This window comes from Bos grunniens, chromosome X, assembly GCF_055505025.1.
Source record: "Bos grunniens cultivar Pamir isolate PY7600 chromosome X, Bosgru_T2T1.0, whole genome shotgun sequence".
Classification (NCBI taxonomy): domain Eukaryota; kingdom Metazoa; phylum Chordata; class Mammalia; order Artiodactyla; family Bovidae; genus Bos; species Bos grunniens.
The window spans coordinates 126,698,766-126,770,854 of NC_141194.1; the positions used below are offsets into that span (position 1 = coordinate 126,698,766).

A 72,089-nucleotide genomic window follows, 5' to 3' on the forward strand; every position below is an offset into this window, starting at 1 on the left:
CTCATCAAGAAAAAAAGAGAGAAGAATCAAAGCAACAAAGTTAGAAGTGAAAAAGGAGAGGTTACAACAGACAATGCAGAAATACAAAGGATTATAAGACACTATTATGAACAACTATACGGCAATAAAATAGATAACCTGGGAGAAATGGACAGATTCTTAGAAAAGTTCAATCTGCCAAGACAGAACCAGTAAGAAATAGAAATTATGAACAACCCAATTACAAGCACTAAAATTGAAGCTGTGATAAAAAAAAAAAAACTCCCAAAAAACAAAATCCCAGGACCAGATGGTTTCACAGGAGAATTCTATCAAACATTTAGAGAAGAGCTAATGCCTATCCTTCTAAAAGTCTTTCAAACAATTGCAGAGGAAGGAACACTTCTAAATTCATTCCACGCGGCCACCATCACCCTGATACAGAAACCAGACAAAGACAACACACAAAAAGGAAAATTACAGGCCAATATCACTGATGAACATAGATGCAAAAATCCTCAACAAACTTTTAGCAAAAAGAATTCAGCAACACATCAAAAAGCTCATACACCATGATCAAGTTGCATTTATTCCATGGATGCAAGGATTCTTCATTATATGGAAATCAATCAATTGATATACCGTATTAACAAGTTGAAAGATTAAAACCATATGATTATCTCAATAGATGCAGAAAAAGCTTTTGAAAAATTCAGCACCTATTTATGATTAAAACTCTTCAAGAAAGGATGACATAGAAGGAACAAGAAGGACATAGAAGGAACCAAGCTCAACATAGGAAAGGCCATATATGACAAGCCTATAGCAAACATTCTTCTCAATGGTGATAAATGGAAAGCATTCCTCCTAAGATCAGGAATTAGACCTGGGTGTCCACTTTCACCACTATTATTCAACATAGTTCTGGAAGTCCTAGCTACAGCAATCAGAGAAGAAAAAGAAATAAAAGGAATCCAGATCCGAAAAGAAGTAAAGCTCTCACTGTTTGCAGATGATATGATACTGTACATAGAAAACCCTAAAGATAGTATGAGAAAATTACTAGAGCTAATCAGTGAATTTAGCAATGTTGCAGGATACAAAATCAATACACAGAAATCACCTACATTTCTATATACTAACAATGAAAAATCAAAAAGTGCAATTAAGGAATAAATCCCATTCACCATTGCAACAAAAAAATAAATATCTAGGAATAAACTTACCTTAGGAGATGAAAGAACTATAGATAAAAACTCTAAGACACTAGTGAAAAAAATCGAAGATGAGATGGACAGATGGAGAGATATTCCGTGTTCCTGGGTAGGAAGACTCAATATTGCAAAAATACTACCAAATGCAATCTGCAGATTTAATGCAATCCCTATCAAATTACCAGTGGCATTTTTCACAGAACTAGAACAAAAAATTTCACAATTCATATGGAAACACAAACGTCCCCAAATAGCCAAAAGAGTCTTGAGAAAGAAGAATGGAGCTGGAGGAATCACGCTTCCTGACTTCAGGTTATACTACAAAGCTACAGTCATCAAGACAGTATGGCACTGGCACAAAAACAGAAACATAGACCAATGGAACAAGATAGAAAGCCCAGCAATAAGCCCATGCACCTATAGGTAACTTATTTTTGAGATAGGAGGCAAGAATATACAATGGGGCAAAGACAGTCTCTTCAATAAATGGTGCTCAGAAAACTGGACAGCTAAATGTAAAAGAATGAAATCAGCACAGTTCCTAATACAATACACAAAGGTAAACTCAACATGGATTTAAGACCTAAATGTAAGGCCAAAAGCAATAAAACTCCTAGAGGAAAACATAGGCAGAACACTTGATGACATAAATCAAAGCAAGATCCTCTATGACCCACCTCCTAGAGTCATGGAGATAAAAACAAAAGTAAACAAGTGGGACCTGATTAAACTTAAAAGCTTTTAAACAGCAAAGGAAAGTATAAACAAGGTGAAAAGACAACCCACAGAATGGCTAGTTACAGAAGTGCAGTGAATATCCGGTATAATTTTCATTCAAATGTTATTCAGTCTGCCCCCAGATATTATGTGACACATTCAAATCGAAGAAATTAACATGTGCCTTTCCCTATAAAATGTACAATGATGATTGAAAAATCTAACATTAAAAATGCAGGGAAACAGGTACTTTCATTCCATTCATGAGTGGATCTAATATGGGAGACATCTTTTTAGGAGGTTTGCACATATTATGTAAAGTTGAGAATGTGAATGAATTTTGTAAGTGTGTGTGCGTCAGGGCTTCCACACGTGCAGGCACACACACACACACACACAGAACTAGAACAAAAAATTTCACAATTCATATGGAAACACAAACGTCCCCAAATAGCCAAAGATATGGATTATGTACATGAATGGTAAGTAGAAAAATAATCAGAGAAAGTAGACTCTTGGTGCAGCTAGCATGATACAGTCTCTAGAAAGGAGGGTGTATTTGACCAGAGACATGCATGGTGATAAAGTAACAGTCCTAGGTAACTTTCTTAACCATTTCTTAACCATTGAGAGTGTTTCTGTTATTTTCCACGTGAAAGGAGAAAGTAAGTCTCTGAGGGCATTCGGGCGCTATTTCGAAAGCTGACAGACCTTGGCTGCCTTGGTGTTCTGTGTTTCATTTAACAACATGGCTTTAAGTTTAATATCATTTCTTTGTTAACTTTCAGATTAGTCTCCTTCGTGGTTTTGCCTTAAAATGGAACACAAATCCTGAGAATGTTAACGAGAAAATTGAGTTCACAGACGGCTTGATTGGCTTGGGGCTTGTTCACAGACCCTGGACTTGGTCTTCAGTCACCTTTGAAGGCAGTTTTGCATTTTGTGTGTGTTTAAGATCGTTCTATTCAAGCACAAATGGCCCTTAAAATACTTGGTGATGTTTGAAGGTTACAAATAAGAAAAGAGCCTTCTCTTGGGCTGTTGCTTTCTTTCAAACTGAGAAGGATATCATGCACCCAGCGTTCTCCTTTTGTTTTCATTATACATTATAATGGAGTGGGCCTTTTTAGGGCATTGAAATCATTTGACTTTGCTTAACTGCGATCTTCGTCGTGTTTCACAAATACTCTTCAAATAAACGTATTTTCAGTGGGCATATTCTGAATTGAATGGACCGGCTGGGTGCTCGAATGTGCACAGTCACTGTGGATGTGCATGAGCCCCTCTTGTCAGCCAAGACTGGATGCTCTTAACATTTTCATTTTACATGTTCATCCCACTGCATTCAGTAAATTGTGTCCCTGGGGCACCCTAGTATTTCTTTAAATAGTTTTGTGCAAATTTCAATTGAGAGGAAATGAACTTCACTTCTGATTATGCTTTAGTTTGTATTATAATTTCTTGTTTGATAGAGTAATTTTGTTTATATTCTGGTATTGTTCCTTCTTCATAAACATCCTTGAGAATAAACATTGGGGCATAGTGTTGATTTTTAAATGCAGAATTAATCATATGACTTTGTCTTTGATGTGTTATGACACTGAATGCATTTCATCTGACTACCTCTGCGATTAATGGAGTTTGGGATCTTCTGCCAAAAATGTAAGTGTTTGGTGTCATTTAACCCAGTTACATGTAGGTCCAGGGCTGTTTCATAAGTTTTCTGTAAAAGTTTTCCATTATCTTTTTTGCATAAATAAGGAAAAAATTTTCTGATTGGTTTTTTAACCCTTGTTTAACAGCAGCGACTGATGTCAAACTGTCCACTGGCCCAAGCTCTGAGAAAAGAAAAAGTAAAAGGTGTTCTCTGAGACTGTCCTTCTTCAAGTGTCATGGCCTTTCACTGTAATGTTCCATAATTACTCTGTGATATTTGGTTAAAGCAGGATGAACCAGTGGTTCATTTTCAAGAGGCAGCCATATCTCTGAAGATCAGTCTCTGTCTTATGTTACCTTTCATAACATTTGGCCTACTTGATCATGGGAAGATGTAGCATGATTGGGTTCCAGAGCTCAATGTTTTTGGAAGCTTCTCTACATAAGGGAAACGGTGTGTTTGCCCCAGACGCCCACCTATATGAATTTCCAAGTTACTTGATTTTCCTGCAGTTGTGCTAGTCTGTCTACCCACAGGCAGTCTTCTTGCAGGTCTCCTCTAGGACGTGTGATGGAAAAGTCCAGTGCTGGTCAGCCTAGGGGACTGTCAAGTGAAGAGTGGATTTGGAACCAACTGGCCTGATCCACTAGACACATAAGATCAAACTTATGTTATGTGGGCCAAATATGCTGGGCAGAGGGTAAGATTTGTTTCCTGTCACCTGTAGCATAACTGAAGATGGTGCTGAAATGCTTTTCCTGGGTCCCTAAGAAAACAGTGTCAAGGTCTCTCCCTGGACATGGTTTGCTAATTCTGTGGTGGAAGCTGTTAATTGAATCAGTTCCTTAAATAAGACAGTGGTATCTTTTTCCAGTCCTTAATCATGATCCTCTGTTCATTGTTGCCTGTGTTGCAGACACATTGACTTTTAGAATGTCAGTTTTCAAAATCACATGATTTTGATGGTTTACCATCAAAGGGTTGATCTCTCTTTTTATTCTGCTTGGAAATACATGTACTAGCTGGCAGCAGAGAGATAGACTGGCTTGGCCTGTTGAAAATAAACCACATGAATGAGGAATTTGTGCTGCCTGGGTGCCATTTTCCCAAATATGACAATATGGATCTGAAGGTAATTGAAAATATTTCTGTCTATGAAAAAGTCTAAAATGGAACCTGTGGACCAAGCGGGTGGTGGTCAGTGGTGGATTCCCAGACCCCTTTTACATGTGATAAGGTTCCTGGGAATATAATAGAAGTGATTGTCAAGTCAGGAATCAATACTTCTTCAAATTTTCACCCTTCAAGTAATTCTTGGCTGTGTGTTTCCTTGCAGACATTGCTGGGATTATACTAAGTGTTTCGTACACAAAAAGCCTCCAGTATCTGAATCTGAAAGTCTCTCAGCTCTCTCTTAGTATCACATTTGAGCTTGACTCCTCCCTCTTTTGCACAATGGGATCTCTAGCATGCTGTCTTGGATGTTGTGAGAATCCAGTGTGATAACCTTTATTAAGTACTTCGGGTACAGTTGGTGCTCAAGGAATATTGTCCCCCACTTTGTGAATCCACCTGCTGGAGCAGAAAGGGATGGTATTAGGTTCAACTCCTTTTCTTGCCACCGTTTCCTTTTCCTGCCCCAGCTCTTTACACTTTGGCATCATTTCATTTACACGCTTGTTTCCTTTCTCTGGTCCCTCAAGTTACCTCAGGAGTTACTGAAGCATCTTATTGGAAACCACAAGTCTTTAGTCCTGCTGTAAAGCAAGAGGCAGCCCTGGACTCGGCTTTTCCTTACTGAGAGTGACATTCTGCACTGGTCAACTTAGACACCTCATGTGGCGGCTGACATGGCTTCACACCTGCACCTGTGAAGAGTTTCCAGGGTGTGAACCCTCTGCTGGCCAGAGGGTGACTGTTACCTGGCAGTGACAGAAAGGTTTCTACTCTTCCTCTTTGTATATTAAGTTATTTCTTTTCTCTGTGTTGATTAATTTATCAACATTCAGGCGAGGTCATTTGCTCAACTGAAGTGGGAGGAGAAAATGTTCAGTAGAAATGTACTCAAAGAGCCTTCTAACCTTCGGTCTCAACAGACAGCTCTGGTTCCTCTGGTTTATTAGTGGTACAAGTTTGAGTCAGAAGCTGGCATCACAAGTCCTGAATTTCACCCACCGATGTTCAAATTACACATTTCCTTTTTGGTGGGAAACTAGAGTGTGTGGCCTTTTCCCAGCACATTGACATTCATCCTCTTTTCTTTTACACTTTTAATGGGTTAAATTACTTTAAATCCTTGGATGATGGGTGTCATTGTGGATTCCTCATGCGGTGACAGACTGAAATGTATAATACTGAGAGAAAGGTTTCTCCTAACCTGTGTTCAGTCACCATGAGACATGATGGTGACCAAGCCCGGCTCATCTGCTAGACAAAAGAGTTGTGAAACTTAACACTAACCGTGGCCCCTTCTCTCCTTTCCACACAGGCTTGTACTGGCTGCCCATTGCATCCCAGTCATCCTGAATCTCTTCTTTGGAGGGGGAAGGGCCTCAGTGAATTTTTTCATGCGTACTTCTGCTGACTATTGTCTTCTTAGGAAGCAGTCACAAGGCAGAGCACTCGCAAAGAGTGTTTTGCCCATTGGCGGCAGTCTCAAGAACTGACAGTCTTGAGCAAGACAAGTGGACGCTACTCAGTACAGGTCAGATGTGACCTGGCTCCTCTGTGCTATTCCTGGTGCTGTTCCCTAGCCCTGCATAGTCACTTAGCCTCCTGAGGCATATATTTGATGAATGTTTTCTCTCAGGTGGGAATGGTAATGTCTTCAGTCTAAGGTCTTCAATCTAAATGATATTTATCAAGCTCAATCGATGAATGTATCAAGTTATCTGTGTCAAGTTATCCGTATCAATGAATGAATTTATCAAGTTACCTGTATCAAGTTCAAATAATGAATGTTTTCTCTCGGGTGGGAATGGTAATGTCTTCAATCTAAGGTCTTCAATCTAAGTTATCTGTGTCAAGCTCATGCTTGCCCCTGATTTCTGTGGGTGACAGAGAAATGGGAAATATTTGGCATTTGAAGGCGATTATTTTGCAATGGGGTATCTTTCTTTTTTATACTACTTTCCTGTTATGTGCAGAAACTAGACTCATCAGGATACCAGCAGTCATTTGGAGTGGCATGTTAGCCTACTGGAAATGACGATGATGATGGTGGCCATGATAGTGCTTTTGCTGGTGCTGATGCTATTAAGAAATCCACCACAACCACCACTGATACGAAGGCTAATAGAAGCAAGAACTATCCTCAGTTCTTTTCATTGGTTTATTTCTTAATCTTCTCAAATCCTGTGATTTGAGTACTCTTTGTAAGAAATAGATAAAGCTCTATTTTGCAGGGGACATTCGTTGTATAGAATGGATCATTACATTGCCATGGTAACAGAGCTCCTCCCCCCACATATGGTGTAGATGGGTGTTACAGCTGGGTTTAGCTGGCCCCATATCTGGTGATGTTAATTATGAAGCTGTGAGAAGCCTTCTTAAGTAATATTTTCTTGCTTCAAAAGTCAGTGGTTCCCACACCTCCATCTCCACTTCATTTCCAGTCAACATCGTTATCTGGGGGTGACACAGTGTGTTTTTACTGTAGTAGAAATAACGGGTAAGGTAAATGTTCCCCAAATTGGGGAGAATACATGTTGAAATAAATGGATTTCATGGCTGATTGGCCAGCCAGTTTGATTGTCTCTTCTTTCAGAGAGGCTTATAGAGGTTACTGGGTCACACGAGGGCAGGAGTCTCTGATCAGGAAAGATGGAATGGCATATAGACCGTGGTCTCTCCTTCTGAGGCCTGCGGGTTGCAGGTGGGCAGAGGGTAGGGCAGAGCAGCACTGGATGCAGCTGCTCATAATGATTAAGGACAAAGCACTGTGGTGTGAAAAATACGAGAAGCTTCCTGTATCCAAAAAGTGTTTTCTTCCCCTTCCACATACTTGTCCCTGCCTGGGATCGGCAAAGCATGAAGACCAATGATAGAAATGCACATCCTTGAGTGAGACATGAGACTACATTGCCTTCAGGCACAGGTGAGACTTTTATAACGGGGGCTTTACCCTTCTTTACATCATTCCTCAGACTATTAGATGTCACTGCTAGACAAGTTCTTGTGTTCCTGCTTCAGTCTGGGCACTGCCTTAGGCTGTTAAAAACAGCTCAGGAAACGTGGCCACTGCCCCTCCTATACTGTGGCCTAGAAGAGTATTCTGAGGGTCTCCTGGGAGGTGCCCATTGAGGTTGACTGTACTTGGTTGAGCTCAGCTCTCCTGTTGAGATGTCCCTGTTTGCCATAAAGAGACAGCTGAAAGTCAGCAGCTATTCTTGGTATGTTCTACTGAGATACCTGCCAGACTCTACTTCCTTCAAAGCTCACACAACCCAAGTGCCTTGTGAAAGTCCTAAAGAAGGCCCAGAGTGGCATTGGTAGCTTGTGGACATGGTGATTGTTGTCAGAATTCTGTGTACTATGGTGCTTGGGGAAAGTTGGGTGTGGGTGGTAAGATGGCACTGGCCTGAGTTAGACTCTGTGTCACAAGAAGGTCATGGTAAATATTGGGTCTGGGGGAAAAGTTTGCTCTAGCCTGAGTCAGACGTTTGTGTTACACAGGGCCATAGAAATGTTGGATCCTGAACGTCAAATGGCTCTAATTTGAGTCAGACTTCCCTTTTCCCACCGGCATGGGGAATGCTGGGTCCGGGTGGTGAGTTTGCTCTGGCATGTGTCAGACTTGTGTATCATGAATGGCATAGAAAATGTGGGGTTCCAGGCCTAAGGTGGCTCTGGCCTGAGTCAGACTTCTCTAAAGCAAGGGTCATGGGAAATGTTGGGTCTGGGTAGTAAAGATTCTCTGGCCTGATTCAAACATCTGTGCCACATAGCGGATTGCAAATGTTAGGTTGGGGTAGTAAGTCAGCTCTGGCCTGAGTCATACTTCACTAAAGCAAGGATCATGGGAAATGTTAGGTCCAGGTGTTAAATAGGCTCTTTCCTGAGTCAGACTTCTCTGCAAGGAGCATGCGAAATGTTGGGTCAGGAGCATGAGTTACTTCTGTCCTGAGTCAAACTTCTGTGCCACAAGGACCATGGAAAATGTTGGGTCTGGGTGTTAAATTAGCTCTGGCCTGAGTCATACTTTCTGTCGTAAATGACATAGGAAATGTGGGTTTCAGGAAATAAATTGATTCTGGCCCAAGTCAGAGTTTTCTAGAGCATGGGTCATGGGAAATATTGGGTTCAGGTTGTAAGGTAGCACTTTCCTGTGTCAGACCTGTGTACCGCAAGGAGAAATGTTGTTGAGCATGGAAAGAATTGGGGATTCTTGGCCTCCAGAGGAGAGGAATTCAATTCTGCGCCAGTGATGAAGCCTAATCACTCAGAGTGCTTGTGTAATACAGTTTTATAAAAGTATGAAGTAGATAGTGTAAGCTTGTGATGTAGACATCAGAAGGGGGCAGAAAGAGTGTCCCCATGCTAGTCTTTAGCCAGAAGTTATATCGCTAACTCCAGTACTTTGACCACCTCATGGGAAGAGTTGACTCATTGGAAAAGACTTTGATGCTGGGAGGGATTGGGGGCAGGAGGAGAAGGGGATGGCAGAGGATGAGATGGCTGGATGGCATCACTGACTCAATGGACGTGAGTCTGAGTGAACTCTGGGAGGTGGTGATAGACAGGGAGGCCTGGCGTGCTGCGATTCATGGGGTCACAAAGAGTCGGACACGACTGAGCGACTGAACTGAACTGAACTGATATCACTACCAGCATGCTGCTAATTAGAGAAAGGAAACGTCTCACAACTCAGAGACTGGCACCAGGCTCCTCACCCACATCATGCATTTTGTGATAGCATTGGCACAAGGTGAGTTGTCCTGTGCCATAAAACCATTGACATGAATCTTGAAGAAAGGCAGGTTTCCAAACAAAGTGATAGCCTCCTTGAAGCATAGCTTAAAAGAACACTTGCAGGACTAAAACATCCTGGCTTGTCAAGTCCCTTCTGAGTCTTAGGCAGAACCAATGTGAAGAAAGACAGAGTCTAGGGTAAATACATAGTTCACTAACATAGCTTAAGAAAAACATTTCCATAAGAAAAATGTATGGTTACCTCAGGGTTTGAGGCAAGTTAAGTTCAGGTGGAACCAGGTAAAGTCATGGCAACACAAAATTTTAAAAGAAATTAGAGAAGGGAAAAATCCGACACTTGTAGTTTGTTTCCTCCTGCTGCTTAAGGGAGAGAGAAAAAGTGTCTGACACTTGCTGCCTATCTCCTCCATTTGGAGATGCCTTTCCTTCCTGCCTGATACCCTCTCTAAAGGACATAGGAAATGTGGGGTTCAGGGTGTAAGTTGGCTCTGGCCTGAGTCAGAATTCTCTAAAGCAAGGGTCATGGGAAATGTTTGGCCCAGCTCTTAAGTTCCCTTTGGCCTGGGTCAGATTTCTGAGCCACAGAGGTCATAGGAAATGTGGGGATCAGGGCATCAGTTGTCTCTCACCTGAGTCAGACTTCTCTAAAGTCAAGGTCATGGGAAATGTTGCATCCAGATGGTAAGATAGCTCTGGTGAGTCAGACTTCAATGCCGCAAGGGACATTCAAAATGAGGGGTTCTGGGTGTAGTGAGCTCTGGCTTGTGTCAGACTACTCTAAGCAAGGGTTATGGGAAATGTTGGGTCTGGACGGTAAGCTACCTCTGGCCTGAATCAGACATCTGTGCCGCAAAAGCCTTGGGTAATGTAAGCTCTGGGCAGAAGTTGAAAGTCGCTTGTTGTCAGAATTCTGTGCCATTGTGCAGAGCAGGGATATTGTGAATTGTGAGGTGTCTCATCTCTGTGTGTGGGTATGTTTTTAGAACTTTCCACGTTTGCTTTTGGCACTCTTCCGCTGAGCACACTCTGCACATTGGTTGGAAAAAGGAAGTCAGGTAGGTCTTGTCAATGAGCCGTCCTTGATACAGGCCTTTTTCCCTTCCGGGCATGCACCAATGAGCCTGGATGTCCAGGAAACTCCTGAGTCAGGTGTGACGACTGGAGGATGAAAACCTTGGTTTCCTCTTGCTGGAGAGGGCTATGCCCCCAGGCTGTATCTGTTTCTCCCCTTGTGGATCTGCTAGATAGCCTTTTCTGCTAGGTGGTGGCTTCACTTCCATATGCGTCTTCAGGTTGGTGGGAATGATACTGCCTCAAGGGGACCTTATCTGCACTCTCAAGGAAGAAGGTGTTGTTAGTACCACAGTGAAGGGGAAGTTACACATTGTTTGTGGTGTTGTGCTACAGGAGTGGGTGAGCAGAAAAGGGAGCTCATTTTGGGGAGGGAAAGGGCCCAGTAGTTCCCCCATTTAAGGTCTTGCTTCCTCTTGATTAGGGAAATTTGGGTCAGCAGGGGTATGAGGAAGAGGCTCGGAGAGTGGACTGACAGTGGAGAGGACAAGGATCTTTGGTGTGAAACATATGGGAGACACTGTGAGTTCAGGGCTCTTTCTCCTGTCATCTAATCGTGTTCACTCACACTACCATTGGGTGGCCATAACTGTGATATAGAAGATAGTAAAGCACGTGGATAGGTGTGAAGTTTGTGAATTTGGACCTCTATTGAATGTTAGGCATTAATATTGGGTTCAAGTCTTCACTTTTCATTTTCCTAGTGAATTGTGGTCCTCTCTGCCAGGAGATGATTTCCCTACCTCTGCACTTTCTGCACACTGTTTAATTTTGTTTATAATGTTTCCTCCTCTTGCATAATAACATAACCTGAGGGAGTTCTGAGAAGGAACACCTCTTGCTTCTGCGGATGCTGTAATCCTCCTGAGATGCTACCTTCCCTCACCTTTTCATGATTTTCTCCTGCAGCTTTACTGACTCTTGTGCACTGCTTTGATGGTCTTTTCTTTCTCTGAGTGTCCAGGAGCTCTAGCACTTTCTGGTTTCAACTGCTTAAGTTGTTCTCTGACCTAGCACCACGCTTTGCAAGGATTTTCCTGCCAGGTCCTTAAAGGAGCATTCCTGAGTTGTCAAATTGGCAAGAGGCTTATTGAGCTTTTTAAATGATTTCCACACATATAAAGAGGCAGATGAAGAACTGACACATTTTCCAAAGTTAACCTTCTAAAGCAAATGGAGGAGTGAAGGTGTGCTGTCAGTTTAATAGGGAAAATTAAAGCTTTGTTTCTTATGTAGCTTTGTATTTGCCTCCAATACCCTAACATGAGAAATCAGGTCTCTGCAGGTTTCTGTCCCCCACAAATTGTGATTGCCGCACCCTGGGCAAAATTCAGGCCACAGGGAACTTCTTTCAGTGGAACTTGTGCCAACAGTACCACAAGCAAGAGGAATAAGTAGGAGCCATTGTTCACCCTCCAGTTCATTTATATGTTGACCTTATCCAACATGGGGTGGGTGGCTACCCATACTGCTCCTCGGGCGAAGCCATGGTCCTTGTCTTCTATGTGCACATGCACAGTCACACCCTGTTCCACATGGCCGCCACACATGTAGGGCACATGCTTGCACAAGGCTCATGTAACTTTGGATTGAGGGGGCAAACTTGGGTGCCTGGACAGCCTAAGGCAAGGAGGGCTAAGGAGGTCATTAAAACCTTGTGCTCATTGAAATCATCCTCCTGAGGAAAATAAAGCAAGACTGTGATAGTCTGTCCTGATTGAAGATGTGCCCACCGGGTGGTGGGCTCAGGTTTCTCCCCAATTATTCAAAAGGACCTTCAAGACTGCAGGTGTCAGCAACACACATCTTGCCATCACGGTCAAGGGATCCCCAAAGCTGCAATGTGTGACCTCCCGCCCAAGGGGTTCCTCTGTATGTGGAGGTTGAAGGTCTTCTATACAGTCATTACAGCTGAAATTTCTTTCTTTGTCTCAGTATAATGACCTACTGGTGTTAAAGAATAACTTATCCATTAAGATGTGAGCTACCAGACTTAGCTATGCAAGTCCAAGTCAGCAGGCAGGAGAGAAACATGCTGAGATTTGGATGATGGAGCAGGTGGGACTACTTCTCACCAGTACTCCAAATACAGGATCTGTGGTTATCAATTACAAAATTAATCAATGGGCATGTTTTCTGTGTTATAAGAGACCAAGGCATTTTGAACCTGGGGAAGACTTGAGAGAGTGAGCATAATTTTTTCCATTTATTGAGGGCTTTTTATGGGCCAGGCTGTATGTGTCTCCCTCATAACTATTGATGTGAGGATAAATGTGATGATGCAAGGGCATCTATGTGAAACACAGGATATCCTGACACTCAGAAGGAGGGTCTCAGTGCACAGGCACATTCATAAAGCAGCACACATAACTCCTGAACCTGGTGTGCACCTTTAGAACTCTGTTCTTCTGGTGGAGGTCAAGGACCTTGTAAATCGCTAAGGCTCACCTGCCCCTTCCACACCCCACCTCCCCCCACCCCCCCCCAACACACACACATTCAGAGAGCAGGGGATCGCTGCCTAATTCTACTCATGTTTTTCCTTGAATGTGGTCTCACCTAGGAGATAAATGAATGGGTGACAGGTAGGTTATAGGAGAACAGGATCAGTAGGGACCTGCCCATTCTGGGTTCCTTTTCTGCTTTTTGTTCTGATTCTTTTCCCCACCGAAGGAATGCCAAGACATGAAAGGCCTAGACCACCTTTCTGCCAAGACTTTGGGATTGACTGGTGGTCATCTCATGATATTTGGGATGGATCTCCAGGCACGGAGGTATTCTGGTGATGCTTGGAGGAAGGGTGGACTCAGACTGGAAAGGCTGTGAGTATCTTGGAAGCCCCTAGGGCACAAGTCTCCTCTAGACAGAGGCAAATGCAGGCTAGTCTGTGCCTTGCTTCCAGTACTGGTGTCCTTTCAGCCTTCCTTCTGCCTCCCCATTCGTTTTTCTGTCACTATATCCCTCCAGTGATTTCTTTTTCCATCTGTCTGTATCCCAGGGACACAGGCTAGGACACAGGCTACAATTTCGTCCTAGTCTCCAGCCACAGTGGCACCGACATGAAGGTCCAGTTCCTGCTATGTGTGGTCTGAGTTTCTCTGCTGATTGTGACAAGTGATGTGGGTCTACTGGGGCAGCCATTACTCTTCCAGATGTAGATCTACTCTTAGTGACTGAACCAAGTCCCAGAAGATGACACACGACAATTTTCATACCCTGGTCCAGCCCTATGTTGTGGCAGCATGGAGCCCATCTCCTGAGGGAAGGACGAGGGTGGCAACTCTGACACTAAGGATTCCCGGTTCCACTGAACTTCACTGGTTAATGTCACTGTCCTAAGCCAGAATGCCATCACTACAAAAACCAGACACAAGTCTGGATTTACCAGGGACACCCTCACACTGACCAATGATCGATGGGCCAAGTTCTTGATCAGGCAATCCACAGAGAATAGTTCCAGAAGTCCAGTGAATATCTGGTATAATTTTCATTCAAATGCTTTTTGTCTGCCCCCGAGTATTATTCAAACACATGCAAAAAACAAACAAACAAACAAACAAACACATGCAAACCAAAGAACTTAAGACTCGCCTTTTCCCTATAACATGTACAATGTTGGTTGGAAAATCTAACATTAAGAAAGCAGGGAAACCGGTGCTTTCACTTCATCCATGAGTGGATCAAATTTGAGAGACATCTTTTGTAGGAGCTTTGCACATATAATATAAAGTTGATAATGTGAATGACCTTTTGTCAGTGTGTGTGTGTGTTTACCTACACGTATGGAAGCCCTGGTGAACACTACTTCAGTGCAGACACTCAATGCTTTGACAGAAGGAGGAGCATCAAAGATGTGGACAGGCAGGCAAGTAGTGTCAGTAACAGGCCCACACCTGACCCCAGGAAGGGATGCCAGGAGGTGTGGCCATGCCAGGCCTCCCAAGGGAGGTACCAGAAGCATGGCTTAGGCAGGCAGATCCTCTAGGATATCTGGAGGCCAGCCCTCAGCCAGGTGGTGAGGGCTAAGTCTAGAGTCTGCCTCAGGGAGGCAGGATAGAGATCTGGCTCACGGGCTCTTGGAGGGATCCACTAAGGGCTGCCAATCCTTGGGGTCTCCATGCATGGCTGCTGAAACTCAAAATGCATCTGACACTTGCATTCAAGCACTACTGCAGGTGGCCACGGAGGTGGTCATTCCTCTTCTCAAGATGGTCCCAACAGGACTGACCTGGTTTAACATGTGGTTAATGGCTGCCTTTATGGCTTCTCTGGTGACACCATGGTCCTTGCCTTCGATGTCTGCACCCACAGCCACGCCCTGTTCCACGGGGCAGCAGACATGTTGTGCTTGTGCATGTGAAAGGCTCACGTGGTGTTGGAGTACGGTGACCATGGGTGCTCTGTCTCCCTCTTCTTCTGACCCTGCACTGACACCCAAATGGTAGATTTGAAAAGAAATTGGATCTCAGTGGAGCTTACCACATCCAACTCATGTTTCTTTGCCTTGGGCCACTTATCTTTTTTCCCTTCATCATTTGCAAGTTATATCATTAACTCTCTTCATCTCCCATGAGGCCAGAATATGTGTTCTTCCCTGAGAAGGCCATGTTCTTTCACATTCATGCTCCTCTGCACTCAGTTCAATTCAGTCACTGACTCGTGTCTGACTCTTTGCGACCCCATGAATCGCAGCACACCAGGCCTCCCTGTCCATCACCAACTCCCGGAGTTTACCCAAACTCACGTCCATCGAGTCCGTGATGCCATCCAGCCATCTCATCCTCGGTCATCCCCCACTCCTCCTGCCCCCAATCCATCCCAGCATCAGAGTCTTTTCCAATGAGTCAACTCTTTGCATGAGGTGGCCAAAGTATTGGAGTTTCAGCTTCAGCATCAGTCCTTCCAGTGAACACCCAGGAGTAATCTCCTTTAGGATGGACTGGTTGGATCTCCTTGCAGTCCAAGGGACTCTCAAGAGTCTTCTCCAACACCATAGTTCAAAAGCATCAATTCTGATGAGGAAACCAGAATTAAAAGAGACACGTGTACCCCAGTGTTCATCGCAGCACTGTTTATAATAGCCAGGACATGGAAGCAACCTAGATGTCCATCAGCAGATGAATGGATAAGAAAGCTGTGGTCGGGGGAGGAGCTAAGATGGCGGAGGAGTGGGACCGGGAGAACACTCTCTCCCCCACAAATTCATCAGAAGAACATTTAAACGCCGAGTAAATTCCACAAAACAACTTCTGAATGCCGGCAGAGGACATCAGGCACCCAGAAAAGCACCCCAAGTCTTCAAAAGGAGGTAGGAAAAAATATAAAAGACAAAAAAACGGACAAAAGAGGGAGGGACGGAGTTCCGTCCTGGGAAGGGAGTCTTAAAAAGAGAGAAGTTTCCAAACACCAGGAAACCTTCTCACTGCCGAATCTGTGCCGAGCCTTGGAAGCACAGAGGGCAACATAACAGGGAGGAAAAATAAATAAACAATTAAAACCCGCACATTGCAAGCCCTACGCTAACTCCCCCAGCAGAGAAGCAGTGCAGACACCTGCATCCGCCATTAGCAAGTGGGGCTGGGCAGGGAGGCGCGGCGCGGGCTGCATCGCAAGAATCTGGCCTGAATACCCCGAGTGCTATCTGAGCGAAATAATTTGGGCTAGCAAACCAGACTGTGGAATATCTACCACGCGAAAAGCCAGCCCTAACCTATGACACCGCCACGCCCGCGCACGGAACAAAGGACTGAACAGAGATACCGGCGGCAGACCATCCCCCTCTGGTGATAGGCAGCCAGAGCCGGAAGGGGACAATCGCTGCCCCAGAGAGACATTATCTACAAAACTGTAAGCAGGCTTCTTTGCTAACTAAAACTTATTGGGGGTCTGGACGGTCAACATCTGCCTGAGAAGGTGTGCTGGTGCACACCTAGATAACCGAGCGGCAGGGAGGCGACAAGTCACAGCAATTGCGCGTGCCAAACACCTCATCACCTGAGCTGCTCGGATCTGGGAAGGGCACAAAACGCAGGCCCAACCGAGAGTCTATGCCTCTGAGGACTACCCGAGTGCCTGAACCTGAGCGGCTTGGACCTGGGAAGTACAGGCAGCCCAGGGCCGGCCATGGATGGTTCCCGGCGGAGCAACCTAGAGCCTGAGCAGTGTGGGCAGAGAGGCTACACGCGCCGTGAACAGGGGGCAGACCCAATGTGGCTGAGGCACTGCGAGCACACACCAGTGTTATTTGTTTGCAGCATCCCTCCCTACCTCCCCACCTCCCCTCAGTGGGACTGAACAAGTGAGCCTAAAAAAAAAAAAAAAAAGTGTCCTCCACCGTCCCCTTTGTGTCAGGGCAGAAACCAGACACTGAAGAGACCAGCAAACAGAAGAAGTTATAACAGAGGGAACCGCCTTGGAAGCTACAGGCAATAGATTAAAACCCTGTGGTTACTACCAACTACATAGGAAGGGGCCTATAGATCTTGAGAAATATAAGTCAGACCAAGGAACTAGCCAAAAATGAACTGAACCCACAATACTCACAACAAAACCGGAGAAAGTCCTAGATATATTTTTACTATTTGTACGATCATTCTTTCTTTCTTTTTTTTTTAAATTTTTTTTAATTAAAAAAAAATTTAAGTCCTATATTATTCCTTTAATTTCCACTTTTATAACCGATTACTTTGCAAAAAAAAGACCCTTTTTTTTAAAGCAAACTTCATATACATATAGATATATATTTTTTTTTTTTATAATTTTTTGACCTTTTTTTTTCCTTCTTTTCTCTAACATTGTATTTTTGAAATTCCAAACTCTACTCTAGATTTTTAATTTTAGCTTTTTGGTATTTGTTATCAATTTTGTACCTATATATATATATTTTTTAAATAATTTCTGTGACCCTTTTTTATTTTTTATTTTTCTTTTTCTCTGTTTCTTTCTCTTCTTCTTTTAAATAACATTGTATATCTGAAATTCCAAACTCTACTCTAGATTTTTAATTTATGCTTTTTGGTATTTGTTATCAATTTTGTACCTGTATTTTTTTTATAATTTATGCGACTTTGTTGGTTCTTGTTTGTTTTTTTTTTCCTCTCTCTTTTTCTTCTTCTTTTTTTAACATTGTATTTTTGAAATTCCAAACTCTACTCTAGATTTTTAACTTTTGCTTTTTGGTATTAGTTATCAATTTTGTACCTATATTTTCTTTATAATTTTCACGACCTTGTTTGTTTTTGTTTGTTCGTTTTTTCTCTCTTTCTTTTCCTTCTTCTTTTCTTTAACATCGTATTTTTAAAATTCCAAACTCTACTCTAGATTTTTAATTTTTGCTTTTATGTATTTGTTACCAATTTTGTACCTTTAAGAACCCAATCTTCAGTACCCATTTTTCACTAGGGAGCGAGATTACTGGCTTAACTGCTCTCTCTCCCTTTGGACTCTCCTTTTTCTCCACCAGGTCGCCTGTGTCTCCTCCCTAACCCCTCTCTACTCTACCCAACTCTGTGAATTTCTGTGTGTTCCAGACGGTAGAGAACACTTATGGAACTGATTACTGGCTGGATCTGTCTCCCTCCTTTTCATTCCCCCCATTTATCCTCCTGGCCACCTCTGCCACCTTCCTCCTTCTTCTCTTCTCTATATAACTCTGTGAACAACTCTGACCGGTCCAGTGGTGGAGTGCACATAAGGAAGAGATTACTGAACAGCCCACTCTCTCCTCTATTGATTCCACCTCATCTCATTCGGGTCACCTCTAACTCCCTCCTCACTCTTCTCTTCTCCATATAACGCTGTAAACCTCTCTGGGTGAAACAAGCTTCAGGGCAAGACATACCAAGCAAATTCTTCAGCAGCAAGGAACACAGCCCTGAGCTCCAAGATACAGGCAGCCCAAAGTCACCCCAAAACCATAGACATCCCATAACTCATTACTGGACATTTCATTGCACTCCAGAGAGAAGAAATACAGCTCCACCCACCAGAACACCGACACAAGCTTCCCTAACCAAGAAATCTTGACAAGCCACCTGTACAAACCCACACAGAGCGAGGAAACGCCACAATAAAGAGAACTCCACAAACTGCCAGAATACAGAAAGGACACCCCAAACTCAGCAATTTAAACAAGATGAAGAGACAGAGGAATACCCAGCAGATAAAGGAACAGGATAAATGCCCACCAAACCAAACAAAAGTGGAAGAGATAGGGAATCTACCTGATAAAGAATTCCGAATAATGATAGTAAAATTGATCCAAAATCTTGAAATCAAAATGGAATCACAGATAAATAGCTTGGAGACAAAGATTGAGAAGATGCAAGAAAGGTTTAACAAGGACCTAGAAGAAATAAAAAAGAGTCAATATCTAATGAATAATGCAATAAATGAAATTAAAAACACTCTGGAGGCAAAAGATAGTAGAATAACAGAGGCAGAAGATAGGATTAGTGAATTAGAAGATAGAATGGTAGAAATAAATGAATCAGAGAGGATAAAAGAAAAATGAATTAAAAGAAATGAGGACAATCTCAGAGACCTCCAGGACAATATTAAACGCTACAACATTCGAATCATAGGGGTCCCAGAAGAAGAAGACAAAAAGAAAGACCACGAGAAAATACTTGAAGAGATAATAGTTGAAAACTTCCCTAAAATGGGGAAGGAAATAATCACCCAAGTCCAAGAAACCCAGAGAGTCCCAAACAGGATAAACCCAAGGCGAAACACCCCAAGACACATATTAATCAAATTAACAAAGATCAAACACAAAGAACAAATAGTAAAAGCAGCAAGGGAAAAACAACAAATAACACACAAGGGAATTCCCATAAGGATAACAGCTGATCTTTCAATAGAAACTCTTCAAGCCAGGAGGGAATGGCAAGACATACTTAAAATGATGAGAGAAAATAACCTACAGCCCAGGTTATTGTACCCAGCAAGGATCTCATTCAAATATGAAGGAGAAATCAAAAGCTTCTCAGACAAGCAAAAGCTGAGAGAATTCAGCACCACCAAACCAGCTCTCCAACAAATACTAAAGGATATTCTCTAGACAGGAAACACAAAAACGGTGTATAAACTCAAACCCAAAACAATAAAGTAAACGGCAACGGGATCATACTTATCAGTAATTACCTTAAATGTAAATGGGTTGAATGCCCCAACCAAAAGACAAAGACTGGCTGAATGGATACAAAAACAAGACCCCTACATATGTTGTCTACAAGAGACCCACCTCAAAACAGGGGACACATACAGACTGAAAGTGAAGGGCTGGAAAAAGATTTTCCATGCAAATAGGGACCAAAAGAAAGCAGGAGTAGCAATACTTATATCAGATAAAATAGACTTTAAAACAAAGGCTGTGAAAAGAGACAAAGATGGTCACTACATAATGATCAAAGGATCAATCCAAGAAGAAGCTATAACAATTATAAATATATATGCACCCAACACAGGAGCGCCGCAATATGTAAGACAAATGCTAACAAGTATGAAAGGAGAAATTAACAATAACACAATAATAGTGGGAGACTTTAATTCCCCACTCACACCTATGGATAGATCAACTAAACAGAAAATTAAAAGGAAACACAAACGTTAAATGATACAATAGACCAGTTAGACCTAATTGATATCTATAGGACATTTCATCCCAAAACAATGAATTTCACCTTTTTCTCAAGCGCACATGGAACCTTCTCCAGGATAGATCACATCCTGGGCCATAAATCTAGCCTTGGTAAATTCAAAAAAATAGAAAGCATTCCAAGCATCTTTTCTGACCACAATGCAGTAAAATTAGATCTCAATTACAGGAGAAAAACTATTAAAAATGCCAACATATGGAGGCTGAACAACACGCTGCTGAATAACCAACAAATCACAGAAGAAATCAAAAAAGAAATCAAAATTTGCATAGAAACTAATGAAAATGAAAACACAACAACTCAAAACCTGTGGGACACTTTAAAAGCAGTCCTAAGGGGAAAGTTCATAGCAATACAGGCATACCTCAAGAAACAAGAAAAAAGTCAAATAAATAACCTAACCCTACACCTAAAGAAAGGTAATAGAAGGCTATAAAAATGAAAGTTAAAAGAGTAATAACCAAAATTTTTTAAAAATCAAAAAATAATCATAGTAAAAATACATCTAGGCATTTCTCTGGACCTTTTGTGGGCAGTGTGGGGTCAGTTCAGTGTCAGTTCAGTTCAGTTCAGTCGCTCAGTCGTGTCTGACTCTTTGCGACCCCATGAATCGCAGCACGCCAGGCCTCCCTGTCCATCACCAACTCCCGGAGTTCACTCAGACTCATGTCCATCGAGTCAGTGATGACATCCAGCCATCTCATCCTGTCGTCCCCTTCTCCTCCTGCCCCCAATCCCTCCCAGCATCAGAGTCTTTTCCAATGAGTCAACTCTTCACATGAGGTGACCAAAGTACTGGAGTTTCAGCTTTAGCATCATTCCTTCCAAAGAAATCCCAGGGCTGATCTCCTTCAGAATGGACTGGTTGGATCTCCTTGCAGTCCAAGGGACTCTCAAGAGTCTTCTCCAACACCACAGTTCAAAAGCATCAATTCTTTGGCACTCAGCCTTCTTCACAGTCCAACTCTCACATCCATACATGACCACAGGAAAAACCATAGCCTTGACTAGACGAACCTTTGTTGGCAAAGGAATGTCTCTGCTTTTGAATACGCTATCTAGATTGGTCATAACTTTCCTTCCAAGGAGTAAGTGTCTTTTAATTTCATGGCTGCAGTCACCATCTGCAGTGATTTTGGAGCCCCCCAAAATAAAGTCTGACCCTGTTTCCACTGTTTCCCCACCTATTTCCCATGAAGTGGTGGGACCGGATGCCATGATCCTCATTTTCTGAATGTTGAGCTTTAAGCCAACTTTTTCACTCTCCATTTTCACTTTCATCAAGAGGCTTTTAGTTCCTTTTCACTTTCTGCCATAAGAGTGGTGTCATCGGCATATCTGAGGTTATTGATGTTTCTCTTGGCAATCTTGATTCCAGCTTGTGCTTCTTCCAGCCCAGCGTTTCTCATGATGTACTCTGCATATAAGTTAAATAATCAGGGTGACAATATACAGCCTTGACGTACTCCTTTTCCTATTTGGAACCAGTCAGATAACCCCTTATTCTGGCCTGTATATCTGGCATATATATCTTATATATATTCTGGCTCATCTCTGGCTTGAGATCTTGTTTTCAAGGTCTATAGGGTGCCTCTCAAGTGCACAGTCTCAACATTAACTGCAGGGTTTTAATCTGTTGCACTTGTCACTTGCAGAGTGGTTCCCCCTTCTTTGTTTATTTTGGCTTCCTCTGTTTTCAGTTCTCTTCCATGTCTAATTTCTGCCCTGACTAAAGGGGGTGAAGGTGGCCACTTATTTAGGCTCATTTGTTTAGTTGTGTTGTGGGGAGGGAAGGGCACTGCAAACAAATACCACTGGCATGTGTGGGGAGTGCTTGCAGTGGATGGACCACACTGGGTTTGCCACAGCCCAAGGTGGTGTGTACTTCCTGGGTCCACATTGCTCAGGCTCCAGGGTGCTCTGCAAGGGCATTGTCCCAAGTGGGCCCTGCATTTTGTGCACTTCCCGGGTCTAAGCCACTCAGGTTCTAGGGTGCTCTGCAGGGGCACAGACCCAGATGGGCTGTGGGTTTTGTGCCTTTCCCAGGTCTGAGCAACTCAGGTAACTGGGCGCTTGGTGAGTGCACTGTCCCAGGTGGGCCATGCATCTTGTGCACCGCACCGGTCCTGGCCACTTGGTTTCCTAGGTGCACAGTGACAGCCTCAGGTGTGCTACGTATCTCCTCTGGGGAGCTGATCTCAGGTTGTGACACTCCTGGCAGATGTGAACTGTCCAGTATCCCAGGAAGACATGATTAGCAACTTGGAGCCTGCTCACAGTTTGATAGAAGATGCAGTCTCTGGGGCCAAGATTGCAGCAGTCCCTTGCCTTCCAGCTCTGGCTGTGACACAGCTGCCTCTCTGGCACTGGGGAGGGAGGGCCCTAAATGGCAGCTGGCTTGCTCTCATTTGGTATTCGCTCAATCCTTTGTTCTGTGAGTACACCAGGGGTCATCGTGTAGCATTAGAGCCTTTCACAGGAAAGGTTTATTTCTTGTTTTTCATCTCTCTAGCAATCCCACAGTTTAGGTTGCTATCTCACATTGGCTTCCTCAGATTGTCCTCAGGGCATTCAGGCCCGGTCCTTACCATAAGGATCGATGATGCAGCCTGTACCTCCCAGTCCAGCCCCCACCTGCTGCTGGTGGAAGAGAGTGTCTGTGCCGCTTCTCCATCTCTGCTTGTAGTTGTGGTGAGGCGCATATTCTGTAGGGTATCCCCCCCATCCTGTTATGTTGCCCGCTGAGATCCCAAAACTCCCCACAGACACACCTATGAAAGGGTTTTCTACAATGTGGAAACTTCTCCTTCACGACTCCCTTTTCAGGACGGGTCTCTGTCCCTAAATCTTTTGTCTGTTTTCATCTTTTATATTTTGTCCTACCTCCTTTTGAATAGATTGGGATGCTTTTCTGGGTGCCTGGTGTCCTCTGCCAGTGTTCAGAAATTATTTTGTGGAAGTAGCTCAACATTCAAACGATCTTTTGATGGATTTGGGGGTGAGAAAGTGGTCTCCCTATCCTTTTCCTCCACCATCTTGGGACCACCCCCCTTCTCTTTCTCATCTTGCCCATATCAAAACTGTGCTGGATGGCTGTTCCTGTACCTGAAGGTCATGGACACACAACACCCACAAGGCTTTGTGATGTCCTTCAAGAATTCCACATGCAGATGGCGCTGCCCCACTAAGTTTTCCAGTTATTTAAGTATCTACAGTCTCACATTGAGATATACTCCCCCTACTTTCTTCCTGTACCCCAAGACCTCTCTTCTCTTTCTTACCTTGCTCTTCTGAAGACTGGGTGTGCAGGAGGCACTGTCCCTATGACTGAAGGCCTTGGCAACACAACACCCACAGGCTTTTCTGATTTAGTTCAACAAATCCACTAGCAGATGGTGCTGCTCCACTACATTTCCTGAATTCTACCTGGCTCTACAGCCTCACATTGACATTTACTCTCCCACTCCCTTCCTGTGCCCCGAGACCTGTCTTTTCTTTCTTCTCTTGCCCTTATCAAACGTGACTGTGCAGGAGTGACTCTCCCTGTCGCTGAAAGCCTTGTTGACACAACACCTCCATAGCTCTCAGATGTAGTTCAAGGAATACACCATCAGAGGGCACTGATTCACTAGCTCTTCGAGTTCTACTTGGCTCCACAGTCTCACAGTGATATCTACTCCCACTCCCTTCCTGTGCCTCAAGACCTCTCTTCTCTTCTTTTGTTCATATCAAAATTGTACGAGGGTGACTGTCTCTGTGTCTGAAGACCTTATCAACACAATACTCCAAGGGACTTCTGGTGTAATTCAAGGAATCCACCAGCAGATGGCTCTTCTCCACTAGTATAGAAATCGGAAGCACACAATCAGTTAATAGGTTCTTTTTTTATTTATGTATTTATTTGACTGTGATGGGTCATCCTTGCTTCAGTGGGCTTTTATCTAGTTGCAGCGATCCAGGGCTTCTCTTGGTTCAATTTTATGGGCTTCTCATTGCTGTGACTTGTTTCCTAGCACAGGCCCTAGTGATGGCTTCAATAGTTGTGGCGCCCTGGCTTAGTTCCCCCTTGGCATGTGGGGTCTTCCTGTACCAGAAATTGAACCTCTGTCCCTTGCACTGGCAGGTGGAATCTTAACCACTGGGACCCCAAGGGAAGACCTGGAAGGTGAAGTCTTAACTACTGGACCACTGTGGAAGTTCCCCCAGGTCATAGATTTAGATGCAGACATATGACAGGAGCTTGCTCCAAGAAACAAAGCATGAACAGGGTGCAACTGACCAAAATCGTGAAGAAATGCCTCAGCTGAACATCAAGCAATCTGGCTGCTAACCTTGAATCTCCCACCCCTAGTTCTGTGGCTTTTGTACATCATTGTGAGTCTTTTTAAACTCACTTAAAATACAGTTTTTTGTTAACCTCTCAGTCCTCAAGCTACCAGGGCGTAGTGCTTCTCAAACTTTAATGTGCATGGAATCACCAGGCGTATTATGAAAATACAAGTCCTGGTTCAATAGGCCTGTGATGGAGGCCTCAGAGCCAGAAATTCCCAGGTGATGCTAATGCTGCTGGTCCCTAGACCACACTTTGAGTAGCAAGCAAGCATATACTACAGAAGTGGCTTAAGGGCTCTCACTGCTGGTGTGGATGGAAGGTCAGAGGCAGAACTTTAGTCATCACGCCCTTGCAAGCTTCAGCCAGTGCCTTGCCTTTTGAGGTCCTGAGACTGTGGAGCTCGTCTGATCAGCTCTCAATCAAGCTGATCAGTAACAAAGATTTATCCTGGAGGATAGACTGCTTCCATGTGGTCAATGTTCCCCTTGGTCAGTGTTCATTGATTGATGTAAAATGAGTGGCCAACACATCCCCAGGGCTTTCTGATGTAGTTCATGAGATCCACCAGCAGATGGTAGGTTATTGAGTTACACTAGGCTCTACGGCCTCACATTGACATCCGCTCCTCCCACTCCTATGCTGTGCCCCAAGACCTCACTTCTCTTTCTCCTCTTGCCCTTATCAAAACTGACTCTTCTCAGGTGACTGTTCCTGTTGTTGAGGCCTTAGGAACACATCTCCCCTGGACCTTTCTGATGCAGTTCAAGGAATCCACAAGTAGAAGACGCTGCTCAAATATATTTTCGAGTTATACAAGATTCTATAGCCTCACGTTGACATCCACCACCACCCCCACTCCCTTCCTGTGCCCCCAAAGCTGTCTTCTCTTTCTTCTCTTGACCTTATCAAAACTGGCTGTGCAGCAGTGACTGTGTCTGTGGTGAAGCCTTTGGCAACACAACACCCCAAGGGCTTTCTGATATAGTTCAAGGAATCAACCAGCAGATGGTGATGCTCCACTAACATAGATATCAGAACCTCATAATCAGTTCATAGGTTCTTTATAATTTTTTATTTATATATTTACTTTGGCTGTGCTGGGTCTTTGGAGAAGGCAATGGCACCCCACTCCAGTACTCTTGCCTGGAGAATCCCATGGATGGAGGAGCCTGGTGGGCTGCAGTCCATGGGGTCCCTAAGAGTCGGACATGACTGAACGACTTCACTTTCACTTTTCACTTTCATGCATTGGAAAAGGAAATGGCAACCCACTCCAGTGTTCTTGCCTGGCGAATCCCAGGGACAGGGGAGCCTGGTGGGAGGCTGTCTATGGGGTCGCACAGAGTCGGACACGACTGAAGCGACTTAGCAGCAGCAGCTGGGTCTTTGTTGCTGTGGTGGGCCTTTCTCTAGCTGCGGTGAGCCAGGAATACTCTTTTTTGCAGCGTTCAGACTTCTCATTGCCCTGACTTCTCTTGGTTCAGAGCACAGGACCTAGGGCACCAGGGCTTCCACAGTTGTGGAACCCAGCTTCGTTGCTCCGTGCAAAGTGGAATCTTCCCGGACCAGGGATCGAAGCCACGTGTCATGCACTGGCAGGCTGATTCTCAAACAATGAACCACCTGGGGAGCCCCCGAGGCTGAAATCTTAACTACTGGACCTCCAGGGAAGTCCCACAAGTCATGGATTTAGATGCAAGGACATGTGACAGGGGCTTTGTCCCAGAAACAAGGCATGAACTTGTCCTCTGGGATCAGAGGGAATCTGCCACAGGGTGCAACTGACCAGAATAGTGCAGAAAAGCCTAAGCCGAAAGTCAGGAAACCTGGCTGCTACCTTGCATCTCCCACCCACTAGTTGTGTAGCTTTGGGTGCATCATTATGAATCTTCCTTAGTTTGTTTGTACAACACAGTTCACTTACGTCAACCTCTTGGCCCTCAAGCTTCCAGGGAGTAGTGCTTCTCAGTACTGCAGTACTTTGCAGGTGGCATGTATTTTGGTGTTGTCTCATGATATGTAGTTAATTTTTGTATGTTATGTGAGTTTGTTTTTAAAGATGTGCTTTTCAAATGTTTCCAGTAGTTTGCTAAAAATGTTATTTTTCTCTGTTGTACTGAATTTACATCTCAGTCAGAAGGCAATAGTCTTTCTGACTTACTTCACTCTGTATAATAGTTCCATCCACCTCGTAATTAGCCTCCAATTAAAATAAATTAAAAAAAGGCAATCGTCCATATAGTTTTGAGTATATTGTGAACTCTGTTCTGATCCATTGATCTGTAAATCTATCTTTATACCAAGATCACACTGAATTATTGTTGATCTATATCAAGTTTTGAAATGAAGTAGTATAAATCCTGCATCGTTGTTCTTTTTCAAAAATTTTGGCTCTCCTTAGCCTTTTGTATTTCTATGGAAAGGTGGAATCACTTTGTCAATTTATTTTCAAAGTCCTACTGTTGCTTCACTGGGAATGCATTGAATCTATAGGTCAGTTTTCTAGAGCTCCCATCCAGCAATATTGAGTGTTCAAATCTGTGAGCATGAGATATCAATTTATGTTTGTAGTATTTAATTCCTTCTGTAATTTTCAGTGTACAGGTCTTCCAGAAATTTTGTCAAATTTATCCCAAAGTACTAGTATTTCTGCAAAGAAAACATGTAAATGGCTACCAAACAAATGAACAGATGCTCCACATCATTGAAAGTTGAAAGTGTCAGCTGCTCAGTCATGTCCAACTCTTTTGCAATTCCAGGGACTGTAGCCCACCAGGCTCCTCTGTCCATGAAATTCTCCAGGCAAGAATACCGGAGTGGGTAGCCATTACTTTCTCCAGGGGATCTTCCCAACCTAGGGATCAAACCCTGGTCTCCTGCACTGCAGGCAGATTCTTTACTGTCTGAGCCACCAGGAAGTCCAATTTCACATCATTAGCCTTAGGGAAATGCACATGAAAATTGCTTCACACATACTAGGATAACCGTAAATTAGAAAAGAAAAATAACAACTGTTGGAGAGTGTGGAATCATCATACATTACTAAGTGGGACTGTAAATGGTGCAGCCTCTATGTAAAACAGTTTGGTGAGTTCTTCCATTAGTTAAACACAGAATTAACATGTTATCCAGCAATTCTACTCCTAGTTGTGGACCCCCAAAATTGCAATCAGGTGTTCAAACAAAACCTGTACTTGAATGTCCATAGTAACCCTATTCACAATGGCAAAAAGGTAGAAACAACACAAATGTCCACAAACACATGACTGGATAAATAAAATGTCATATATCCATAAAATGGAATTTTATTCTCCCATTAAAAGAAACATACAATAATGTGAATGAACTACAGATAATGTGAATGAACTACAAAATATTACACTAAGAAGCCAGGTATAAAAGGTTACATATCATATGATTCCATTTGTATGAAATACCCATAAAAAGTATATACATAGAGACAGAAAGCATATTTCTATTTGCCAAGGAGTAGGGTAGGGAGGTAATGAAGACTGACAATGCACATGGTGTTCTCATCTGTGGTGATGGAAATATTCTAGAATTAGATAATGGTGATGGTTACATATTGGGGATGTACTTCATGCTACTGAATTTGATACTTTAAAATGGTTAAAATGGCGACATTTGTTGTGTATTTTGCCACAATAGAAGACCCATCTCATCATAAATTTAAGGATTTGTTCATACTTTCTCAATCTGTTCCACTGATCTACATGACTATCTTTGTACAAGATGCATACTGTTTTGATTGCTGTGGCTTGATGACTTCTGGAATAGGTATGATAAATCCTTCAACTGTTTTCCTTTTTCAAAATGTTTTGGCTATTTAAGGTGATATAAATGTATATTCCGCATACATTTTAAGATCAGCTTGTCAACTTCTACAGGAAATTCAGCTGAGATTTTGATAGATATTGGGCTCAATCTACAGATAAACTTGGGGAAGGTTGTCATATTGAGTCTCCCAATCCATGAACTATCTTTACTAAGTTTAAATTTTCTCAGCTATGTCTTATAATGTTTTAAGTACTTTTTAGTTTTCAGGTCTTATTCATTTTTTATGGGATTTATCCCTAATGTTTTATTCTTTTGAAGGCTATTGTGTATCCAGTTGCTTTCTTAATTTCATTTTTGGAATTTTTGGTGCTAGTATGTACAAGTATAAGTGATATTTTGATGTTGATATTGTGTCCTGTTGGCCTTGCTAAATTTGTTTATGGGTCTAGTGGCTTTTTTGAGTCTGTGCTTTACTTTTCTCCATACAGGATGATCTGTGAATAAATAAAGCTTTATTTCTTCCTTTCCAATTCGGATGGATTTGTCAGGGTAGGGGGCTTATTCCATTCGCTCAAGCTTCCACTGCAATGATGAATAGAAATGGCAAGAGTAGACACCATGCATTGTTCCCAATATTAGGAACATTCTTTCACCATTAAATATTATGCACACTGAGGTTTTTTATAGACTATTTGCCAGAAGAATGAGTTCCTAACAATTTCAATGTTCTTAAAAGATGTTAAAATCATGAATGGGTACTGAATTTCACCAAATCCATGTTTTAAATCTTTTGGAATGATTATGTATTACCCCTTTGTTCTATTAATACGAAGTATAACATTCAATGGTTTCCTGCCATGACCCCACCCAATTATAGCTCTCAGGATGCTCCCCTCCCCCAGCTTCTGGCCACCAGAGTCGGGTGAGCTCACCAACAGACCCTCTCCTCCAAGGGGGCACCACACCAGAAACAAGAGGCCTCCGTGTTTGTTTTTTTTTTTATTTAACTAAAATAATTTTCTTTATTAACTTATATAGACACAAGATTTGACAACACTGAAAACAAGAACTTTTCTCTGACCAGACTGCGCTGACTGGTGGAGAGTTCATCACACACAGAAAAGGGAAAGCTGTCTTATTCAAGTCGGTGATGGTGTAGAACCTCCACTGCCTGAAAAAGAGATTGCAAATAAAGTACACAGAGAGGAGAGCAGCAGAGGCCTAGTGAGGAGATGAGGAAGAGGTGGGAGAGCAGCAGCAGCAGCAAACTACTCAAGATCAAAATGGTAAGAAAAATAGTGGCAGGAGCACGTGCTGAGGACGTGTCCCCGCCCCTCCCACAGCCAATACCTTTGGGGGCGGACAGCCCCAGCCAGAGCCCCATGGGGAGGGGGGATTCTCTGCAGGTGATGATGGGTCTCTAAGCCCGGGGCCCCTGAATCTCCAACATACTTTCTCCACTTTAGGAAGCGGCCTTCCAGGGCCCAGGCAGCTCCAACAGAGCTGGGAGCCTGGGGAGGACAGGATGCCCGTCCCCCAGAGCACACCCACTAAACAGCTCAGCACCGTCTGCATCGCACAGCCACTCATGTGTGCATAAACACTCACACACACGCATTCACACATGCACACTGACATGTATATTCACACCCACACACACACTCTCACACCAGTACCTTCACACACACACATCTGTGCACTCATACCCATACACTCATCCACACTTATACACCCACACATCCCCATGCTCACACTCAAGCCCTCATGCATGAACATGCAAATTCACACACACATCCCCACACTCACATGCACTCAACATGCGCACTCACACACAGGCACGCACATATTAAGTAAAGACCCTCCCTAGTGCCCTCCCCAGGTCCTCTCAGGCTGGCCCAGGAAGAGGCTGTGGCTGGGGATCCAGTCACCCAGAGCGTGAGACCCGAACTTGAAAAGGGCACATTTACGCATCAGCCCCAAGGAGGCCCCTGGTCCTGCGCTCCTCTCCTCCCCTGCAGCCCATGTCACAGTCTCTCAGAACTCCAGGGATGCAGTCCAAAGGCTGGCAGTCTCCCGGAAGTGGTCCTGGAGGGACACAGTTGGGGTGGAGGAGGGGCCACCAGGACCAGGGGTTTCCAGGCAACTTGGCACAAGGGAGGAAGCCATCAGCGCCCTTCCATCTGTGGGAATCTGCGGGGGGCATGTGGTAGCCTGGGTGCAGCCTCAGGCCTCGGGGTGAGGCAGGCAGAGCTCTTCAGCCGGGCCCTGGGTGGCTGAGAAGGGCACATGGTGTGAGGCTCAGCCCCTGTGTCCCAGGGGCAACCAGGCTGCTGTGGTTCTTAGTCCCAGGAACTGAGGACCAGGACCACGAGCAATCAGTGAGGGGGCAGATGTGGATGTGGGATGGGGGTGAGGGCCAGGGCCTCTCCCGGCTCCCCTCAGTGCCGCTCCTGGTGCACCAGTCAGCAGCACAGCCAGGACCGCTGCAGGCCCATCCAGAGCAGATGCTCCTGTGTGATCCTAGCAGGAGGGGCAGCCTGGAGACAGAGATATGGGGTCATGGGTGGGTCTCAGCTCCACGCCACCCACTTGTATCCCTTCCCTCCTATTACACTCGGCCCCAGGAGCCAGCCACCACCCCACCCAAACTGAGAGGCCTGTGCCACTCGACACCAAGGAACCCCTGGTTAAGCCTTGCGTGGGGCTTGGGTTAGGGTGGGGAGGTTTGTGTGTAAGGACCTTGCTCCCCAAGGCGGTTCTGGGATTCATCTCTCCTGTGACCATATCAGCTCAGACTGTCCCCCAGTTCTTCCCTGTAACTTGCTCTCACCTTCCCTGCCACGGGCCTCTCTCTCTCTCTAGATCTATTGGGAGTCTGTGCTCCCCTCCCCCATCCCACTGTGCCAGATCTCCCAGAGACTGGGGTGCAGGTAGGCAGTGAAGACCCAGAGGCAGGTTCAGCTCCCCCACTTCTGATCTATGTCACAAGGGCAAATGTCTCCCTTCCCAGAGCCCAGCAGGTGGGGAGAACCTGCTCCACCAGAGTGTCTCTAGCTCCATCCTTCCTTCCCCATGCCAGTACTGGATCACCAGGCCACCCCTTCCCTCGGGCTCTCCACCTGGAAGGCCCTGCCTCTCCTCGAGGGGTCAGGCTCTTCTCTCGGGTGCTCCCCAGGCAACTCTAGGGTCAGGGGTGCCCCAGGCAGGGATTTGACTCTCTGGACAAGACCACAGAAGGGGCGGTTCACCTTCTATAAAACCAGTTCCTGCAAGAAAAACATGGGGACTTGAGAGCTGCCTCTTCACCCAGAGATGTCCCCATCTCCCCAGTTGTTGCCTACCCTACAAGCCTCTTCTCCATCTGCTCTCCCACCCCGGCCTGACAACTGCCCTCCACTCAAGGAGACCCCCACTTTCCCAAATCCTTTGGGACATAGGGGCTGCTTGAGGCTGTCCAGGACTGGAGCAGCACATTCTGTGGCACCAGGAGGGCACTGGTAGGAGGTGGAGGGAGCGTGGCTGAGATGGGGCAGGGCTGGGAGGAACATGTCTTTCCCTCTCTTCCCTGTCCCCTGATGCAAAGCTTTGGAGGGTGGAGAGGAACAAGAGAGACAACAGAACAGGCAGAGAGCAGTCCCACAGACCCGCCAGGAGGAAGTCTTGTGAAGGGCTGAGAAAGAGACAGACCTGGGCTTGGGCCAAGAACACAACCATCCATCCAGGCTGCCTCTCGAGGGGTGGAGGACAAGGGGGCCAGCATCCTCTCTCTTCTAGGGCTTTCTCAGGGCCTCTCCAGGGCCATTTCCCTCCATTCCCCCGTGTTCAGGTGACACTACCGGAGCCATGGTCCGAGGTGATGGGCTGATCCTCGGAGATGCCCAGGAAGTCGCCTCTCATCCCCAAGTTGGAAATATGACAAGGTTGTCCAGAGGGCCTGCGTGCACCCTGCCTTGCCTGCTCTCGGCTCGGCAGCTTTCCAGGCTGGCTTCCACGGGTCCCTTCCTCCCCCAAGCCCCCCAGGGGCTGGATATGTAGATGCCATAGCAACAGCCTCCCTCCAGCCCGCAAGTCCAGCCTCTGGTCTCCTACCTTTTTGGTCAGGGTCAATCATTCATGTTTCTAATGAAGAATTTCTTCCTTCTGCTCCCTCCTTCGGCTAAAGTGAAACAACAGGTTGGCTGCACTCAGATAATTTCCTTGAGTTTGATGGAAAGGGCCCGTTTTGAGAGTTTCAGTGCAGTTTGTCACCAGCCACGAAGTGGCTGGCGAGGGCTGGGGCTTCAGGACTGCGAGGTCGTTTCCGTACCCTGCATGTATCACCGTGATTTTCATTGCCCACTGTTGTCTCAGCATCTTTCATTGTGGCCTTTCCTAATACTTCGCATCCTGATGGTTGTATCTCTAATGTAGGAAGAGATACAGGTGGGTCATTTTCAGGGTCATTTTTGAGCTTTAACCCTGTTGGAATAAACAGAAGAATCAGCCATCTGTTTCCCGGAACAAGAAAACTGTCGGCATGGAAGAAAAATCAATACTGACAGCTTTTTAAAAATACAGGAACAAGGGATTTTTGGTCCAATCTGGACAAAATGGCACAGACCCATTTTTCCCTGGACTTCCTTTCTGGGCACAACTACAAATCCATTTAAGAATGCAAGATACAATGAACAGAGAATTCTATAAAGTGGTAAGAGGAAGGCAAAATGGGTTGGGACTCCAGGACTAGAAGAGTAACACAGTAGGTATCTTACATCCCCACATCCAAAAATGTAGGCAACCCAGATCTCGTGTTTTCCAAATCTCAACTGAGCAACAGAAGGCTGCCTCAATAGGCTAACTCTATCCACAATTGGAAATGGGAAACCGTCTGACAACATCAGAACTCCAATCGGAGACATCAGATTTGTCATGCAGAACTAGCAAGATGGACCTAGCTAACCAGCCACTAGCAGCCGGCCCCAGGAAGCCTCTTCATCCCTAAGGGTCAGAGGTTCCCACTGAGAGACACTCTAGCCTAAGTAAAGATCTTCCTCATTCCTCACTCTCTGGCAGCATGAGCAGGAGCACATGGGAATCCCAGCAGTACCACATAAATCGAGGAGACCAAAATAATACCATAAAGGCTCTGAAAATTAAGCTGTCACTAGACACATATTCCACAAAGTAGAAAAGAACTTACATGCTAAACTAAAACACAGTGACTGCCCATTAAAATATTTAAATAGGACTCAGACTCTCCTAACATAATAGACAAAATGATCAGGATACAAAAAAACAGATCACAAATCACACAGAACACCTAGAACCAAAAAAAAAAAAAAAAAAAACAACACAACTTGAGTGAGAAAAAGCAATCTGACAAAAATGGAATCAGATTGGTAATCAAAACCACAAAGGCAACAGAAAAATTTTAAATATATGGGGACAAATGGAAATATACTTCTTAATAATCCATGATTCAAAGAGAAAGTCTCAAGGGAAATTTAAAAATACATACTTAAATGAAAATGAAATTATATAATATAATCAAAATATGTGGAATGCAGCTATAGGAATGCTCAGAGGAAAATGTATAGCCCTAAAGGCACACAACAGAAAAGAGGAAAGCTCTCAAATAAATAATCTACGTTTCTACCTGAAGAAGCTAGAATAAAAGGAAAATAAAAATTGAAGGAATAATAAAGATCACAGCAAAAATTAAACAAAAAACTTGCTCCTCAAAAATTAATAGAACTGATAAACCTGTATTAACTTAGGCAAAAATGAAAGAAGATGCAAACCATCCATATCAGGAAGGAACTGGGTCTATCACTACACGTTCTGCAGCAATTAAAGAGATAATAAGGGAATACTATCAGCAACTTATGTTCACAAATGTTAAAAGTTAGGGGGAAATGGGTAAATTTCTCAAAATCTACAAACTACCAGAATTCAACCAGTGTGAAATAGATAATCTGAATAGCACTCTGAAAATTAAAACTTGAACTCATAATTAAAAAGCTGCCAAAACAGACATCTCCAGATTCATATAGTGTTACTGGAGCATTCTACAAAGTATCTATACAATTAACACCACTTTTATATCATCTCTTCCAGAAAACAAGAACTATTACCCAAATCATTTCATAAGGCCAGTAATTACCCTGATAACAAAATCACACAAAGACAGTACTCAGAAGGAAAACTACAGACTAACATCTCCCATGAACTTCAACACGAAAATCCTCAACAAAATATTGGCAAGCTGAATGTAACAGTATGTAAGCATTATATACCGTGATCAAGTAGGATTTCCATATTTGAAATCAACCAACATAACCCACCATATATCAACAAGCTTTGAAAGATCATAATCCCACTGACTGACACAGAAAAGTATTTGACAAACCCTACATCCATTAACGATAAAAAAAAACTCAAGAGAGACTTCCCTGGTGGACCAGTGGCTAAGACTCCACATTCCCAATACAAGCGGCCCAGGTTCAATTCCTGGTCAGGGAACTAGATACCGAAAGGATGCAACGAAGAATTTGTATGCCACAACTAAGTGTTCACACACTTCAACTAAAGAGATCCCGAGTGCTGCAATGAAGACCCAGCACAGCCAAAAATAAATAAATAAAACCCTAGGAAAGTTAGGAATTATTATCAACCTGATAAAGTATCAATAAAAACCCTGCACGAACATCACATGTAAAAGTGAAAGACATAACGTTTCCATGATAAAACTGAGAAGAAAGCAAGGATGTTTGCTCTCACCATTCATATTCAACATTGTACCAGAAGTTGGACCTACTGCAACAAGGCAACAAATAAATAAAGAAATAAAAAGCACTGTAGATCATGTGACTATGTATAAAAACCCCAAGAAATTTACCAAAAAACGCCTTCCTAGAACTCATAAGCAAGTTCAGTAGGGTCACAGGATAAAAGAAGAAAACATAAAATTAGAGGCAGACCTATATAAAAACACTGAACATTTGTTTTAACAAAAATTTAAAATAATACCATTTACAGTTATGCCAATGAAAATTAAATGCTCCTGCATATGCTTGGCAAACATGTAGAGGATCTGCACACTGAAAATTATAAAAAGTAGATGAATAACTAACACAAACATAGATAAAATAAATTTTTTTCTCTATCAGAAAGTTGGTGATGGGACTTCCCTGGTGGTCCAGTGGTTAAGAATCCACCTTCCAATGCAGGGGACTCAGGTCTGATCCCTGGTTGGGGAACTAAAATCCCACATGCCCCAGGGCAATGAAGCTAGCACCCTGCAACTAGAGAGAGCCCTCGAGCTCTAACTAGGGAGGCTGCACACCACAGTAAAGACCCAGTGTAGCCAAAATAGATAAGTAGATAACATTTTTTAAATGATGAAAGAAATCAAAGAAAACTTGAAAAACATACTGCGTTCATTGTTTGGAAAAATCAACACAGTAAAGAGATCATTCCTCCTCAAATTCACATATAGTTTCATGTTATTTCTAGCAAAATTCCAAAAAAGTTTCTTATAGATAAGCGTATTCTAAACTTTACATGGAAAGGGACAGGCCCTAGCATAGCTTAAAATAAAATTGATCTTGACAAAATACAGTGGGAAGAAAGACTCACACATAACTCGATGGAACAAAACAGATACACAAGTATGCCCAACTGATTTTGACCAAAGTGCAAAAGCAATTCAATGGAGGAAGGCCAGCCTTTTCAATAAACAAGGCTGAAGCAACTGGACCTACACAAGCAAAAACACAAATGAGCTTCAATCTGAATTTCATATCTTATATAGAATCTACTCAATATGAATCACAGACTTAAATGCAAACTTAAAAAACTTTTAGGAAAAACATAGAAAATTTTAGGGATCTATGGCTAGCCCTGATAGCAAAGATAACCGGTAAAAAGAAAAGTGAAAAACTGGGCATCAAAATAAAAAACTTACTCTGTGGAAACCCATGGGAAGAGGATAAAAGGAAAAATATACAGACTTGGGGAAACTACTTGCAAACCATATACGCTAGAAAGCACTACAATCTATACAAGAACTCTCAAAATTCAACACTTAAAAAACAACCAAATGAAAACCATGGCAAAGGCCGTTTCACTGAAGATAATATAAAGATGGCAAATAAGCACATGAAAAACTACATCATCATCAGCTATTAGCGAAACGCAAGTCCAAGCCACAATGAGATAACATTACATACTTAACAGAAAGCCAAAAAATTTTTAAGTGGTAATACTATTAAACAATGGCAAGAATGTGGAGAAAGGATCACATCCATTGCTGGCCAGGAAGGTCAAATAATGCAGCCACTCTAAAAACCAGTTTAGCATTCAACATCTAATTACCATGTGAAATGGCAATTTCACTCTTTCACTCTCTATCCCAGAGAAACGCAAACTTACCATCTCTACACAAAATTCTGTACAGGAATGTTCATGGCAGCTTTATTCACAATAGCCCAAGACTGAAGACAGCAAAAATATCTTTCAATCGTTTATCAATATTACAGAACACTTCTCAGCAGTAAAAATGAATGAACTACTGATACAAACAATAACTTAGATGAATTTCCAGGGAATTATTGTGAAGGAGAAAAGTTAATCTCCCAAAGCTCTATTTTTGAAATGACAAAATTTTTGAAAACTGTAAGCAGATCAGTGGTTGGCACAGGTTGGTGATGAGGTAGGGTGTGGGAGGGAAGGGTGTGTTGTTGTATTGATAAAAGGGCAACAGGAAGGATCCTTGTGGTAATGGATCTGCATTGGGGTGGTGAATATACAAACCTCCACGTGATCAAATCTTATATAACTAAATACATACACACCCACCAATGAATACAAGGAAAATGAAAGTATGAATAAGGTCAGTGGACTGTACCCATTTTATTATCCTGGTTGTGACGTCATGTACGTTTGCAAAAGTTATCACTGAGGGAAAATGGGTAAAGCGTATATGGGTTCTTTGAATTACATTTTAAATATGCTTGTGAATCTACAAGTCAGTCAATAAAGAGGTTAATTTTTAAAAATATAGAGGAACAAAATCTTAAAATTGTTAAGCCTTTATAAAGGCTCCTATTAAGGAATTTTCTCCTCTTCCTATATGTACGTTTACCTCAAAGAGACTCACCAAGAATGTCCTCGAACTCTTAGGGACGTTGGGTCTGTGGTTCTTGCCCTTGTGCTAAACAGATCACTTTAAGTTTAGGGTGCAATGATAACGCTCTGAGAATAAAACTTGGAGGTCATGGACTGCCATCTAAATTCCAGACTATTTTCAGAAAAAGCGAATAACTCTCTATACTTTTATTTACTCCAAACATTTAAATGGGCAGAATCTTAAACTCAGTATCTTCTTTATATTCTACCGTGGCTGTGGCTGGATGTACAATGAGGAAGCTAGGAACTAACCCTAAGGACACATGGAAACGTCGTGGGACAGGAGTCTTGTGGTATTCCAGCAGACCTGGTTAGAGATGAGGCGGCGGAGACCAGGATGGTAAGAGCAGAAGAGGTTGAGACATGGTTGTATTCAGGAGCTATTTTGAAGACAGAGTTAAGAGTACTCGCTCCCTGATTGGCTGGGGGGTAGGGGATAACAAAAGGACTGGAAAAAAGGATAACTGAGAGTTTGGGGGCCTGAACACCTGGGTAAACTGTGCTTTCTACTGACATGGAAAAGATCTGGCAAGAGTGGGCTTGCAGGGTAGGGCAAGAGTATGATAGATCAAGCAGTCTACTTAGGAGAAAGAGGTGTATTTGTAAAACGCTCTCCAGGTGATCTGGATCTGCCGTCCCTCTCCCCTCACACCATCGAGCTGAGAACCAACCCACTGCTGGGACACTCTCACAGGTGTGCATTTTCCATGAACTGAGGATGTAACAGATTGCTCAAATGCTGTACAAAGGAAAGGAAGACTCTTTACCTACAGAGGCGACATCCTCATAGAGTTCCTGCATTACATCAAGGTAGAGGGTCTTCTCATCAGGGGTCATTATTTTCCATTCTTCCTCGGAAAAATACAAGGCCACATCTGCAAATGTCAATGGACTCTAGAGAAGAGAGTAAGTTGTAGTTCAGTACTCGCTACAACAGAAGCCGTCCTATCACTCATTTCTGAATTACATGGGAGGCCAGTTACCAAAAACGTTAAGAGAAGATTCAAGGGAAAAGGAGTGAGATGACAGGAAAGGTGCCCAAGAGATCAGTACATGGCTTGGGAGGTGCCCAATCCCACAGCGCCAATCCTAGTTGCCTAGGGAACACCCTGGGCTAATGTGCCTCAGAGCATCTGCTGTGTAAGGCAGGATCATGGGCAGCAGAGAAAAGCAGACAAGGCCACATTCAGGCTGCCTGAAAACGCTTGTAAAGTACAGCTCACCTGGGACATAGGCAAGGTGAGCTTAGATGCCAACTTGCAGCTTGGGGTGCTTTTCTCCTCAGAAAAGGTTGGACTCTCTTCAGCAGGCACAGCTGTGGGGAAGGAGCCAGAAAAAAAAAAATATTTTTTCTGTTTATGAATACCCCAAACCAACTTCTACAGTTTAGGACTCCCTCAGTAAAGACAGCTCACCTTCACGTGTGTGTGTGCACACACGAGCTCACACATGTGCACCACAAGTGGCCTTCTCATAAATTAGAACCAAAAAGCCACCACTCCATAGAACTGGTTCCCAGTTTTCATTAAATGCAAGGAAATCCACTGCTTTTCCTCTCATTAAAGAGAATGTTCACTGAGCTAGGCAAGCATTAGAGGTGTTTGAAAATTAAAACCTTGGTGGGAAACATGGGGGATTTCTTTTATCACTTTTTTCCTGGTGTACAATTCTCTTCCCATTCTGCCACTGACAGCCCATTTCTGATCCCAATTTCTCCTCTAACTTCTAATGGTGAGATGACCCCCCTGCCTTGTCCCTGCTCTACCTTCTTCTCCCCTCTCAAATTTCTATAGAGAAAGGTCCACATTGTGAATACCAGGGTTCTGTGGTTTGGATGCTTCTGTACCCCAGAATGGCCTTCACCTTCACCCACCACAGACCTACTGTACTCTCACTAGAAACACATCCTAACTGAAAGCATGACTGGGCACCTGGAAAATTCCCATGGAATGCTCCCTGAACCAATTACTATCACAGCTCCCAGGAGAATATAATGATGATGAAACTCCTCACCTCCTTTATCGACAGGCTGGCTTTCTTTGTGAGTATTCCAGCCCGGATCCTGCAGTACTTGGTATATATTCGAACATGCTTCCTGGAACACACCCACTGGCTGGGGCTCTGCTGGCTTCCACTTAAAGCCTGGGGCCACTGCTGTTCCTCCCAAGAGCGCTGTGTCATTTCCCAGTTGATGGGTTGTGACCTAAAAATAACCCCCATCCTCATTAGAAAAGAGCTTTTGGTTTTGGGGTGGTGATGGAAGAACAAATAAGAGTAGAGTCCAGGTTTGGGGAGCAGTAAGGAAATTTTTAAAAATGAAGAGATATTGTGCCACGATTTTCTCACAAAGAACTGTACACATGATCTGGGAAAATCAGATGAAAATGAGAGAAGCTATGACTTGCTTGCCTCCACACCTCCTTGGACAGTCACAGCTCAGGCCAAGAGCAGGGTAGGGGTAGGCTGTCTGTTCTCTCACTGCCTCCAATCTCTTGCTTTCTAGGCTTGGATCCTTGCTTTAGTGGACTTTGATTTTCTAGTTTCCTCTAAAGAATAAGAAAATGAATAAAAGAGGGTTTTCTGTCAGGTGGATTTTCCAATCCTCCCACGTCCAGGGAACAATTTCATGGAGAAAGGGGATGCAGCGGAGGAAAAAATGGGGAAAGAGCTGGATTCAACTTTCTGCCATATACTTCAGGTGTATAAGACACTTGTGCTCCTCAAGGCGGGGCTCTCAAGGAGAAGTAGGCTGCCATCACCCCAGGGCAGACCTGGTTACCCACTCACCAGCAAGGCCAAGGCAAAGCAATGAAGGCAGGCCATGGAGACGCTTTTCTCCTGGCCCTGCGATGTGTGTTCCCAGCCCAGAGAGCACCACCCCTCAGCATTCAGATTTTCTCCATTTTACTGTTAGCTTTTTTCTTCTTTCTGATCCTTGTTTCCCTTTTCTCTTTCCATTTCCTCTCTTTCTTTGCAGTCTCCCCAGAAAGGTTTGATTTATACTTTGGCTGCTACCCTCTCCTGCCTTTGACCTTTAAAACCCTGCATTTGGAGGTTTTTTCCTCCCTTCCTAGCATTTTCTTGCCTTTTATTTCTTGGCTGCTAGGTCCTATCTCCTTGGCCATGCTAGGCCAGGCCCACCACCTTCAATTCACCCTGGCCCTAAAGAGGGCAAAATGCATTTCTTTTTCTAAGGCCAGGAAAAGACTCTCAGGAACTCCCCAACCTGGAAGCTGTCACTGCAAGCCTGTGATTTCAGATTGCACTTAGTTATTCTAAAGGAACAACAGAAGAGTGACTTAATCCATCTCATTCTCCAATTATTGACCCCACTTTCACCCTCTTTCACAGTGTACATGTAAGGAATCTTTCTGCTCACCTCATTGCTTATTCCACCAGATTCTCTCTGAAAGCGATCTACCAGGGCCACAGCCTCTTTGAAGTTCTGTGGATGATACTTCTGCACCCAGTTCTGGATATGACTGGGCAGAACGTCCAGGAACTGCTCCAGCACCAGCAATTCCAAGATTTGCTCTTTTGAGTGGATCTCTGGCCTCAGCCACTGAGAGCATAATTCCTGCAGTTGGCTGACAGCCTCATACGGTCCAGGTGTGTCATGGTAACAGAAGCTCCGGAAGTGCTGGCGAGCACTCTCAGGATGAAGACTGCCCATCTGTGGGCTGGATTTCTTACTCTTATTGGAACTCTCTTTCACAGACCTCTTAGTCCCCTGTAAAACCTCCACATGTGGGTACAAGCATGCAGGCACCTTCACAGGGCTCATCATTATTTGCTCTGGGAACAGCTTTTCTTCTATTTGTGACATCCTCCTGGGCCACCTGATAACTGAGGCCTTGTCAGCTTTGGTACAAAACCAATGAGTGGATCTTCTCCCCAAGGGCACTGAGAGAGGGGAGGAAAAAAAAAGTACACGTCAAGAAGAAAGCCACATGACGCACATTTACTTACTTATCAGAGAAGAAGAACAAAAAGTTATCAGAAAAGGAGGAACAGAAGTAACCGTTCTGCCTCCTCTTTAAAATTAACTGCCACTCGTGAAGGCTCAAGACTCAGGACATGTTTTCAACCTTTCCTCTGTCACCCAACTTTGAAACAAATATACAACTCTGGAAAGAGAAATGCTAGTTCATCACTTCTTCTTTAAGGTTGAGGGATGAAAAAACTTACATGCATTTGCTAAAAGGAGCTTTGATGTTATCCAATACTTAATCTGTGCACTTCCTGTCCCACCTTTATAAATGGGGGTATTTGACTTTCTCTACATTTTAATAGATCATTCCAGTTTCTTATCCTCAGTGAGATGAGGGACAACCGCTCTGTCCCTTCATCTTCTTATGCAGACTGATTCCTTTGCTTCATGGAACATCTAGATTATCTTTTTCAGCATATTAATACTTGAAGGGAAACTGAAACACTCAGATCAGAAAAAAATTAGAGAAAAAGTAACCTTATTCCTTTCAGCAAGTTTCGCCCACTAAGCTATTAGATGGCATTAACACTGCTTCATTGGCACCTCCTGGGAACACATATGAATGTCACTGTGCCCCTTGTTCACAGAACACAATGGCACCCCACTCCAGTACTCTTGCCTGGAGAATCCCAGGGAGGGGGGAGCCTGGTGGGCTGCCGTCCATGGGGTCCCACAGAGTCGGACACGACTGAAACGACTTAGCAGCAGCAGCAGCAGCAGGAGCCCCTTTCTACCTGTGTATGAAATTTTCTGCTCACTTAACTAGAAAAACTGACAGCTCGATTTGTTTCCAAGATATCCAAACGTCACACTCTTAAAACACACACACACACACACACACACACAAACGGAGAAACAGGGACGATTAAGGATCTTCGGAAACAAGAAAGGTCCTAGAAAAGGTAACCCTTGTCTTGACTTGACATTTCCTCAGGGTCATAGAGATTTTTAAGCAAGGCTGACGATGGCCTTGAGAGTCTGATTTTCTCAGAGGTGACCCAAGAGAAACAACAACAAGGCTCTTTCAAGGAAGCCACAGGTGTTCAAAGGAATGGCTCCAGAGGTACAGGGACACTTCCTGCATTTCTCTGTCAGCAGAAACTAATGTCTTGGAGGCTGAAATGACCTCTTTCTCGGAGCTTCCCTGCTAGCTCAGTTCCGCCTGCAATGCAGGAGACCCCAGTTCGATTCCTAGGCCGGGAAGATCTGCTGGAGAAGGGACAGGCTACCCACTCCAGTATTCTTGGGACTTCCCCCTTGTGGCTCCGGTGGTAAAGAATCCGCCCACAATGTGGGAGACCTAGGTTCGACCCCTGGGTTGGGAAGATCCCCTGGAGGCGGGAAACGCTACAGTTTCCCCAGTGTTCTGGCCTGGAGAATTCCACGGACTGCATTCGCAGAGAGTTGGACACAACTGCGCGACTTTCAAATTCACCAGTAATATGCTCATAAGCCAGCAGAAACGGGCAAGTTTCGCTGGGTGCCCTGGTAGACCTTTCCGCCCTACGGCCCACCTCCACCTTCTGGGTCCAAAGTACCAAAAGCTCTCAACACACCAGCAGCCTCCGAGGCGACTTCAGCAGCAACCCTGGGGTTTGTTTCCACACGGTGTCCAGAAGTTTGCTTCCGGAGGTTAGATATGACTGTAGGTGCCGGCCTGAGTACCGGTCTCCTCGAGAACAGGTATCGCCGGGTCTCAGACCCACTCGCCGCCCGGCAAAGAAGCCACAGCGACATCGAAAAGGCCGCCCGCCCCGGCTGACTTCCGCCCTTCCCCCCACCCCCGCTGGCTCGTGAGGTATCTCTAAGGGTATGGCTCGGGATTTCTCGAGGCTCTCCTGACCAAACCCCCAAGGAAAATCAGCTTCTCGATTACCTCCACCCAGCTCTGGCTTCCGTGGACGCCAATTCCCTCTTCCTGGGCTCGGCTATCAAGTCACCACACCTCACGCCGTCGCGGGGAGGCAGGCAGGTGCGGGTTCCCGCGCCCCCGGGGGCGGTGCCGGGAAGGCGCGAGGCCCCGGGCACGCGCGGACCTTGCGAGTTCAGTCACCGGCGTGACCCCTCTAGCGCCTCGAGACCGTACCCTGGCTCGCCATTCTGGGGTCTCGTGCTGTGGGCCGGGCGCCCACCGGAAACGAAAGGATGGCTTCCGGTGGCTGCGTGATAGCCACGCCCATCACCCCCCCCCCTGCCCCCAAAACCTGCGTAGGCGCGCACACGCGAGTCAGGAAGAGTCCCGCACGTCCGCCCCATCCCGGGGTCAGCCCCGGATGCAGAAAAAAAGGACAGTTCAGGTCACCGAGTCTCGGGCTCCCGGGAGTCCTGGCGGCGCCGCGAAGGAGGTTGTCTCCTGCGAGCGTCCGCGATCTCGGACCCCCCGACTTGCCGCGTGTCTTGCGTCCAGATTACTGCCGAATCGCGTTCCAACAGCCGGGGGCCTTTTCTCCCAGGAAGTTCGCCTGGCTAGGACCCCTGTCTCCGAAAGTCATCACTAGGATTGTCCCGGGGACTCGAGTTAAGAGGCTTTTGGTCCTCCTGGCCAGACCCCTCGCTGGATCAGGAGCAGCAGTCCCTGATATTTTAAAAATCCTTTTCTGGTTTGCAGGCACGTGCTTCCCAACTATTATTGTTTATTCTTGATGCTGCTGCTGCTGCTGTGGCCGCCGCCGCCAAGTCGCTTGAGTCGTGTCCGACTCCGTGCGACCCCATGGATGGCAGCCCACCAGGCTCCCCCGGTTCCTGGGAGTCTCCAGGCAAGAACACTGGAGTGGGTTGCCATTTTCTTCTCCAATGCATGCAAGTGAAAAGTGAAAGTGAAGTCGCTCAGTCGTGTCCGACCCTCAGCGACCCCACGGACTGCAGCCTTCCAGGCTCCTCTATCCATGGGATTTTCCAGGCAAGAGTACTGGAGTGGGGTGCCACGGCCTTCTCCGTTATTCTTGTTAGGTAGGTTTGAACCTCGTGGTGTCCCTTCCGTTTACATTTCACTTTGACGTATAAAGAAATTCAGATACAGGACGCGGCGTCCGCAGAGTCACGTGGATTACAGGTGGCAGATTTTAGACCAATTGTAGGTCTCCTGTTGTCATAGCCCATGTTTTTGCTACTGTATTATGCATCCCTGAAGAACAGGACTCTTGTTTCATCTTACACGTCCTGTACTGCTTAGCATAGTTCTTTGGAGAAGGCATCTTTCTAAGAACCCGGATATCTCATGTTGTCAGTGTCTCCAAATTTTCATTGTTTACCTATTATTGAGCCATTTCGCGGAGAAGGCAATGGCACCCTACTCCAGTACTCTTGCCTGGAAAATCCTATGCTCAGAGGAGCCTGGTAGGCTGCAGTCCATGGGGTGGATAAGAGTCGGAGAAGTCTGTGCGACTTCACTTTCACTTTTCACTTTCATGTATTGGAGAAGGAAATGGCAACCCACTCCCGTATTCTTGCCTCGAGAATCCCAGGGACAGGGGAGCCTGGTGGGCTTCCGTCTATGGGGTCGCACAGATTCAGACACGACTGAAGCGACTTTTCAGCAGCAGAGCCATTTGGACAAAAGTTATCTATAAGACTCGAAGACAAGAAATTATGTGTAGCTCAGTTGTACACTGGAGATGAAACTGACCTTAGTGTGAAAAATCAGTGTGAGAAACTCCTCTGGCAAGGATACCAGAGATCTACATGCCAAGGAGGAAAATAAACAAGAGTGCCTGTTCTCCTTTTAACATGCAAACTAAGATTACACTCAGAAGATAAGGTTAACCCTTATTTGCAGAGCAAAGCTGCCCTAAAGTGTGAGAGGACACCGTGCATTATCTGTGATTGTAAAACTAGTAAACATGTTTGCTTCACCAAGGAGTCGTTTTCAGAATGATTCTTTCAAAGCTGTGTTCCTGAGGTCAGGCCTTTTCAACCGAATGTTTTATGACAATGGAAGAAAAGTCAGAGCATTGTTGCTTCTGGATAATTCCAGGCTTACCTTTCAGCTGGGTCACTCACCAGTGAGGATGGTCAGATAAAGGCATTTTCTTTTTCCTCTTTTTTAAATAGTGAGATTTGTAAACCATGTGAAATTTAATATTAATCTGCTCGAAGTTATTCCTTATAATTGTCTTCAATAGAAATTAGATTATACAGTTAGCCATTTAGAATGAATATGGAAATAAGTATAATGATCTCTTCAGTTTTCCTTATAACCTACTATGGCTTATATGCTTCAAAGAAAAGAAAAAAAAATTTAAATGGCTAGAGACTCCAGGAAGACAGGTTGTAATTCACTTAAATTTCGTTACATATTATTAATATGATTAGTGGTTTAAGCATACATTGACCCGTTTTAAAACGTTTTTCCGTTATAAAACTCTGCATAATTAAAGGTTTATAGTTTACTTATAATTTAAATCCATAACGCCCAGATCCCTTCCATACTTATGTTTTGTCTAATATGTTTGAAACACTAAGTAAAAAAGAGAAACTATGAAAAAACTGTGTAAAAAGGATTTTCTTTCCTGTAAACACTTCAACTTTGAGTCACCCAAGGAATCAAGATGAGATCCTGAGCAGCAAACAACTTTATAGGTGGACGGAAGAATACTGGAGTGGGTTACCATGTCCTCTTCCAGGGGATCTTCTTGACCCAGGGATGGAACCCGTGTCTCTTACATCTCCTGCATTGGCAGATGGGTTCTTTACCACTAGTGAAAGCTTACCAGAAGAGGGGCTCAACTGGGGACTAGGTGAAGACCCCTGTTGGAATGCCTTTTTAGTGCCTAAGAGCAATTATATGGGCCTCCTCTTTGCTCCGGCGTCAAGGGAAACATTCCAAGTAGGAGCAACATCAGTTTGGTGACCTCATAAGATCTGTATGGGGGCTATTACAGCGGCTTCAGTGGGGAGAGGGTATATCCTTATGAGACTTACCATTCACATCAATTACCATCTTACCCAGACAGAACTGCATGCTCACTGGTTCCGGTTTTGTTCCCTGTGACTTCTGCACTGATGTTCTGCAGAACCATGTTGGTCACCCTAACTTTGCCTCACTCTACCAGGAACTGCCCAACACCCCACAATATCTGAACATGTATTGTGGCTCTCATGTGGTAGGCAAAAGGATAACTTCACATAGGAAGGTGTCAGATTACCTACCACCTTTCTTACCTTAACCAGGGGAGAACTTCAGTTCCGGCCTGGAGACCCCTACCCCTGCCACCCACCACCTCTCATCAATGCCCAGATTACAGAGCCCAGAGTCCCACTCGGTATCTGGTGTGATGCACACCCAGAGCCATATGTTCATCCATCATGCTTGTAGTCATCACAAATAATAACATCTACAAGTGGGAGCTTTTTCAACATACATATCTTACTGAAAAACATAAGCATTTTACAAATGCTTCTGCCAGCTGGGTTTGTCTCCTCCAAAACACTTGGGAAAGGGCTTGCATGTATCTTTTCAAGCTAGCATTTTTCTTTTTCTTTTGTGATACATACCCAGGAGTGGAATTGCTGGATCATATGGTAGCTCTATTTTTTTGTTTGTTTGTTTCTGAGGAACATCCATATTGTTTTCCATAGTGGCTGCACCAATTACATTTCCACCAGTGGTGTAGGAAGATTCATATTTCTTCACATTTTTGTCAATACTTGTTACAGCTCTTCTTTTTCATAATGGCCATTCTAACAAATGTGATGTGATATCACATTATCATTTTGATTTGCATTTCCCTGATGGTTAACAGCATAGTGTATCTTTTTTTTCTATTTATTTTTAATTAAAAGATAATTGCTTTCCAGAATTTTGTTGTTTTCAGTCAAACCTCAAAATGAATCAGCCATAGGTATATACATGTCCCTTACTTCTTGAACCTCCCTTCTATCTCCCTCCCCATCCCATCCCTCTACTCTAGGTTGTGGGTCTCAAACAGAGACCCTGTTTGATTTCCCTGAAACATACGGCAAATTCCCACTGCCTATCTATTTTACATATGGTAATTTAAGTTTCCATGTTACTCTCTCCATACATTTCACCCTCTTCTCCCCTCTCCCTGTGTCCATTAGTCTGTTCTCTATGTCTGTTTCTCCACTGCTGTCCTGCAAATAAATTGTTTGTTACCATCGTTCTAGATTTCGGGTATATGCATTCAGTTCAATCACTCAGTCGTGTCCGACTGTTTCCCAGCCCATGGAATGCAGCATGCCAGGCTTTCCTGTCCATCACCAACTCCCGGAGTTTACTCAAATTCATGTCCATTGAGTCAGTGATGCCATCCAACCATCTCATCCTCTGTCATCCCCTTCTCCTCCCGCCTTCAATCTTTCCCAGCATCAGGGTGTTTTCCAATGAGTCAGTTCTTTGCATCGGGTGGCCAAAGTATTGGAGTTTCAGCATCAGCATCAGTCAATGAATATTCAGGACTGACTTCCTTTAGGACTGACTGGTTAGATCTCCTTCCAGTCCAAGAGACTCTGAAGAGTCTCCTCCAACACCACAGTTCAAAAGCATCAATTCTTCAGCGCTCAGCTTTCTTTATAGTCCAACTCTCACATCCATACATTACTACTGGAAAAACCATAGCTTTGACTAGATGGACCTTTGTTGGCAAAGTAATGTCTCTGATTTTTAACATGCTGTCTAGGTTGGTCATAGATTTTCTTCCATGGAGCAAGCGTCTTTTAATTTCATGGCTGCAATCACCATCTGCAGTGATTTTGGAGCCCAAGAAAATAAAGTCTGTCACTGTGTCCATTGTTTCCCCATCTATTTGCCATGAAGTGATGGGACCAGATGCCATGAGCTTAGTTTCCTGTATGTTGAGTTTTAAGCCAGCTTTTTCTTTCTCCTCTTTCACTTCTACGAAGAGGCTCTTTAGTTCTTCCTCACTCTCTGCCATAAAGGTGGTGTCATCTGCATATCTGAGGTTATTGAGATTTCTCCCGGCAATCTTGATTCCAGCTTGTACTTCATCCAGCCTGGCATTTCTCATGATGTATTCTGCATAGAAGTTAAATAAGCAGGGTGACAAATAGAGCCTTGACATGCTCCTTTCCTGCTTTGGAACCAGTCTATTGTTCCATGTACAGTTCTAACTGTTGCTTCTTGACCTTGACCTTCTTGATATATGCATTAGTGTACGACATTTATTTTTCTCTTTCTACTTACTTCACTCTGATAGGCTCTAGTTTCATCCACCTCATTAGAACGGACTCAAATGCATTCCTTTTATGGCTGAGTAATATTCCATTGTGTATATGTACTACAACTTCTTTATCCATTCATCTGTCAATGGACATCTAGGTTGCTTCCATGTTCTAGCTATTGTAAATAGTGCTGCAATGAACAGTGGAGTACATGTGTCTTTTTCAATTTTGGTTTCCTCAGGGTATATGCCTCTGAGTGGGATTGCTTGGTCATACGGTGGTTTTATTCCTGGTTTTTTAAGTAATCTCCATACCATCTTCCATAGTGGCTGTATCAATTTACATTCCCACCAACAGCACAGGAGGGTTCCTTTTTCTCCAGGTTTATTGTTTGTAGACTTTTTGATGAGGGCCATTCTGACTAGTGTGAGGTGATATCTCATTGTAGTTTTGACTTGCATTTCTCTAATACTAAGTGATTTTGAGCATCTTCTCATGTACTTGTTAGCCATCTGTATGTCTTGGGAGAAATGTCTGTTTAGGTCTTCTCCCCACTTTTTGATTGGGTTGTTTGTTTTTCTGGTATTGAGTTGTATGAGCTGCTTATATATTTTGCAAATTAATCCTCTGTCAGTTGTTTCATTTGCTATTATTTTCTCCCATTCTGAGGGTTGTCTTTTCACCTTGTTTATAGTTTCCTTTGCTGTGCAAATGCTTTTAAGTTTAATTAGGTCCCATTTGTTTACTCTTGTTTTTATTTCTATTACTCTAGGTGGTGGATCATAGAGGATCTTGCTTTGATTTATGTCATCAAGTGTTCTGCCTGTGTTTTCCTCTAAGAGTTTTATAGTTTCTGGTCTTACATGTATGTCTTTAATCCTTTTTGAGTTTATCTTTGTGTGTGGTGTTAGGAAGTGTTCTAATTTCATTCTGTACATGTAGCTGTCTAGTTTTCCCAGCACCACTTATTGAAGAGGCTATCTTTGCCCCATTGTATATTCTTACCTGCTTTGTCAAAAATAAGGTATGGATAGATGCATGAATTTATTTCTGGATCTTTTTCCATTGGTCTATATTTCTGTTTTTGTGCCAGTACCATGCTGTCTTGATGACTGTAGCTTTGTAGTATTATCTGAAGTCAGGAAGGGTGATTCCTCCAGCTCCATTCTTCTTTCCCAAGACCGCTTTGGCTATTCGGGGTCTTTTGTGTTTCCAAATGAATTGTGAAATTTTTGTTCTAGTTCTGTGAAAAATGCCATTGGTAATTCGATAGGGATCACATTGAATCTGTATATTGCTTCTGGTAGTATAGTCATTTTCACAATATTGATTCTTCCTACCCAGGAACATGGAATATCTCTCCACCTGTTTTTTTAATCTTTGATTTCTTTCATCAGTGACTTATAATTTTCTGTATACAGGATACAGTTCTTTTGTCTCCTTGGGTAGGTTTATTCCTATATATTTTATTCTTTTTGTTGCAATGGTGAATAGGATTCATTCCTTAATTTCTTTTCCTGATTTTTCATTGTTAGTGTATAGGGATGCAAGTGATTTCTGTGTATTGATTTTGTATCCTGCAACATTGCTAAATTCACTGATTATCTCTAGTAATTTTCTGATAGTATCTTTAAGGTTTTCTATGTATAGTATCATGTCATCTGCAAACAGTGAGAGCTTTACTTCTTCTTTTCCAGTCTGGATTCCTTTTATTTCTTTTTCTTCTCTGATTGCTGTAGCTAGGACTTCCAAAACTATGTTGAATAATAGTGGTGAGAGCATCTTTTAATGTACCTGTTGGCCATCTGGGCTTCCCTAGTGGCTCAGAAGTAAAGAATCTGCCTGCGATGTGAGAGACCTGGGTTTGATCCTTAGGATGGGATGATCCGCTGGAGAAGGGAATGGCAACCCACTCCAGTATTCTTGCCTGGAGAAGTCCATGGACAGAGAAGCCTGGCCAGCTACAGTCCATGGAGTCTGCAAAGAGTCAGACACAAGTGAGCGAGTAACACTGGTCATCTGTATGTCTTTGGGAAAATTTCTATTCGGATCCTCTGCCCAGTTTTAATGGCACTATTCACTTTTCTGCTCTTGAGTTGTATGAGGTTTTTACATATTCTATTTCTTCCTTCAGGTGATCTTCCCTACCCAGGGGTCAAATCTGGGTCTCCTGAGTTGCAGGCAGATTCTTTACCATCTGAGCCACCAGGGAAGTTCCCATATTTTTTTTGGATATTAGCCCCTTATCAGATATATGACATGCAAGTATTTTGACCCATTTAATAGTTGCCTTTTCATTTCATTGATGGTTTCCTTTGCTGGGCAGAGGCCTTTTGGTTTAATATAGCCCTGCTTGCTTATTTTTTGCTTTTGTTCCTTTGATTTTGGTGTCAGAACCTCCTGACTTCTTCTGTGACCATGCATAGGAGCATACCAATCACTCTAATTCTGCCTTACCTTAGCAGGGTCAGGAGATTTCCTTAAACATTCTTATAGTCCTCAAATATGTATGTGTGGCCTTTGTGTTGTGGCCCAAAGGATAATTTCTTGTAGGGATCTATTTATTTATCTACTCTCTTTCTTTCCTTAATGAATTGTTAAGCCTCAGAAATCACCAGTTACGCAGGGCAGCTTGAGAGACCTGGTATCTCACAGTGGGGCATTTAGTCATCTAGTATCAGGGAGGCAATGAAAAGATGAAGAGAGCATGCTGTTCCTCTAGTATATGCCAGGAAGACTCTCATCTATTGGCTTGACATAGGCTTCTTACAGCCACCTGATATGCCCTACAGCACCATCACACAGCACACCACATGGCCTAGTACACTCACTTGCATTGGCTGGAGTCACCTGCAAAAGTTTCTTTTCCTATAAGGCTGTGTATTGTTCATGGACCTAGAAACTGAAAACATTATTCCTGCATCGAGGATGTCTGAATTATCTTACAAGCCAATAAAATGGAGGAATACAACAGATCCAAAAATTGCTTATTTAGTGTTATTCATAAGGCCTTCCAGTTCACCTTTGAAAGCAATTTCCTGCACGTACTCATATAGGGTTGATTTTGAATTAATTGCATAGTGGTAGGAAAGAGACGGAGAAGGCAATGGCACCTCACTCCAGTACTCTTGCCTGGAAAATCCCATGGACGGAGAAGCCTGGTAGGCTGCAGTCCATGGGGTCGCTGAGGGTCGGGCACAACTGAGCGACTTCACTTTCACTTTCCTGCATTGGAGAAGGAAATGGCAACCCACTCCAATGTTCTTGCCTGGAGAATCCCAGGGATGGGGGAGCCTGGTGGGCTGCCATCTGTGGGGTCACACAGAGTCTGACACGACTGAAGTGACTTAGCAGCAGCAGCAGGAAAGAGAAGGGGGCAGAGATCGATTCTGATTGTGTATGGGTTGATACTTATTGCTCATAGATGATGAGAACATGCAGTATCTCTGTATTATTTTTCAACTTCCATGTGTTTTCATCATTGTCATGAAGTTTGTGAAATGCAATCTGTTTGGCGAGAAGCTACAAATGCAGGCCCTGGTGCACATGAAGTGCTTTTTACCTCATTAGTCTCTGGAGAGCAAGAAAACAAACCTCACAGTGCACAATGTGCATCAGCGAGATGGGGTCAGAGGTGCTCTGGAGATGCAGTTTCATCCTAAACTTTGGGATTTGTTGAAAGATATTGAGAGAAGAATGGGATGGCTATATTTATGAACCATGTTATCTAGGAGAAGGAGGGTGAACTTGGTATTGGTTGGGGTGGGGCTGAAAACCTGGGAATGGGTAGACAGTGACAGGAAACTTGTAGAGAGTCAACAGCAACATAAGTTGTATCTAAACCGAAGCAAGGCTGATGGGGGATGGATTCAAGAAACAACAGGAAGTGGAGTCTTACTAACTGGATGCATGAGGGAGAAGGACACAGCCGGTAAAGAGATGACTCCTGATTTTGGAGTGGATGGTGGTGACACCACACAAGATAGGGAACAAAAAAAGAAAAGAAGGGTATTTTGGGTTTTTAGAAAAGACAAATTCAACTTGGAACAGTTGACTATGAACACTTGAGTGTGCCCAAAGCAGCTAGATCTCTGATGAGAATCTGCTTGGTTACCACTAAGGGTTGGTTCTTGATATTGCAGGGTAATGAACTCATTTTTGCAAGAGTCAAAAATTAAGATATACTCACCAGAGACTGATCTACAAGCTAGAATGCCAATCAGAACTACAGTGGGAACTATAATGGTCAGGGTAAAATACCAACACGAATTAGAAAGCAGAAAGTATTCTTGAGGGAAAGTGATGCCAGAACAGATGTATTTTAACTGGGGACCTCAGAAGCCCCAGGTGAAAAATAATAGTCTGCAGTTCCATAAATCTTCCAGAGGAAAACAATGTGGTTGACTTTGCAGGTTTAAGTCCTCTGTGGCATAAAAGGCTGAGCAAATCCGTATGCTCCATGGAGCACACAGGTGATGGAAAAGCATAGATAGGGATTGGTGGAGGCAGAGGGCAGAACCGAGGGAGGGCAGGAATCTAGCGGAGCTCTCAGCCTTCAGTTGCCCTCCCAGCGGCCCCACTCCCCGAACGCAGAAGGAGAGGCAGTAGTACCAACTGGCTTGCTCCTGTGGCTGCGGGAGGCCAAAGCTTCAGGTACACCAAAGAGACAGCAGGGGGAGGCTGTGAGGGGGTTTCAGCTGTAGGACACCCTGAAAGTCGCAGGGTGGCTTTGTCTTTCCCAAATCCAGGGAAGGTTGATGAATAGAATCCCTTCCATTTCCTGTGTTCTTTTTTCTTCCTTTGGATCTCGGCTACCCACTCTGTGCAGCTGAGGGCAAGCAGATGAGAACTGGGTGAAGGAGCTACAGATGAGGCGGAAGGAGTGAGTTGTTTCCGGATGGTGTGCAGTGGGGGCGCCCCCGCAGCCGGGTTCACACAGAAGTTGCCGCCCACCGAACCCGTCCCAGGACGAGCCAGGCCCTTACCCATGCTCGCGGCTGCACTGGACCCACGACAGTCGCCAGGTGGGTGCTACCCACGCCAATTTGACCAGTCACGAAGCTGCGGCTCAGAAATGCCGAGTGGCCTGCCCTGGTTAAGTGGTAGAGCTGCTGTGTCTAAATAGAGAGTTTATGCCCTTGACCCTGACGCGGTGCTGCGTTTTGACGTCCTGAGACTAAGCAGCTCTTCTGACCAGCTCAGAATCAAGCTGATCACTAACGAAGACGGGTCCCCATGGATAGACAGCTTCTGCGTGTCAGCCACTGTGCTCAGTGTCCACTGATTGATGTGATGTGAATTGCCAACACAACACCCCCAGGTTTTCTGATATAATTCAAAGAATCCACCAGTAGATGGCGCAGCTCCACTGGGTTTTCGAGTTATAGGAGGCTCTGCACACTCACGTTGACATATATTCCTCCCACTCCCTTCGTGTGTCCCAAGGCCTCGCTTCTCTTTCTTATCTTGCCCTTATCAAAACTGGCTGTGCACGGATGACTGTCCCTGTCGCTGAAGGCCTTGGCAACACAACACCTTTAGGGCTTTCTGATGTAGTTCAAGGGATCAACCAGCAGGTGGCGATGCTCCACTCAGAAATCGGAAGAATGTAATCGGTTCCTGCTGCTGCTGCTAAGTCGCTTCAGTCGTGTCCGACTCTGTGCGACCCCATAGATGGCAGCCCACCAGGCCCCGCCGTCCCTGGGATTCTCCAGGCAAGAACACTGGAGTGGGTTGCCATTTCCTCCACCAATGCATGAAAGTGAAAAGTGAAAGTGAAGTCGCTCAGTCGTGTCCGACTCTTAGCGACCCCATGGACTGCAGCCTACCAGGCTCCTCCGTCCATGGGATTTTCCAGGCAAGAGTACTGGTGTGGGGTGCCATTGCGGTTCCTAAGTTATTTATTTTGGCTGTGCTGGGTCTTTTCTCTGGCTACAGCGAGCCAGGGCTACTCTTGGTTTCAGTACGTGGGCTTTTCATTGCCGTGGCTTCTCTTGTTTCGAAGCACAGGCTCTAGGGCCAGAAGGCTTCAACGGTTGTGGCTACCTGGCTTCGTTGCTCTGTGGCAAGTGGGATCTTCCTGGACCAGAGATGGAAGCCTTGTGCAGTGAACTGGCAGGATAATTCTCAACCACTGAACCATCAAGGGAGCACTGGAAGGTGAAATCTTAACTGCTGGATAACCAAGGAAGTCTCACAAGTCATGGATTTAGATGCAAGGACATATGACAGGGGCTTGGTTGCAGAAACAAGACATGAACTTGTCCCCTGGGACCAGAGGGGAATCTGCCACAGGGTGCAACTGATCAGAATCGTGCAGAAAAGCCTGAGCTGAAAGTCAGGAAACCTGGATGCTAATCTTGGCTCTGCCACCCATTAGTTTTGTGGTTTTGGGTACGTCACTGTACGTCCTTTTTCAGTTCATTTAAAATACAGTTTACTTATGTCAACCTCTCGACTCTCAAGATATCAGGGAGTTGTGCTTTTCAAACTCTAATGTGCACGGGAATCACCAGTTATTATGAAAGTGTAAGTCCTAATTCAATAGGCCTGTGGTGGAGGCCTCAGAGTGACAAGTTCCCAGGTGATACTGATGCTGCTGGTCCCTGGACCACACTTTGACTAGCAGGCAAGCGTCCACTACAGAAGTGGCTCAAGGGCGCTCACTGCTGGTGTGGAGGCCAGAGGCAGGACTCTAGTCACCAGCCCCTCCCCAGCTTCAGCAAGAGCAGCTTGTCTTTTGATGTCCTGAGACTGAGCAGCTCTTCTGACCAGCTCTGAATCGAGCTGATCACTAACAAAGATGGGGTCTTGTGTACAGACCACTTCCACGAGTCAGTCACCGTGCTCACTGTTCAGTGATTGATGTGTACTGGTTCACATGTTCCTCAGAGAACCATGGAATTACTCACCATCTCGCAGACGAAGTGAACGACAGAGAATCTGAATGTGCTCAGTCGCTCAGTCCTGTCTTACCCTTTATGACCCCCCATGGACCATAGCCCGCCAGGCTCCTCTGTCCTTGAAATTCTCCAGGCAAGAATGCTGGAGTGGGTAGCCATTCCCTTCTCCAGGGGATTTTCCTGACCCAGGGATCGAACCCGCCTCTCAAGCGGGTTTCAAGCAGATTCTTTACCACTCAGCCACCAGGGAAGCCCAGAGAGTCTGAAGGACCTGGCCAAAGTGACTCCGCTCAAGAGTCTGGGTTCGAACCCAGCTAGTTTCCCCTCCCAAGTCTGCTCCAAGCACCACGTGCCTGGTGTATAAGAGGTAATGACAATTTCCAGTACTGCTGGTGTTCTGAAAAGTCCCTGGTGACTTAAGGGGGTACCCTGCATCCCAGATGTATTTGCAAATCTTGTGGTGTGCATAGAAATCTGAAGCACATGGTCAGTTCATAGATTCTTATTTGCTCAAGATCTTGCACCTCCTATAACTTGAAAACCTGTATATCTCGTCCTCACGGTTTGTTCATTACAGATAGCAAATTCTGCCAAAACTTGGTGAAGGCTCCATGCTCCAGTCCAAGGCTGGCCAGAGCTGGTGGATCCCTTGAACTATATCAGAAAACCCTGTGGGTATTGTGTGACCAAGAACTTCATTGACAGAAACAGTCATGCATATACAGTCTGTTTTGTTTTTTAAATTGAAGTACAGCTGATATACAATATTATGTTAGTTTTAGGAGCACAGCAAAGTGATTCGGTTTTATATACGTATATTCTTTTTAAAATTTTTCTGAGTTATTAGAGAATAGTGAACATCGTTGCCTATGCTTTACAGTAAATCCTTGTTTATTTTATATATAGTAGTGTGTATACGGGAGAAGGCGATGGCATCCCACTCCAGTACTCTTGCCTGGAAAATCCCATGGACGGAGGAGCCTAGTAGGCTGCAGTCCATGGGGTCACGAAGAGTCGGACATGACTGAGCGACTTCGCTTTCACTTTTCACTTTCATGCATTGGAGGAGGAAATGGCAACCCACTCCAGTGTTCTTGCCTAGAGAATCCCAGGGACAGCGGGGCCTGGTGGGCTGCCATCTATGGGGTCGCACAGAGTCGGACACGACTGAAGTGACTTAGCAGCAGCAGCAGTGTGTATACGTTAATACCATACTCCTAATTTATCAAGGGTTTAATTTCAAAAATATACAAACAAATCAGGAAACTCAATATAAAAAAATGAAAAAAATGGGCAGAAAAGCTAAACAGACATTTCTAAAAAAAAGACATAGATGCTAAGGGGATGAGAAGAGAGGTCTTGGGGCACAGAAAGGGAGTGGGAGGAATGGTGCCAAGATGAGGTTGTAGAGCCTCTGCTTTAGCCATATGACTGGGATTCCCAGGGTGACAGAGACTGGCTTTCTGTTAAATTTGACCTTGCAGAAAGGGCGCCCGGCAAGGCAAGGTCAAACTGCAGTATTTCGCAGGTGGCATGTACGTGGAGATTTGCCATCATCATGAAGTCATAGAAAATGAGAAAACAGAAACATAGAGAAAATAGTCTACTGGTCTCAAAACATCAAAGAGAACTGAGAAGTTGCTTCCCTGGGGCCTGCACTACTGTGCCTGTAGGCCAGGAGACGGGTGCAGTGAGGCACGGTGCCATGCCCACATGCCCAGAGCTGGTGATCTGTGGAGCTGGAACCCACCCGGCCTTTCATTCCTGGGCTGGGGCTCTGCCCTCTGTACTCCTGGGTGCAAAACCCTGTTGTAGAGAGAGGTAGGAAAAGCAGGATGGAGAACACTCCACGGGGTCTGGGTTAAGGATGTGCACAACATCTGAATAAAAAATGCTTTAAAAAGTGCTCCGATCTGCCGTGGTATTCACCTGGAAACAACTTTCGATAAGACTTTCCAAAAAAATTGCCTCGAGAACATCGATGGAATTACCTTCCAGTTGTATCTGGGGCATTCATTGGAATTCCTGCCACATGTGTCCTGACATTTCTTTTTAATCTGCACCATGTAAAAATGCAATCTTTGGCTGCCAGTCTCTGGGAACTGGGAAAGTCACCTATTGCCGGGGTCCAGCCCCGGCTGATCCAGGGTATTCGAAGGAGAGATGGCCTAGGCGACTATTTATAAGCTAATTAGAGATATAAAGAGTAATAGAATGAGCATAGCTCAGTCGGAAAATTCAGTGGAGAAAAGAGGCTGAGTAGCTTGGTTTACGCGGAAAATCAATATAACCGGTGACACCAGGTTAGCTCTGACCACGGAGGCCGCAGGCGCTCTCTCGAATAGCGGAAGGTGCCCCACCTTAGACACCTTCTCGAGTGGGTCTTAGAAGCCCAGGCAAATAAATGGTCGCAGAGGATATCCGCGCTCCAGATCGAGACTTCAGCCAGAAGTTAAAGGGAAGAATGACATGGGGAGACCAAGCGTTGGTGAGCAAGGCCCATAGCTTTATTTTCAACAGGGGTTTTTATACCCTAAGTTACACATAGAGGATAATAGGGGATGCAAAGTCAGCAGTTTTTGATCCTTATCAAAAACCAGGGTTTCTTTCCTGCAAATGTATCGTATACAAATGGTTTAGGTGATTTACATCATCTTCTGGCCAGAAGGCCTATTAACATTTTATGACTCTTGACAAGGACTTATCAACAAAGACTTATTTTCTCTAAGAGTAATTATTTTAAGGTTTGGCACCATCTTCCGAAGATAAAATTGCATTCCTATAGGGCGAATGTGTAATCGGTTTACAACAAAGGAAAGAATTTATTACTTTAAGGGTCTAAAGTTACTAACACCAAGGCCACTACTTATTTTTTCTACATACCAACTATTAATTAATACATATCCAAGGATACAATTCAGGGGATGTGAAAACTTGGCAGCAGGCATTGACTCATCAATGAAATCTTTTACTAGGTTTATTCTGACAGTTTCTAACTCTCTGAGAGTCTCTAAGCTATTTGAATATCTTAAGCTTCCCGTGCCTCTCGAGGCTGGGAGACTGTAAACAATCCTTTGCATAGCTGTAGGAGTCCGGGTAAACTTGTCAGGCGAGTTAGAGAGCCATCTGAGGGGTTTGGATTTAAACACTCCTAATTGCCCAGGAATTTTATTAATTGGAGCTGTAAGTTAACTCTTTGACAGAGAGAGCGAGATGGTGGTGGGGGACAGCCCCCCAGTAAAGTCAGAGGTGAGAGCACAAAGCAATAAAGTAGGCAGACTCTGGTTTTTTGGGGGTAGATGCTCAAGAATATCCGGGCGGACTCCTGAGGCTCGATCCCGCCTTTGCGTATACCGAGCCTCCTTCCTCATGACCTTTGTCACGAGTGGAATGCCTCACCGGCTCCCGGGAACCTATGGCTCTGCTGGTCCGGGTGGCCAGGCTGCTCTGAGTTAACCTTGGACCTGGAGCTGGCCATAGCAATGACATCCCAGATTACTTCCTGGGTACACGAGGGGTCGCATTCCTCCTGACTGAACCCTCCCATGAGCCCTGCACCTATTATGCTCTCACATGGTCTGTGTGGGCTCCTCTGTCTGGTCCATGGGTTCAGTGCTCAGGGCCTACTTTGGGGTCGGGCATGGAGAGGAGCCCAGGAAATATGTCTTGCCAAATGAGCGGCTCAGGGTCTCTGAAGAATCACCTTCCCTGAGGCCCTCTGGGTGCCACTGTGACCCCATTATCAGGGTGAATGTTAATGAGCTACAGGGGATGTGTGGCATAAATTGGGGTGTGGGAGGCAGGGGAAGGAGGGATTCCTGAGAAGACCTTGGATTTCTGGGTAAGGGATGTTGTGGGTGGATGAGCATGGCGGTTGCTGCAGATGGACCCTGTGGTGGCCACAGAGAGGGAGGGCTGTCATGGCAGCCACTGAGGGAAGCCTCGAGAAGGGCTTGGTGACCAGGCAAGGGAGAAGCTGGCCTGAGGTAGCCTTGGGGACTGCTCTGCAGAAGAGGCAGAGGCTCCCAGGTTCAGTCTGGTTCCCAGTGCTGAGGTGGAACACAGCCTCAAGATAATCAGGGGCTTCTGCCACTGTCAGCAGGGCAGTGGGGAGTGAGATTGTCTCTGAGTGCACAGGGTTGGGGGGGGATACCCAGTGCCTTGGTGGGGAGCTGTGGCCCATGGAGGCCTACTGTTTGTGGAGGTTGGGAAAGTCGGTCATAGGCCCCAGGAGGCGCTCTGGCCAGAAGGGAAGCCCCACCATGCTGGCTTTCATGGGTAGGCACTGTCTGGGCATCTTCCTCCTGCCTGGTTGGGTGTGGGGGGCAGCAGAAGGGCTGGAATGGGCCTCCCTGGAGGGGCTGGGCAAGTGGGTGCAGGGAGCTGAGAGCTGGACGGGGTGCAGGGTGCAGGCTCAGAAGCAGCCTCAGGCCAAGGAAAATCATGGGTGCCAAGAAGGAGACCCAGAGGCAGCGAGAACACTGGACCAGAAGCCACAGGCTGTGCCTGGGCCCAGATGCTGAGTCAGCCCTTAGCTCAGGGTGGTGGAAGTGAAAGAGCAGAGCAGGAGGTGACAGGAAAGACACAGCAGGAGAGGTCTGGCTGAGACCAGAGGCTGAGGCTAAGGAGGGAGAGCAGACAATCATCTCTTGGGGGGACCGAGGGTGCCCAGATAAGGGCTGGGGAGGCTGTGTGCTCTTCCTCCCTGCCTGGGTAGGTGAATGCAGGTGTGGAGGTGGGGTCTGAGCTGGATCCTGGTCTAAGGGTGGGCAGAGTCAGGAGGCAGACAGGGAGGATGGGGAGCAGAGAATGAGTCCCTCCAGTGGGGTGACAGGACCCTCAGGGAATGTCAGGGCCAGGCCTTAAGATCTGCCAGTAGCTCAGAGCCTTGGTCCTGTCGTGGGACTCTGCTTAAGCACAGGTCTCAGCCACCCCACGACCTGACGTTTCTGTTTCTGTGCGCAGAAGAGGGCCCTACCTTCCTTCCTCTGAGGTGGGTGCTGTGCTTCTCTGCAGGCCTCCCTCCCACAGCCTCTGACCACCACCCCCGCTCCCTCTGCAGCAGTCTCGGAGTCCCCACCCCGGGCCCTGTGATGGGACAGCTTGAGTCTAAGGTGGAGGGAAAGGAAGCTGGTCTCTGGTCCCCAATGTTGATCTTCTTCCAACCTGGGCACCAACCTGGCTGCCAGGGAAGCGATGGGTCCCTGCCACCTGCTGCTGCAGAGGGGCCTCTGGGTGACACAAAATGATCTGCAGACGGCCCATTTCACCTCACCTACCCCAGCCCATCCTTGGGGTTCAACTGAATTAAGTGCTTTCTAACACCAGGCTTTAAAATAAAGAAAACACTTAGCTGTCTGGTTATTCAAATAGTTTGTGAATGGGACAAACTGGGACACTCGCTACATCTTAGGCCAGGCCTGTGCTGCTGACTTCTCATCATGGGAGCAGCGCTCCAAGTCAAGTCCTGTCTCAGAGCATCTTCTGAACAGGCCACCATCCCTGCCATGACCCTACCCACTTATAGCCCTCAGGATGCTCCCCTACCCCAGCTTCTGGCCACCAGAGTAGGGTGAGCTCACCCCTAGCCCCTCTCCTCCAAGGGGGCACCACACCAGAAACAAGAGGCCTCCAGTTTTCATTTTATTCAATTCAAAGAATATTTTTTATTAACTTAGACAGACACAAGATGTGACAACACTGGAAACAAGAACATTTCTCTGACCAGACTGCGCTGACTGGTGCAGAGTTCATCACACACAGAAAAGGAGCAGTGGTCTTATTCAAGTCAGTGATTGTGTGTAAGCTCCACTGCCTGAAAACCAGACTGCAAATAAAGTGCAAAGAGAGCAGCAGGGGCCCAGTCGGGAGATGAGGAAGAGACGGGAGAGCAGAAGCAGCCAACGACTCAAGATCAAAACGGTAAGAAGAGCAGTGGCAGGAACACGTGCTGAGGACGTATCCCCGCCCCTCCCACGGCCAACATCTTTGGGGGCGGACAGCCCCAGCCAGAGCCCCACAAGGAGTGGGGATTCTCTGAAGGTGACGAGGGGTCTCTGAGCCCAGGGCCCCTGAATCTCCAACATACTTTCTCCACTTTGGGAAGCAGCCTCCCAGGGCCCAGGCAGCTCCAACAGAGCCACGAGCCCGGGAAGGACAGGGAGCCCATCCTGCACTGCACACCAGCTAAACAGCTCTGCACCCTCTGCAGCGCATAGTCACTCGTGTGTACACAAGCAATCACACACTTGTGCACAGACACACACCCATTCACAAATGCACACTGACACGTGTATTCACACACACACACTCACATCCGCACATTCACACACAAACATCTGTGCATTCATGCATCTGTACTCATACCCACACACTCATCCACACACCCCCTCACACACTCACACACTCAAGCCCTCATGCATGTGCATACATACTCGCACATACATGCCCACACACACCCCACACTCACACATGCACTCAACATGTGCGCTCACACACCCATTCACACACAGGCACACACATATTAAGTAAAGACACTCCCTAGTGCCCTCCCCAGGTCCTCTCAGGCTTGCCCAGGAAGAGGCTGCAGCTGGGGATCCAGTCACCCAGAGGGTGAGATCCAAACTTGAAAAGGGCACATTTACGCATCAGCCCCAAGGAGGCCCCTGGTCCTCCGCTCCTCTCCTCCCCTGCAGCCCAAGTCACAGTCTCTCAGAACTCCAGGGATGCAGTCCAAAGGCTGGCAGTCTCCCGGAAGTGGTCCTGGAGGGACACAGTTGGGGTGGAGAAGGGGCCACCAGGACCAGGGGTTTCCAGGCAACTTGGCACAAGGGAGGAAGCCATCAGCGCCCTTCCATCTGTGGGAATCTGCGGGGGGCATGTGGTAGCCTGGGTGCAGCCTCAGGCCTCGGGGTGAGGCAGGCAGAGCTCTTCAGCCGGGCCCTGGGCGGCTGAGAAGGGTACATGGTGTGAGGCTCAGCCCCTCTGTCCCAGGGGCAACCAGGCTGCTGTGGTTCTTAGTCCCAGGAACTGAGGACCAGGACCGCAAGCAATCAGTGAGGGGGCAGATGTGGATGTGGGATGGGGGTGAGGGCCAGGGCCTCTCCTGGCTCCCCTCAGTGCCGCTCCTGGTGCACCAGTCAGCAGCACAGCCAGGACCGCTGCAGGCCCATCCAGAGCAGATGCTCCTGTGTGATCCTAGCAGGAGGGGCAGCCTGGAGACAGAGACATGGGGTCATGCGTGGGTCTCAGCTCCACCCCACCCACTTGTATCCCTTCCCTCCTATTACACTCGGCCCCAGGAGCCAGCCGACACCCCCACCCATACTGAGAGACCTGTGCCACTCAACACCAAGGAACCTCTGGTTAAGCCTTGCATGGGGCTTGGGTTGGGGTGGGGAGGCCTGACTGTGTGTGAATACCTTGCTCCCCAGGGGTTCTGGGACTCATCGCTCCTGTGACCATCTCAGCTTAGACTGTCCCCTGGTTCTTCCCTGTGACTTGCCATACACCCCACCTTCCCTGCCACGGGCCTTTCTCTCTAGGTCCCTTGGGAGCCTGTGCTCCCTTCCCCCATCCCACTGTGCCAGGTCTCCCAGAGACTGGGGGGCAGGTGGGGAATTCAGGCCCAGAGGCAGGTTCAGCTCCCCCACTTCTGATCTATGTCACAAGGGCAAATGTCTCCCTTCCCAGAGCTCAGCAGGTGGGGAGAACAGAGCTCCACCAGAGTGTCTCTAGCTCCATCCTTCCTCCCTCATGCCAGTACTGGATCACCAGGCCACCCCTCCCCGTGGGCTCTCCACCTGGAAGGCCCTGCCTCTCCTCGAGGGGTCAGGCCCTTCTCTCGGGCGCTCCCCAGGCAACTCTAGGGTCAGGGGTGCCCCAGGCAGGGATTTGATTCTCTTGACCACAGAGGGGGCAGTTCACCTTCTATAACACCAGTTCTTGCAAGAAAAACATGGGGACTTGAGAGTTTCCTCCTCACCCAAAGACGTCCCTGTCTCCCCAACTGTCGCCTACCCTACAAGCCTCTTCTCCATCTGCTCTCCCATCCCAGCCTGACAGCTGCCCTCCACTCAAGGAGACCCCCACTTTCCCAAATCCTTTGGGACACAGGGGCTGCTTGAGGCTGTCCAGGACTGGAGCACCGCATTCTGTGGCACCAGGAGGGCACTGATAGGAGGTGGAGGGAGCGTGGCTGAGATGGGGCAGGGCTGGGAGGAACACGTATTTCCCTCTTCCCTGTCCCCTGATGCAAAGCTTTGGAGGGTGGAGAGGAGCAAGAGAGACAGCAGGAGCAGGCAGAGAGCAGTCCCAGAGACCTGCCAGGAGGAAGTCTTGTGAAGGGCTGAGAAAGAGACAGACCTGGGCTTGGGCCAAGAACACAACCATCCGTCCAGGCTGCCTCTCGAGGGGTGGAGGACAAGGGGGCCAGCATCCGCTCTCTTCCAGGGCTTTCTGGGCCTCTCCTGGGCCATTTCCCTCTATTCCCCTGTGTTCAGGTGACACTACCGGGGCCGTGGGCCAAGGTGATGGGCTGACCCTCGGAGATGCCCAGGCAGCTGCCCCTCATCCCCATCTTGGATATATGACAAGGGAGTCCAGAGGGCCTGCATGCACCCTGCCTTGCCTGCTCTCGGCCAGGCAGCTTTCCAGGCTGGTTTCCTCACGTCCCTTCCTCGTCTCCCCAAGCCACCCGGCAGCCTGGACATCTAGATGTCATGGCCACCACCTCCCTCCAGCCCGCAAGGCCAACCTCTGGCCTCCTACCTTTTCGGTCGGGGTCACTCATTCATGTTCCTACTGAAGAATTTCTTCCTTCTGCTCCCCGCTTCGGCCAAAGTGAGGCAACAGGTCGGCTGCACTCAGATAATTTTCTCGAGTTCGATGCAAAGGGCCCGTTTTGAGAGTTTCAGTGCAGTTCGTCACCGGCCGCGAAGTGGCTGGCCAGAGCCGGGGCTCGGTGGCTGCGTCCTCCGCGGAGGTCTAGGGCCCGGAGGCCTGATCCGCTCCTTCCTCGTCCCCCGGAGCGTCCCGGCGGCCCCCGGCCCAGTGATCCTTCATGCTGATGCCCCTGCCGTCGCGGCCGGGCGGAGGTGGTAGCGGGCGTTCACTCGATCCTCACCTGCAGGCGCACGTTGAGCATCACCGAGGCCACGATGTAGAAATAGGGGAAGTTCCTGCGCAGACGCCAGGCCAGGTCGAAGAAGGCGATCAACGTGCGCGTGAGCCCCTTTCAGAAGGCACCGTAGGAGCCGCGGATCGCGGCTGAGCGCGCCAGCCGCACTGCCACGCCCGACAGGGCCGCTGCTGCCACCGCCGCAGACAGAGCCCCCGACGCCGCCATGGGCCCGGGCCGGCGCGGGCCCCGCGGACCGACCGCAGCACGAGCTGGCGGACAGGTGGACGCGAGGCCTGGAGCCGCTGGCCAACAGCAGTCGCGTCCCACCCCGCCCTGTTCCGCCGCGCCCCGCCTTCAGTCTCCCCTCAGGGGCTGGGCTCCCGATGACTCCTCCGCCACAGCCAAGGCCCCACCTGAGCTGCCTAGGGACAGCTCCGCCCCCTCGCCTGCACGCACATTGGCGACCGCCTGCGCAGCTCCACCCCTAGCATGGCCCTGCCCCTTGTCGGGTACCACAGAGCTGCTGCCAACGACTCAGCCCAAACCCCGGTACCTGCCCCTCCAAGAAGCCCCGCCTCCTCCCAGACTCCTAAGAGAGCCGGCGGGCCTGAAAGCTTTTTTTGTCAAGTGCTGCCCTCCTGGGATCCTTTTGCAGAATGCGCTATTCTGCAAGGAAGGCCCACCGGGAGCTCTTTATCCGTTTACACCATCCCCTTTCCCTCACTGTCTCCGCAGAAAATCTGGCCAGCTAGCCACTGCACTTTTAATTCATGTTTTTTTCTGGTAACTCTGCACTGTGGAATTTCACCAAACCTACATGCTCATTTTCCCCCCGTTCATGTGTATTTCGTGAATGCTCCTTTACCCCCATTGTCCTTACCTTTCATCCCATGGTGATTTCTATGCACTCCTCTTAGTCTGTCTTTGCCCTGGATGCTGCGCAAGGTCTTCTCAGCTGTACATTTGCCCTCATTCATTGCTGTTTATCTGCTCTTGGGTTTTAAAGCCCTTTCGTGGTTTCACCTAATGTTTATCTAAACCAAATCCAATTCAAAGTCCATGACATTTTCAGAATTATTGAAATGTGCTTGCTTCATTGTAGTCAGGACTTTTAAAAAGCCGTCTGCAAAAGTTGATTCATGAAGATTTCATCCCAGTTTTCACAAGGAGGGCTGGCCTAAGTTAATACCTTACTAATTCCTCTCAGAATGCCTGTTCAGTCATACTGAATATCTCTGTGACATCTGTATAAATGTTTAAGAAACCCAGCAGATTCATATACACTGATTGAGCAGTTGTCCTGGAGAAGAGAGAGTTTGAGAGGCACTAGGTTATTGGATCACAACAATATAACCATGCATGAATACGAATGCATAAAAAAAATCAGGGTAGATAAATGTCACATTATTGAACATCATTTACTCTGGTTAAGGAAGTAGGAAGAAAGACATACCTTTTATTTTTCGTGTATATGTATGTATATCCATTTGTGTATCTGTAACTATTACTTGTATAATACAACAAAAATATTTGAAACAGAAGGGGCCACATGAATATAGACTTAAGCTACATAGAAACCTTTTTTTTTTTTTTTTCCTAGACTGGATCCTGCCTCATTCATGTGCAGAGCCTGTTCCCTCCAATCATTTCTGAAACCTCTTCTTGGCCACATCTCATTTATCTTTAGCATTTTATTTTGAAATAATTATAGACTCAGGGAAGTTGCACAAATAGCACAAAAAAGACCTTGTGCCTTTTACCCACGTACCCCAATGGTGACATTTTCTGTAGATGCAGTATAATATTAAAACTAGGAAACTGACACTGGTATATTACTCTTGACTAGACTACAGGCGCAATTCGGGTTTCTCCATTTTTCTAACCTGCATTAATTTGTGTGTATGTGTGCCTGTATTGCTCTAGCAATTTTATCCCATGTCAGGATTCATGCAACCACCACTATGATCAAGATACAAAAATATTCCAACACCACAAAAGAACTGATTTGAGCCACCTCTTTGTACTTACTCAGCAACCCTATACATATTTTGTTAGAGTTTCATCTATTTCATTTCCTTTAGAATGGCTGTAAATGGTACTGTGTGCTTAATTTTGGTTTCCACATGTTCACTTTTCATATACAGAATGCAATTATTTTTAAAATTTATTTACTTGGCTGCACCAAGGTCTTAGTTGTGGCACACAGGATCTTCCGTCTTCGTTGTGGCATGTGGGATCTAATTCCCTACCCAGGGATAGAACCTGAGTCCCCCTGCGCTGGGAGATCAGGGTCTTAGCTACTGAACCACCAGGGAAGTCCCTGCAATTGAATTTTTAATGAAACTTTTTATTTAGAGGTAACTGTAGATTTACATACAGTTGCAAGAAAAAAATAGATCCCGCGTACATTTTACCCAATTTTCCACAGTTTTCCACATCTTTCAAAACTGCAGTATGGTGCAATATCAAAATCAGGACATTGACACAATCTACTGATCTTGTTCAGATTTCCCCAATTTACTTTTTCGTTTGTGTGTGTGTGTTTGTGAATTGTTCTATGCAGTTTTATCACATATGTGCGTTCATGCATCCACCATCACAGTCAAGATACAGAACAGTTTCATAACTATAAGGATCCCTCATGTTGCCCTTTTTTTTGACCACACCCACTTCTCTCCTGTTCGCCTTCCTTAATGCTTCACAACCACTAATCTGCTGTCTATTTCTATATAATTTAGTCTTTTTGAGAATGTTGTAAAAATGGAATCTTATAGGATGTAACTTTTGGGGATTGGGTTTTTTTTTTTTTTTTCTTTTACTTTGGAGATTGGCTTTTTCACTCAGTCTGGGATTTTTTTTTCTCATTCTTCTTTGGAGAGTCATCCAAGTTGCTGGAAATGTCAAGTGTCAATAGTTCACTGCTTTTATTGCTAAGTTAGTATTCCTTCGCATGGTTGCACCAGAATTTGTATCCCTCCTACCCAAGAAGGACACCCGGGCTTCCAGTTTGGAACTATTAGGGATAAAGCTGCTGTGAATATTTGTTCACTGATTATTGTGTGAACAAAATTTTCTCTTTATCTGGGATAAATGCCCAAGAGTACAATTTCTAAGCTGTATGGTAAGTGCCTGTTTAGTTTCATAAGACTCAGTTAAAATTTCCAATGTGGCTGTAACATTTTACACTCTGGGTCAGCAATTTCTGAATATATTGTTTCTCTACATCCTTGTCAGCCTTTGATGTTATCACTATTTTTAAAAATTTTAGCCATTATGATAGGTGTATTGTGATATCTTATTGTGGTTTTAATTTATATTGGGGATAGCCTAAAAGTTAATTGAAACTTTTTGGCTAACCCAATATTTCCCTTATGGCTAATAATGGCGAAAATCTTTTTATGTGCTTATTTTCTATCTGTATATTGTCTGTGCATGCACGCTAAGTCGCTTCAGTTGTGTCTGACTCTTCACGACCCTATGGACTGTAGCCTGCCAGGCTCCTCTGTCCATGGGATTCTCCTGGCAAGAATACTGGAGTGGGTTGCCATGCCCTCCTCCAGGGAATCCATGGATCAAACCCGCATCTCTTATGTCTCCTGCACTGGCAAGTGGGTTCTTTAAAACTAGCGCCACCTGGGAAACCCCATATATCCTCCTTAGCTAAATGTCTTGTCATGTTCTAATTGAACTGCTTGTTTTTATTATTAAGTTTCGTGAGTTCTATATAATATATTCTAGATATGACTCTTTTGTTGGATAGATGGTTTGCAAATATTTTTCCACCCAATCTGTAGCTTGTATTTTCATTCTGTTAACAAGGGCTTTCTCACAGCACAATTTTTGATTTGATGAGGTCCAATTTATTTATGGATCATGGCTCTGGTATTATATGTCAGAACTTTTTACCAGGCCTTAGGTCTCAAAGATATTCTCCTATGTTTTCTTTTAAATTTTTTAAAGTTTTATTTCACATTTAAGTCTGTGGTCCATTTTGAGTTCATATTTATGTAGGGTTTGGAGGTTTAAATCCAGGTTCAATTTTTGACTAAAAATGCCCAATTGCTAGAGCACAGTTTGTTTAAAAAAGCTATCCCTCCTCCCTTGAATTTTTTTTCTTTCATCTTTGTCAAAAACCAGTGGAGCATATTTCTGTGGGTCTATTTTGATGTTCTCTCTTCTGTTGCTTTGGTCTATGTGTCTATCCATCCTCTCTCCAATATCACACTATTTTGATTACTGTAGCTATAGAGTATATGTTACTATTGGTTAGAGTGATTCCTCACACTTTATTTTTCTTCTTCAACATTTATTTCGCTATTCTAGGGCTGGTGTTCATCTGTACAAATTTTAGGATAAACTTGTCTATGGGTACAAAATGCTTGCTAGCAAGTGTTAAACTTACAGATCAGTTTGGGTGAGAATGGACATCATTTATATGTTTAATATTTCAGTCCATGAACACAGTTGTTATTGCTGCTGTTCAGTCGCTAAGTCATGTCCAGCTCTTTGCAACTCCATGAACTGCAGCAGGCCAAGTTCCCTGTCCTTCACCATCTCCCAGAGTTTTCTCAAACTCAAGTCCATTGCATCGGTGATGCCATCCAACCATCTCATCCTCTGTCATCCCCTTCTCCTCCTGCCTTAAATCTTTTCAAGTAACAGGGTCTTTTCCAAATAAGTCAGCTCTTCGCATCAGGTAGCCAAAGTATTGGAGCTTCAGCTTCAGCATCAGTCCTTCCAATGAGTATTCAGGATTGATTTCCTTTAGGATTGACTTGTTTGATATCCTTGCAGTCCAAGGGACTTTCAAGAGTCTTCTCCAGAATCATAGCTCGAAAGCATCAGTTCTTTGGCTCTCAGCCTTTTTTATGGTCCAACTCTCACATCTGTACATGACTACTGAAAAACCACAGCGTTGACTATATGGACCTCTGTTGGCAAAGCAATGTCTCTGCTTTTTAGTATGTTGTTTAGGTTTGTCAATAGCTTTTCTTCCAAGGAGCAAGCATCTTTTAATTTTGTGTCTGCAGTCACTGTTTGCAGTGATTTTGGAACCCAAGAAAATAAAATCTGTCACTGTCGCAATTTTTTCCCCATCTATTTGCCATGAAGTGATGGGACCAGATGCCATGATCTTGGTTTTTTGAATGTTGAGTTTTAAGCCAGCTTTTTCACTCTCCTCTTTGACCTTCACCAAGAGGCTCTTTAGTTCCTCATTGCTTTCTGCCATTAGGGTGGTGTCATCTGCATATCTGAGGTTGTTAATATTTCTTCTGGCAATCTTGATTCCAGCTTATGACTCATTTGGCATTTCCCATGAGTATATCTCTTTATTTATTTATTTAGATCCTTGATTTCTTTCACCAAAATTGGTATGATTTTCTGCATTCAGATCCTGTACATGTTTAATAAATTTCACCAAAATTTGTGTAATTTTCTGCATTCAGATCCTGTACATGTTTAATAAATATGTTCTTAGGTATTCATTTTCTTTGAAGCAATTATAAATTTCATATATATATATATATATATATATATATATTAGTTTACATTTTTACATGCTTATTGTTACCATATAGAAATTATGGAGAATTAATTAGAAGTGTGGTTTTTTTCAACACATTTGGAGACTTTCTTGCTATCCTTCTGTTATTAATTTCTAGTTTGATCCCATTGTGGTCAGAAATTAAACTCTGTATACTTTCAATGCTTTTAAATACTTAAAGATTTGTTTTAAGACTTTAAGAAAAGCATTCTTCTGGAGTGTTTCCAGAGGAAGGCAATGTGGGTGATAAAAGAGCTGGATCCATGTCTTGTGATGAATGGATGAAAGAAACATTTGTGGTTTAGAGCAGCAGAGAATTGGTTGCCAACAGACCTTTTTGGCACCAAGGACTGATTCTGTGGAAGACAATGTTTCCATGGAACAGTGTTGGGGGGTGGTTTCAGGATGATTCAAATGCATTGCATTTATTGTGCACTTTATTCCTATTATTATCACATCAGCTCCACCTCAGATCATTAAGCATTAGATCCCGGAGGTGGGGGACACCTGGTTTAGAGAACAAAGACTTGGAAAGGACATATGACAGCATGTTCAAATACTTGAAAGTTTACCAGGCCCAAGAGAAATGAAATTACCGCTGTACTATTGCATGGTTTGGAATTAAGACCGGAGGGCTGCAACCGTCCTTGGTCAACCTAGGGAATGGATAGACTTGAGGAGTAGTGAGACGACTGCCATCTTAAGTATACTAGCATCACCTAGAAATTAATTGTTGGTCTAGGATATTGTTAAACTAAGTTTTCCATGATGAGGCCATTAAACTAGATGGCACAAAAGATCCTTCACAGTTCCAGGCTTGGTTGCTTTCAAGTTCACCATTGTTTATGTTATAAAATAAAGTAATTTTACTTTGTTGTGTGTAAGAAGCATAAAACTATGCTTAGAATGAATAAATCTTTAAAACACCATGAAAATTTGAAGTGAGGTTCTTGTGTACAGCATAGAATTTGGTGGTGTTTTTAAAAAATCTACTCTGCTAATTTCTTTTAATTGTTATTCCTACACCATTTACATTTAAAGTAATTATGTCATATTTAAGCTTAAGTCTGCTGCTTTATTATTTGTTTTCTGTTTCTCATTACTCTGTTTTCCTTTTCTTGCTTTCTTGTAGGACACCTAAGCATTTTTTGGAAATTACTTTTGAATATAGCTCTTCATATGGTTTATTTTATTGTTTTATTTTATAGTTTTCAATGCAATATACATGTGTACATATCCCAGTTTACTGGTATCATCATTTCAATCACTTCATCAAGTAGAAAAATTTTGCTTCCATTTTGGTTCCTCTGTCCTCCCACATTTAAATAGAAATAACTTAAGTATTTCCTCTGTGCACATTGAACTCACATCACATGATGGTACAGTTTTTGCTTTAACGATGAAACATGATCTTAAAAAATTCATGAGGAGTATTCTATTTGCCTTAACTTTTACTCACTTTATCGCTCTTCTTTCCTAAAGACCCATCCTTGTTGTGTTATAATTTCCTTTCTGGTTAATGAATTTCCTTTAGCCATTCTTTAAAGGTAGGTCTGTTGGCAACCAACTCTCTTAGATTTCCTTCATCTGAGAATATATTTATTTCACTTTCATTCCTGAAGGTTGTATTTGCTAGATACAGAATTGGCTGTTGACATAAAAAGGAACGAAATGTGCTATTTGAAGAAACATGGATGGATCTAGACACTGTCATACAGAGTGAAGCAAGTCAGAACGAGAAAAACAAATACTGTATATCACTTATATGTGGAATCTAGAAAACTGATGCAGATGAACTTATTTGCAAAGCAGAAATAGAGACACAGATATAGAGAACAAACATATGGATACAAAGAGGGGAAG

General features: G+C 45.0%; 1 protein-coding gene, 1 long non-coding RNA gene and 1 pseudogene across 2 annotated transcripts; 1 reads left to right on the forward strand and 2 right to left on the reverse strand.

The window, feature by feature from the left end:
- Nucleotides 1-5,026: 5,026 nt before the first annotated feature.
- On the forward strand, nucleotides 5,027-7,300 carry LOC147341341 (uncharacterized). The gene is made up of 2 exons (XR_015159860.1): nucleotides 5,027-5,506; nucleotides 6,056-7,300. It is a non-coding gene; the product is annotated as an uncharacterized LOC147341341 (long non-coding RNA).
- A 22,045-nt stretch (nucleotides 7,301-29,345) lies between these two features.
- On the reverse strand, nucleotides 29,346-41,426 carry LOC147341342 (zinc finger protein 75D-like). The gene is made up of 6 exons (XM_086389193.1): nucleotides 40,907-41,426; nucleotides 39,541-39,730; nucleotides 38,751-38,842; nucleotides 38,295-38,421; nucleotides 32,449-32,817; nucleotides 29,346-29,530 (listed from the first exon to the last, which is right to left on the reverse strand). Exons 1-5 carry the CDS (start codon nucleotides 41,351-41,353, stop codon nucleotides 32,591-32,593), a joined length of 1,083 nt encoding a protein of 360 aa, XP_086245319.1. The 5' UTR covers nucleotides 41,354-41,426; the 3' UTR covers nucleotides 29,346-29,530; nucleotides 32,449-32,590.
- A 22,588-nt stretch (nucleotides 41,427-64,014) lies between these two features.
- LOC147341343 (small integral membrane protein 10-like protein 2A) lies at nucleotides 64,015-65,117 on the reverse strand (annotated as a pseudogene).
- Nucleotides 65,118-72,089: the final 6,972 nt, after the last annotated feature.

Bases quoted from the DNA above. Each gene is read 5' to 3' on its own strand.
- LOC147341342 (XM_086389193.1), bottom strand. From the start codon at position 41,353: ATGTCACAAATAGAAGAAAAGCTGTTCCCAGAGCAAATAATGATGAGC. The intron at 39,731-40,906 runs GTGAGCAGAAAG...GGTTATTTTTAG, and splicing joins CTGGTGGAATAAGCAATGAG to GTCACAACCCATCAACTGGG. The intron at 38,422-38,750 runs GTGAGCTGTACT...TCTCTTCTCTAG, and splicing joins TCACCTTGCCTATGTCCCAG to AGTCCATTGACATTTGCAGA.